Source organism: Dendrobates tinctorius, unplaced genomic scaffold (genome assembly GCF_039654945.1).
Source record: "Dendrobates tinctorius isolate UK_male_01 unplaced genomic scaffold, ASM3965494v1 ptg000202l, whole genome shotgun sequence".
Classification (NCBI taxonomy): Eukaryota; Metazoa; Chordata; class Amphibia; order Anura; family Dendrobatidae; genus Dendrobates; species Dendrobates tinctorius.
The window spans coordinates 8,200,545-8,272,471 of NW_027361869.1; the positions used below are offsets into that span (position 1 = coordinate 8,200,545).

The window sequence follows — 71,927 nt, forward strand, 5'->3', positions numbered from 1 at the left end:
GAACATACTAGTTTGCAGGGATGAGGTAGTGGCACTGATCATACAGCTCTGCAGGTATGAGGTGGTGTCACTGAAGATACAGCTGTGCAGGGATGAGGTGGTTGCACTGATCATGCAGCTCTGTGGGGAGGAGTTGGTGGCACTGATCATGCAACTCTGCAAGGACGAGGTGTTGGCACTGATCATACAGCTTTGCGGGGACAATGTGGTTGCACTGATTATACATCTCTTTAGGGACAAGTTGGAGGCACTGATCATGCAGTTCTGCAGGGATGAGGTTGTGGCACTGATCATACAGCTCTACAGGGATGAGATAGTGGCTCAGATCATACAGCTCTGCAGGGACGAGGAGGTGGCACTGATCATACACCTCTGCGGGGACAATGTGGTGACACTGATTATACACGTCTGTGGCGACAAGGTGCTGGCACTGATCATACAGCTCTGCAGGGAGGAGGTGGTGGCACTGATCATACAGCTCTGCAGGGAGGAGGTGGTGGCACTGATCATACAGCTCTGAAGGGAATAGGTGGTGGCACTGATCATAAAGTTCTGCAGTGACGAGGTAGTGGCACTAATCATACAGCTCAGCAGGGAGGAGGTGGTGGCACTGATCATACAGCTCAGCAGGGAGGAGGTGGTGACACTGATTATACAGCTCTGCAGGGATGAGGTAGTGGCACAGATCCTACAGACCTGCAGGGACAAGGTGGTGGCACTAATCATACAGCTTTGCGGGGACAATGTGGTTGCACTGATTATACATCTCTTTAGGTATAAGTTGGAGGCACTGATCATGCGGTTCTGAAGGGATGAGGTTGTGGCACTGATCATACAGCTCTGCAGGGATGAGGTAGTGGCACAGATCATACAGCTCTGCAGGGATGAGGTAGTGGCACAGATCATACAGCTCTGCAGAGAGGAGATGGTGACACTGATTATACAGCTTTGCAGTGAGGATATGGTGGCACTGATCATACAGCTCTGCGGGGACAATTTGATGGCACTGATCATACAGCTCTGCTCGGACAAAGTGTTGGCACTTATGATACAGCTTTGTGGGGACAAGGTGGTGGCACTGATCATACAGCTCTGCAGTGACGAGGTCGTGGCACTGATCATGCAGTTCTGCAGGGATGATTCAGTAGCACAGATCATACAGCCCTGCAGGGATGAAGTGGTGGCACTGATCATACAGCTCTGCAGGGAAAAGTTGGTGACACTGATCATACACCTCTGTGGCGACAAGGTGGTGGTACTGATCATACAGCTCTGCAAGGACCAGGTGGTGGCATTGATCATAAAGCTCTGCAGGGATGAGGTGGTGGCACTGATCATACAGCTCTGCAGAGAGGAGGTGGTGGCACTGATTATACAGCTTTAGAGGGAGGAGATGGTGGCACTGATCATACAGCTCTGTGGGGACAATTTGATGGCACTGATCATACAGCTCTGCTCGGACAAAGTAGTGGCACTTATGATACAGCTTTGCGGGGACAAGGTGGTGGCACTGAACATATAGCTCAGCGTGGACAAGGTGGTGGCTCTGATCTTAAAGCTCTATAAGGATTAGGTGGAGGTACTAATCATACAGCTCTGCAGGGAGGAGGTGGTGGCCCTGATCATACAGCTCTGCGGGGACAAGATGGTGGCACTAATCATAAAGCTCTGCAGGGATGAGGTGGTGGCACTGATCATACAGCTTTGCGTGGACAAGGTGGTGGCACTGATCATGTAGCCCTGAGCGGAGGACGTGGTGGCACTGATCATACAGCTCTGCAAGGAAAAAATAACTCAAAGATGGATGGGAATGAGAAATCCCACAGGATAAAAAAGATGCTACATGAATGATAAAAATAATAACAATGATAATAATAAATGGCACAATTTTTATTTTTTTAAATAAAGATGCCTTTATTAAAATATTGACACAACAATTAAGTGCATTAAAATATATATATATATATATATATATATATATATATATTAGAGTATACAATCACATTAGCCATGTGTTTATGGATAATGGAAAACCAATCCATATCAAAAATTCTTAATTAATGAACCAGGTACAAAAATGCATATATATAGTGACACAAGGATAATTACATAAAAAGAAAATAAATATATGTATAATGAATGTGCCCAAAGTGCAGAGGTGCAGCTGTGCAAAAAATTCAAATCGCACTAAGGCGTGTGCAACAAAACACAAGGTGTAAAATACCTGTAAGCCGATTGACGCTACGTGAGTTGTATAAGAACATGCCCCCACGGGCGTTTCAGAAATAAATCTCCTTCGTCAGGTGGATAGATACGCCTGCAAGGAGTAGGCGGTGGCACTGATCATACAGCTCTGCGGGGACTAGGTGGTGGTAATGATCATACAGCTCTGTGCTGACCAACTGGTGGCACTGATCATACAGCTTTGCGGTGACAATGTGGTGGCACTGATTATACAGTTCGGCGGCGACAGGGTGGTGACACTGATCATACAGCTCTGCATGGAAAGGTGGTGGCACTGAACAAACAGCTCTGCAGGGAAAAGGTGGTGGCACTGAACATACAGCTCAGCGCGGACAGGGTGGTGGCACTGATCAGACAGCTCTACAGGGAGGAGGTGGTGGCACTGAACATACTTGTTTGCCGGGATGAGGTAGTGGCACTGAACATACAGCTCAGCGAGGACAAGGAGGTGGTACTGATCAGACAGCTCTACAGGGAGGAGGTGGTGGCACTGAACATACTTGTTTACAGGGATGAGGTAGTAGCACTGAACATACAGCTCTGCAGGGATGAGGTGGTTGCACTGATCATACAGCTCTTTGGGAAGGAGGCGGTGGCACTGATCATAAGGCTCTGCAGGGACCAGGTTGTGTCACTGATCTTACAGCTCTGCATGGATGAGGTGGTGGCACTGATCATACAGTTCTGCAGGGAGGAGGTGGTGGCACTGATCATACAGCTTTGCGGGGACAATGTGGTGGCACTGATTATATATGTCTTTAGGGATAAGTTGGAGGCACTGATCATGCGGTTCTGCAGGGATGAGGTTGTGGCACTGATCATACTGCTCTGCGGGGACAAGGTGGTGACACTGATCATACACCTCTGCGGCGACAAGGTGGTGGTACTGATCATACAGCTCTGCAGGGAGGAGGTGGTGGCACTGATCACACAGCTCTGAAGGGAATAGGTGGTGGCACTGATCATACAGCTCTGCAGGGAATAGATGGTGGCACTGATCATAGAGTTCTGATGATATTGGAGACTGCGGACAGACTGTCACTGGCGTTCTGTATTACAGAGGGGTAAGGTCGGGGGAAGACGTATACAGTTGTGTGTCATCAGCATAAAGATGCTACCGAAAGCCAAATTTGCTGATGGTCTGTCCAATTGGGGCTGTATAGAGCAAGAAGAGATGGGGGCCAAGGACTGAGCCCTGAGGTACCCAGAAAGCAAGAGGAAGAGGAGATGAAGTGGAGCCAGCGAACAAAACACTGAAGAACTCTGCAGAGACGAGGTGGTGGCACCGATCATACAGGTCAGCAGGGACGAGGTGGTGGCACTCATTATAGAGCTCTGCAGGGATGAAGTGGTGGCACTGATCATACAGCTCTGCGGGGAGGAGGAGGTGGCACTGATCATACAGGCCAAAATTGGGGTACTGTGTATGGCATGCGGATGGAGAGCACATTGATGCTGGAAAGAGCATTTGTGTTGCAGTCAGGAGGGCAGGACAGATCTAAGCTCTCTCCCCACGGATCCGGCGGGCTAGCTGGATATATTTGGGCATGATGGTGACCCTCTTAGCGTGGATCGCGCACAGATTTGTGTCCTCAAACAGCCAAGATGGTGGCACTGATCATACAGCTCTGCATTGACGAGGTGGTGGAACTGTTCATGCAGTTCTGCAGGGATGAGGTTGTGGCACTGATCATACAGCTCTGCAGGGAGGAGAGGAGGTAGTGGCACAGATCATACAGCCCTGCAGTGACGAGGTGGTGGCACTGAACATACTTGTTTGCCGGGATGAGGTAGTGGCACTGATTATACAGCTCTGCAGGGATGAGGTGGCGGCACTGAAGATACAGGTCTGCAGGGATGAGTTGGTTGCACTGATCATAAGGATCTGCAGGGACAAGGTTGTGTCACTGATCTTAAAGCTCTGCAGGGATGAGGTGGTGGCACTGTTCATACAGTTCTGCAGGGAGGAGGTGGTGGCACTGATCATACAGCTCTGTGTGGATAAGATGGTGGCAATGATCATACAGCTCTACAGGGAGGAGGTGGTGGCACTGAACATACTTGTTTACAAGGATAAGGTAGTGGCACTGATCATACAGCTCTGCAGGGATGAGGTGGTGGCACTGACGATACAGCTCTGCAGGGATGAGGTGGTTGCACTGATCATACAGCTCTTTGGGGAGGAGGCGGTGGCACTGATCATAAGGCTCTGCAGGGACAAGGTTGTGTCACTGATCTTACAGCTCTGCATGGATGAAGTGGTGGCACTGATCATACAGTTCTGCAGGGAGGAGGTGGTGGCACTGATCATACAGCTCTTCAGGGAGGAGGTGGTGGCACTGATCACACAGCTCTGCAGGGAGTAGGTTGTGGCACTGATAATACAGCTCTGTGTGGCTAAGATGGTGGCACTGATCATACAGCTCTGCAGGGAGGAGTTGGTGGCACTGATCATACAGCTCTGCAGGGAAGAGGAGGTGACACTTATCATACAGATCTGCAAGGATGAGGTGTTGGCACTGATCATACAGCTTTGCGGGGACAATGTGGTTGCACTGATCATACACCTCTGCGGTGACAAGGTGGTGGTACTGATCATACAGCTCTGCATGGAGAAGGTGGTGGCACTGATCACACAGCTCTGAAGGGAATAGTTGGTGGCACTGATCATACAGTTCTGCAGTGACGATTTGGTGGCACTAATGGTACAGCTCTGCAGGGATGAGGTAGTGGCACAGATCATACAGCTCTGCGGGGACAATGTGGTGACACTGATCATAGAGCCCTGCAAGGGCCAGGTGGTGGCACTGATCATAAAGATCTGCAGGGAAGAGTTGGTGGCACTGATCATACAGCTCTGCGGGGACAATGTGGTGACACTGATCATAGAGCCCTGCAAGGGCCAGGTGGTGGCACTGATCATAAAGATCTGCAGGGAAGAGTTGGTGGCACTGATCATACAGCTCTGCAGGGACGAGGTGTTGGCACTTATCATACAGCCTTGCGCAGACAAGGTGGTGGCACTGATCATACATCTTTACGGGGACAATGTGGTTGTACTGATTATACATCTCTTTAGGGATAAGTTGGAGGCACTGATCATGTGGTTCTGCAAGGATGAGGTTGTGGCACTGATCATACAGCTCTGCAGAGAGGAGGTGGTGGCACTGATCATACAGCTCTGTGTGGACAATTTGATAGCACTGATCATACATCTCTGCTCGGACAAAGTGGTGGCACTTATGATACAGCTTTGCGGGGACAAGGTGGTGGCACTGAACATATAGCTCAGCATGGACAAGGTGGTGGCTCTGATCTTATAGCTTTGCAAGGATGAGGTGGAGGTACTAATCATACTGCTCTGCAGGGAAGAGGTGGTGGCACTGATTATACAGCTCAGCGCGGACAAGGTGGTGGCACTGATCAGACAGCTCTACAGGAAGGAGGTGGTGGCACTGAAAATACTTGTTTGCCGGGATGAGGTAGTGGCACTGAATATACAGCTCTGCAGGGGTGAGGTGGTGGCACTGAAGATACAGTTCTGCAAGGATGAGGTGGTTGCACAGATCATAAGTCTCTGCAGGGACAAGGTTGAGTCACTGATCTTAAAGCTCTGCAGGGATGAGGTGGTGGCACTGATCATACAGTTCTGCGGGGAGGAGGTGGTGGCATTGATCATACAGCTCTGCAGGGAGGAGGTGGTGGCACTGATCACACAGCTCTGCAGGGAGTAGGTGGTGGCACTGATCATACAGCTCTGTGTGGATAAGATGGTGGCAATGATCATGCAGCTCTGCAGGGAGGAGTTGGTGGCACTGATCATACAGCTCTGCAAGGATGAGGTGTTGGCACTGATCATACAGCTTTGCGGGGACAATGTGGTTGCACTGATTACATATCTCTTTAGGGATAAGTTGGAGGCACTGATCATGCGGTTCTGCAGGGATGAGGTTGTGGCACTGATCATACATCTCTGCGGGGACAAGGTGGTGGTACTGATCATACAGCTCTGTAGGGAGGAGGTGGTGGCGCTGAACATACAGCACTGCTGGGAAAGGTGGTGGCACTGAACATACAGCTCAGCGTGGACAAAGTGGTGGTACTGATCAGACAGCTCTACAGGGAGGAGTTGGTGGCACTGAACATACAGCACTGCAGGGAAAGGTGGTGGCACTGAACATACAGCTCAGCACGGACATAGTGGTGGTACTGATCAGACAGCTCTACAGGGATGAGGTGGTGGCACTGAAGATACAGCTCTGCAGGGATGAGGTGGTTGCACTGATCATACAGCACTGTGGTGAGGAGGCGGTGGCACTGACCATAAGGCTCTGCAGGGACAAGGTTGTGTCACAGATCTTACAGCTCTGCAGGGATGAGGTGGTGGCACTAATTATACAGTTCAGCAGGGAGGAGGTGGTGGCACTGATCATACAGCTCTTCAGGGAGGAGGTGGTGGCACTGAACACACAGCTCTGCAGGGAGAAGTTGGTGGCACTGATCATACAGCTCTGCAGGGAAGAGGTGGTGACACTGATCATACACCTCTGCGGCCACAAGGTGGTGGTACTGATCATACAGCTCTGCAGGGAGGAGGTGGTGGCACTGATCACACAGCTCTGAAAGGAATAGGTGGTGGCACTGATCATACAGTTCTGCAGTGACGAGGTGGTGGCACTAACCATACAGTTCTGAAGTGACTAGGTGGTGGCACTAATCATACAGCTTTGCAGGGATGAGGTAGTGGCACAGATCGTACAGCTCTGCAGGGAAGAGGTGGTGACACTGATCATACAGTTTTGCAAGGATGAGGTGTGGCACTGATCATACAGCTTTGCGGGGACAATGTGGTTGCACTGATTATATATATCTTTAGGGATAAGTTGGATGCACTGATCATGCGGTTCTGCAGGGATGAGGTTGTGGCACTGATCATACAGCTCTGCGGGGACAAGGTGGTGACACTGATCATACACCTCTGCGGCGACAAGGTGGTGGTACTGATCATACAGCTCAACAGGGAGGAGGTGGTGGCACTGATCATACAGCTCTGAAGGGAATAGGTGGTGGCACAGATCATACAGCTCTGCAGGGAATAGATGGTGGCACTGATCATACGGTTCTGATGATATTGGAGACTGCGGGCAGACAGTCACTGGCGTTCTGTATTACAGAGGGGTAAGGTCGGGGGAAGACGTATACAGTTGTGTGTCATCAGCATAAAGATGGTACCGAAAGCCAAATTTGCTGATGGTCTGTCCAATTGGGGCTGTATAGAGAGGGAAGAGATGGGGGCCAAGGACTGAGCCCTGAGGTACCCAGACAGCAAGAGGAAGAGGAGATGAAGTGGAGCCAGCGAACAAAACACTGAAGAACTCTGCAGGGACGAGGTGGTGGCACCGATCATACAGGTCAGCAGGGACGAGGTGGTGGCACTCATTATAGAGCTCTGACGGGATGAAGTGGTGGCACTGATCATACAGGCCAAAATTGGGGTACTGGGTATGGCATGCGGATGGAGAGCACATTGATGCTGGAAAGAGCATTTGTGTTGCAGTCAGGAGGGCAGGACAGATCTAAGATCTCTCCCCACGGATCCGGCGGGCTAGCTGGATATCTTTGGGCATGATGGTGACCCTCTTAGCGTGGATCGCGCACAGATTTGTGTCCTCAAACAGCCAAGATGGTGGCACTGATCATACAGCTCTGCATTGACGAGGTGGTGGAACTGTTCATGCAGTTCTGCAGGGATGAGGTTGTGGCACTGATCATACAGCTCTGCAGGGAGGAGAGGAGGTAGTGGCACAGATCATACAGCCCTGCAGTGACGAGGTGGTGGCACTGATCATACAGTTCTGCAGGGACAAGGTGGTGACACTGATCATACACCTCTGCAGCGACAAGGTGGTGGTACTTATCATACAGCTCTGCGAGGACCAGGTGGTGGCACTGATCATAAAGCTCTGCAGAGAGGAGGTGGTGGCACTGATTAGACAGCTTTGCAGGGAGGAGATGTTGGCTGTTGTGAGTTCATTTTCCCCTTCACTACTGAGGCCCGATGAACTCCCTCTTCTGGTAAAGAAAGGTAGTGAGCCTGATTATCAAACACCTGAGCCTAATGATGATGACTGGCTGAGTGGAGTTACTGACTGGATATAAGGCCGCCGACGCCCTTCTGCCCTGCGGGTGATTTCTCTGTGGGATCCTTGGAAACCAGTCTGAATTCCTGGTCTTCTAAAGCTAAGTTTTCTGCTCGGCTTTTTGCATTTGTGCTTTGACTTTGTTTTGCTTTGTTTTTCTGGATTTCTGCCATTCCCTGCTGGGGTGAGCTGAATTCCTTTAGCTCTGTCTTCTGAAAATACCTGAGTGCTGATTTAGTTTTTGAAGCCTAGCTGCTTCAGGGTCTTTTTCCATATCAGCTTGTTGGCTTATGTCTTTGATATGGTTTTGGCAGATTGCAGACAGCAACCTTCCTTTCCTGTTCTGTTTAGTTAGCTTGGGCCCCATCGTTTGCTCAGCCTATCTTTCTATCTGTGTGAGTGTTTTTTCATCTTGCTTCACCGTCATTATATGTTGGGGGCTGCCTTTTACTTTGGGGTCTGCTCTGGGGCAGTTTAGATTTCCTTTTCTGTCTTTAGGCTATTTAGCTCTCCGGCTGTGATCGAGGGGTCTAGGGCACCGTAGGAACCCCCCACGGCTGCTGCTAGTTTTGTTGATAGGTTCATGGGTCTGCAATCTGATAGTTGCCAACTTCTCTGGTTTTCTGGACGTAGCTTCTATTTTTGTGTCTGCCTCCTACGCTGACTCAATCATAACAGTTGGCACTGATCATACAGCTCTGCAGGGAGTAAGTGGTGGCACTGATCATACAGCTCTGCGGGGACAAAGTGGTGGCACTTATGTTACAGCTTTGCGGGGACAAGGTCGTGGCACTGATCATACAGCTCTGCAGGAAGGAGTTGGTGGCACTGAACATACAGCTCAGCGTGGACAAGGTGGTGGCACTGATCTTAAAGCTCTACAAGGATGAGGTGGTGGTACTAATCATACAGCTCTGCAGGGAGGAGGTGGTGGCATTGATCATACAGCTCTGCGGGGACAAGATGGTGGCACTGATGATAAAGCTCTGCAGGGATGATGTGGTGGCACTGATCGTACAGGTCTGCAGGGATGAGGTGGTAGCACTCATCATATAGCTCTGCAGGGACAAGGTGGTGGCACTGATCATACAGCTTTGCGCGGACAAGGTGGTGGCACTGATCATATAGCTCTGAGGGGATGACGTGGTGGCACTGATCAAATAGCTCTGCAGGGATTAGGTGGTGGCAATGATCATACAGCTCTGCAAGGAGTAGGCGGTGGCACTGATCATACAGCTCTGCGGGTACTAGGTGGTGGTACAGATCATACTGCTCTGTGCTGACCAACTGGTGGCACTGATCATACAACTTTGTGGTGACAAGGTGGTGGCACTGATTATACAATTCTGCGGCTACAAGGTGGTGGCACTGATCACACAGGTCTGCAGGGAAAAGGTGGTGGCACTGAACATACAGCTCAGCACGGACAAGGTGGTGGCAATGATCAGACAGCTCTACAGGGAGGAGGTTGTGGCACTGAACATACTAGTTTGCAGGGATGAGGTAGTGGCACTGATCATACAGCTCTGCAGGTATGAGTTGGTGTCACTGAAGATACAGCTGTGCAGGGATGAGGTGGTTGCACTGATCATGCAGCTCTGTGGGGAGGAGTTGGTGGCACTGATCATGCAGCTCTGCAAGGACGAGGTGTTGGCACTGATCATACAGCTCTACAGGGATGAGATAGTGGCTCAGATCATACAGCTCTCCAGGGACGAGGAGGTGGCACTGATCATACACCTCTGCGGGGACAATGTGGTGACACTGATTATACACGTCTGTGGCGACAAGGTGCTGGTACTGATCATACAGCTCTGCAGGGAGGAGGTGGTGGCACTGATCATACAGCTCTGAAGGGAATAGGTGGTGGCACTGATCATAAAGTTCTGCAGTGACGAGGTGGTGGCACTAATCATACAGCTCAGCAGGGAGGAGGTGGTGGCACTGATCATACAGCTCAGCAGGGAGGAGGTGGTGACACTGATTATACAGCTCTGCAGGGATGAGGTAGTGGCACAGATCCTACAGACCTGCAGGGACAAGGTGGTGGCACTGATCATACAGCTTTGCGGGGACAATGTGGTTGCACTGATTATACATCTCTTTAGGTATAAGTTGGAGGCACTGATCATGCGGTTCTGAAGGGATGAGGTTGTGGCACTGATCATACAGCTCTGCAGGGATGAGGTAGTGGCACAGATCATACAGCTCTGCAGGGATGAGGTAGTGGCACAGATCATACAGCTCTGCAGAGAGGAGATGGTGACTCTGATTATACAGCTTTGCAGTGAGGATATGGTGGCACTGATCATACAGCTCTGCGGGGACGATTTGATGGCACTGATCATACAGCTCTGCTCGGACAAAGTGTTGGCACTTATGATACAGCTTTGTGGGGACAAGGTGGTGGCACTGATCATACAGCTCTGCAGTGACGAGTTCGTGGCACTGATTATGCAGTTCTGCAGGGATGAGGTAGTGGCACCGATCATACAGCTCTGCAGGGATGATTCAGTAGCACAGATCATACAGCCCTGCAGGGATGAAGTGGTGGCACTGATCATACAGCTCTGCAGGGAAAAGTTGGTGACACTGATCATACACCTCTGTGGCGACAAGGTGGTGGTACTGATCATACAGCTCTGCAAGGACCAGGTGGTGGCATTGATCATAAAGCTCTGCAGGGATGAGGTGGTGGCACTGATCATACAGCTCTGCAGAGAGGAGGTGGTGGCACTGATTATACAGCTTTACAGGGAGGAGATGGTGGCACTGATCATACAGCTCTGTGGGGACAATTTGATGGCACTGATCATACAGCTCTGCTCGGACAAAGTAGTGGCACTTATGATACAGCTTTGCGGGGACAAGGTGGTGGCACTGAACATATAGCTCAGCGTGGACAAGGTGGTGGCTCTGATCTTAAAGCTCTATAAGGATTAGGTGGAGGTACTAATCATACAGCTCTGCAGGGAGGAGGTGGTGGCCCTGATCATACAGCTCTGCGGGGACAAGGTGGTGGCACTGATCATGTAGCCCTGAGCGGAGGACGTGGTGGCACTGATCATACAGCTCTGCAAGGAAAAAATAACTCGAAGATGGATGGGAATGAGAAATCCCACAGGATAAAAAAGATGCTACATGAATGATAAAAATAATAACAATGATAATAATAAATGGCACAATTTTTATTTTTTTAAATAAAGATGCCTTTATTAAAATATTGACACAACAATTAAGTGCATTAAAAAAAAAAATATATATATATATATATATATATATAGATATATATTAGAGTATACAATCACATTAGCCATGTGTTTATGGATAATGGAAAACCAATCCATATCAAAAATTCTTAATTAATGAACCAGGTACAAAAATGCATATATATAGTGACACAAGGATAATTACATAAAAAGAAAATAAATATATGTATAATGAATGTGCCCAAAGTGCAGAGGTGCAGCTGTGCAAAAAATTCAAATCGCACTAAGGCGTGTGCAACAAAACACAAAGTGTAAAATACCTGTAAGCCGATTGACGCTACGTGAGTTGTATAAGAACATGCCCCCACGGGCGTTTCGGAAATAAATCTCCTTCGTCAGGTGGATAGATACGCCTGCAAGGAGTAGGCGGTGGCACTGATCATACAGCTCTGCGGGGACTAGGTGGTGGTAATGATCATACAGCTCTGTGCTGACCAACTGGTGGCACTGATCATACAGCTTTGCGGTGACAATGTGGTGGCACTGATTATACAGTTCGGCGGCGACAGGGTGGTGACACTGATCATACAGCTCTGCATGGAAAGGTGGTGGCACTGAACAAACAGCTCTGCAGGGAAAAGGTGGTGGCACTGAACATACAGCTCAGCGCGGACAAGGTGGTGGCACTGATCAGACAGCTCTACAGGGAGGAGGTGGTGGCACTGAACATACTTGTTTGCCGGGATGAGTTAGTGGCACTGATTATACAGCTCTGCAGTGAGAGGTGGTGGCACTGAAGATACAGCTCTACAGGGATGAGGTGGTTGCACTGATCATAAGGATCTGCAGGGACAAGGTTGTGTCACTGATCTTAAAGCTCTGCAGGGATGAGGTGGTGGCACTGATCATACAGTTCTGCAGGGAGGAGGTGGTGGCACTGATCATACAGCTCTGTGTGGATAAGATGGTGGCAATGATCATACAGCTCTGCAGGGAGGAGTTGGTGGCACTGATCATACAGCTCTGCAAGGATGAGGTGTTGGCACTGATCATACAGCTTTGCGGGGACAATGTGGTTGCACTGATTATATATCTCTTTAGGGATAAGTTGGAGGCACTGATCATGCGGTTCTGCAGGGAAAAGGTGGTGGCACTGAACATACAGCTCAGCGAGGACAAGGAGGTGGTACTGATCAGACAGCTCTACAGGGAGGAGGTGGTGGCACTGAACATACTTGTTTACAGGGATGAGGTAGTAGCACTGATCATACAGCTCTGCAGGGATGAGGTGGTTGCACTGATCATACAGCTCTTTGGGAAGGAGGCGGTGGCACTGATCATAAGGCTCTACAGGGACCAGGTTGTGTCACTGATCTTACAGCTCTGCATGGATGAGGTGGTGGCACTGATCATACAGTTCTGCAGGGAGGAGGTGGTGGCACTGATCATACAGCTTTGCGGGGACAATGTGGTTGCACTGATTATATATGTCTTTAGGGATAAGTTGGAGGCACTGATCATGCGGTTCTGCAGGGATGAGGTTGTGGCACTGATCATACTGCTCTGCGGGGACAAGGTGGTGACACTGATCATACACCTCTGCGGCGACAAGGTGGTGGTACTGATCATACAGCTCTGCAGGGAGGAGGTGGTGGCACTGATCACACAGCTCTGAAGGGAATAGGTGGTGGCACTGATCATACAGCTCTGCAGGGAATAGATGGTGGCACTGATCATAGAGTTCTGATGATATTGGAGACTGCGGACAGACTGTCACTGGCGTTCTGTATTACAGAGGGGTAAGGTCGGGGGAAGACGTATACAGTTGTGTGTCATCAGCATAAAGATGGTACCGAAAGCCAAATTTGCTGATGGTCTGTCCAATTGGGGATGTATAGAGCAAGAAGAGATGGGGGCCAAGGACTGAGCCCTGAGGTACCCAGAAAGCAAGAGGAAGAGGAGATGAAGTGGAGCCAGCGAACAAAACACTGAAGAACTCTGCAGAGACGAGGTGGTGGCACCGATCATACAGGTCAGCAGGGACGAGGTGGTGGCACTCATTATAGAGCTCTGCAGGGATGAAGTGGTGGCACTGATCATACAGCTCTGCGGGGAGGAGGAGGTGGCACTGATCATACAGGCCAAAATTGGGGTACTGGGTATGGCATGCGGATGGAGAGCACATTGATGCTGGAAAGAGCATTTGTGTTGCAGTCAGGAGGGCAGGACAGATCTAAGATCTCTCCCCACGGATCCGGCGGGCTAGCTGGATATCTTTGGGCATGATGGTGACCCTCTTAGCGTGGATCGCGCACAGATTTGTGTCCTCAAACAGCCAAGATGGTGGCACTGATCATACAGCTCTGCATTGACGAGGTGGTGGAACTGTTCATGCAGTTCTGCAGGGATGAGGTTGTGGCACTGATCATACAGCTCTGCAGGGAGGAGAGGAGGTAGTGGCACAGATCATACAGCCCTGCAGTGACGAGGTGGTGGCACTGATCATACAGTTCTGCAGGGACAAGGTGGTGACACTGATCATACACCTCTGCAGCGACAAGGTGGTGGTACTTATCATACAGCTCTGCGAGGACCAGGTGGTGGCACTGATCATAAAGCTCTGCAGAGAGGAGGTGGTGGCACTGATTAGACAGCTTTGCAGGGAGGAGATGTTGGCTGTTGTGAGTTCATTTTCCCCTTCACTACTGAGGCCCGATGAACTCCCTCTTCTGGTAAAGAAAGGTAGTGAGCCTGATTATCAAACACCTGAGCCTAATGATGATGACTGGCTGAGTGGAGTTACTGACTGGATATAAGGCCGCCGACGCCCTTCTGCCCTGCGGGTGATTTCTCTGTGGGATCCTTGGAGACCAGTCTGAATTCCTGCTCTTCTAAAGCTAAGTTTTCTGCTCGGCTTTTTGCATTTGTGCTTTGACTTTGTTTTGCTTTGTTTTTCCGGATTTCTGCCATTCCCTGCTGGGGTGAGCTGAATTCCTTTAGCTCTGTCCTCTGAAAATACCTTAGTGCTGATTTAGTTTTTGAAGCCTAGCTGCTTCAGGGTCTTTTTCCATATCAGCTTGTTGGCTTATGTCTTTGATATGGTTTTGGCAGATTGCAGACAGCAACCTTTCTTTCCTGTTCTGTTTAGTTAGCTTGAGCCCCATTGTTTGCTCAGCCTATCTTTCTATCTGTGTGAGTGTTTTTTCATCTTGCGTCACCGTCATTATATGTTGGGGGCTGCCTTTTACTTTGGGGTCTGCTCTGGGGCAGTTTAGATTTCCTTTTCTGTCTTTAGGCTATTTAGCTCTCCGGCTGTGATTGAGGGGTCTAGGGCACCGTAGGAACCCCCCACGGCTACTGCTAGTTGTGTTGATAGGTTCAGGGGTCTGCAGTCTGATAGTTGCCAACTTCTCTGGTTTTCTGGACGTAGCTTCTATTTTTGTGTCTGCCTCCTACGGTGACTCAATCATAACAGAATCACCTGCCATACCGCAGATCCTAGGGTACTCAATAGCAGGAAAGAATTGTAAAAAAAAAAAAAAAAAAGTGTGTATATTTTTTCCTCTATATCTCTGAGGCCGTAGGGGGATTTTTTTTTTTTCTCTCAATGGAGATAAAGCAATTGTCTGATCGTGTGGAGCAGCTCGCTGCGGAAGTGCGTGGAATTTCCGCCTACCTTGCTCATTCACATGCTGCTGAACCAAAGATTCCTACACCTGATGTATTTTTTGGGGATCGGTCTAAATTTTTGAATTTCAAAAATAATTGTAAATTATTTTTTGCCTTGAAGCCTAACTCGTCAGGGAGCTCCGCGCAGCAGGTTAAAATTGTCATCTCTTTGCTGCGTGGCGATCCCCAGGATTGGGCGTTTTCTTTGAAACCAGATGATCCTTTTCTGACTAATGTGAACGCATTTTTTCAAGCCTTGGGGTTGTTGTATGACAAACCTAATGCCATTGATCAGGCTGAAAAGACCCTGCTGGCATTGAACCAGGATCGAGATTCTGCAGAATTGTACTGTCAAAAATTCCGAAAATGGGCAGTACTTACTACCTGGAATGATAATGTCTTGGCTGCTCTCTTTCGGAAGGGGTTTTCAGAAGCCGTAAAAGATACTATGGTGGGATTTCCTGTTCCCTCTGGTCTTGACGATTCTATGTCATTAGCTATTCAGGTTGATCGGCGTTTGCGCGAACGCAAAACTGCACGAGAGGTGTTGCCACCTGTTGAACAAATGTCTGAACCTATGCAATGTGATAGAGTTTTGTCCAGAGAGCAGCGTCAGGAGTTCAGAAGGCGTAATAAGTTGTGTTTTTTTTTCTGTGGAGATGCCTCGCATGTTATTTCTGTCTGCCCTAAACGAGAGAAACGCTTTGCACACACGTTTTCTGTTGGTAGTGTTCAACCTAAGTTTCTTCTGGCTATTACTCTGATCTGCTCCCTGTCCACATTTTCCGCCAAGGCTTTTGTGGATTCGGGAGCAGCCCTAAACCTAATGGACTTGGATTTTGCTAAACGTTGTGGATTTCCGATGACACCTCTGCAGACGCCTATCCCTTTGAGGGGGATTGATGCTACTCCTTTGGCTAAAAATAAACCTCAGTTTTGGACCCAGGTGGTAATGCGGGTCGCCCCAGACCATCAAGAAAATTGCAGATTTTTGGTGTTGCATAATCTGCATGATACTATTGTTCTGGGGTTTCCCTGGTTACAAATTCATAATCCAGTTTTGGATTGGAAATCTGTGTCTATGGTGAGTTGGGGTTGTCGGTGTGCCTTTAGTGAGGCTCCGGTGTTTTCCACCTCTCCTCAGTCGCATGATGTTCCTGATTATTTGGCGGACTTTTATGATGTATTTAGTGAGAATGAGTCTGCGTCTCTGCCTCCTCATAGGAGTTATGACTGTGCAATTGAACTGAGCCCGGGGTGTAAATTTCCCAAGGGTCGGCTCTTCAATTTATCTGTACCCGAGCATGAGGCTATGCGATCCTATATTAAGGAGGCGTTGGAGAAGGGTCATATTAGACCATCCTCGTCACCCTTAGGTGCCGGTTTTTTTTTTGTAGCCAAAAAGGATGGATCATTAAGACCTTGTATTGATTATCGTGCCCTCAACAAAATTACTGTTAAATATCAGTATCCGTTACCCCTGATTTCTGATATATTCTACAGAGTTAAAGGTGCTTGCTGGTTTACCAAGCTTGACCTCGGGGGGCGTATAATCTTATTCGCATTAAGCATGGGGATGAATGGAAGACGGCGTTTAATACTCCGGAGGGACATTTTGAGTACCTGGTGATGCCTTTTGGGCTCACTAATGCCCCTTCTGTCTTCCAGTGCTTCATGAACGATATTTTCCGAGATTTTGTCGATAAATTTTTGATTATCTATCTGGATGATATTTTGATCTTCTCCAAGGACTGGGATTCTCATGTGGAACATATTCGGACTGTGTTCCGTATCTTGAGGGAGAATTCCCTGTATGTCAAAGGATCTAAATGCCTTTTTGGAGTACAGAGGATTTCTTTTTTGGGATTTATTTTGTCCCCGTCAACTATTGAAATGGACCCGGCCAAGGTACAGGCCATTTACGATTGGGTTCAGCCCACTTCTTTGAAGGCCCTCCAGAAGTTTTTGGGTTTTGCTAATTTTTATCGGAAATTTATAGCAAAATTTTCTAGTATTGCCAAGCCATTGACTGATTTGACTAAGAAGGGTGCTGATGTGTTAAATTGGTCTCCGGAGGCTGTTTCTTCCTTTCAGGAGCTGAAGCGAAGATTCACCTCCGCCCCGGTTTTGCGGCAACCTGATGTCTCACTTCCGTTCCAGGTAGAGGTGGATGCTTCTGAGATTGGTGCAGGAGCTGTTTTGTCCCAAAAGGATCCTGTAACATCTAAAATTAATCCCTGTGCTTTCTTTTCCCGAAAGTTCTCTCCATCTGAACGTAACTATGATGTGGGGAATCGGGAACTGTTGGCCATGAAAGGGGCATTTGAGGAGTGGAGACATTGGTTGGAGGGAGCTAAGCATCAAGTCGTGGTCCTCACTGACCACAAGAATTTGATTTACCTAGAGTCGGCTAAGCGCTTGAGCCCTAGACAGGCTAGGTGGGCTTTGTTTTTTTACACGTTTTGATTTTGTGGTTTCTTTTCTTCCTGGAACTAAGAATGTCAAGGCAGACGCCCTCTCTAGGAGCTTCTTTGCTGATTCTCCTGTGGTGACCAAGCCTGCTACCATCTTAGGCGAAGGGGTAGTTCTTTCTGCCATCTTGCCCGATTTGAGACGTGCTCTGGAAGAGTTCCAGGAGGACAAACCTGAGCGTTGTCCCAGTGGAAAGTTGTATGTTCCTGATCAGTGGAAGAAGAGAGTGATGTCTGAAGTTCATTGCTGTGCTTTGGCTGGTCATCCAGGTATTTTTTTTACTAGACATCTGGTGAGTCGATCTTTTTGGTGGCCCTCCTTGTCTCGTGATGTCAGGAATTTTGTGCAGTCCTGTGGGACGTGCTCCCGGTCTAAATCGTGTTCTCGCTCTAGTGGGTTGTTGATGCCTTTGCCTGTCCCCAAGAGGCCATGGACCCATATTTCAATGGATTTCATCTCTCATATGCCTGTCTCTCAAAGGATGACTGTTATTTGGGTGATTTGTGATAGGTTCTCTAAGATGGTTCATCTTGTACCACTCCCTAAGTTGCCGTCTTCCTCTGAGTTGGTGCCCCTGTTTTTGCAACAGGTGGTTCGCTTGCAAGGGATTCCTGAGAACATTGTATCTGACAGAGGAGTTCAGTTTGTGTCTAGATTTTGGAGAACTTTCTGTTCCAAGCTGGGAATTCAGTTGTCCTTCTCCACTGCTTTTCACCATCAGACCAATGGGCAGACAGAGAGAACAAACCAGACCTTTGAGTCATATTTGAGATGTTTTATTTCTGCTGATCAGGATGATTGGGTTTCATTTTTGCCCTTGGCCAAATTTGCTTTAAATAATGGAGCTAGTTCTGCCACTTTGATGTCACCTTTTTTTGTAACTTTGGGTTTCATCCTCGATTTTCTTCAGGGCAGGTGGAGCCCTCTGCCTGCCCAGGTGTTGACACTGTGGTGGAGAGAATGCACCAGGTCTGGGACCAAGTGGTGGATAAGTTATCTCTCTCCCAGGAAAAGGCCCAGCGGTTTTCCAACCGACATAGGACCATTGGTCCCCAGTTTAAGGTTGGTGATATGGTGTGGTTATCATCAAAAAATATTGCTATGAAGGTGGCTCCTCCTAAGTTTAAGCCTAGATTTATTGGACCTTACAAGATTTTGGAGATTATTAATCCGTTCTCTTTTCGTTTGGCTCTTCCTGTCACATTTAAAATCCATAATGTGTTCCATAAATCTTTGTTGAAGAGGTTTGTTGAACCTGTTGTTCCGGGGGTGGCACCTCCAGACCCTGTATTGGTTGAAGGTAACATGGAATATGAGGTAGAGAAAGTACTGGATTCCCGTCTGGCTAGACGGAGACTCCAGTATTTGGTTAAGTGGAAGGGTTATGGTCAGGAGGATAATTCCTGGGTCTCTGCCTCTGATATTCATGCCAAAAGATTGGTGCGTGCCTTTCATCGGTCTCACCCGGATCGCCCTGGTGGCATGGATGAGGGTTCGGTGACCCCTCCTCAAGGGGGAGGTACTGTTGTGAGTTCATTTTCCCCTTCACTACTGAGGCCCGATGAACTCCCTCTTCTGGTAAAGAAAGGTAGTGAGCCTGATTATCAAGCACCTGAGCCTAATGATGATGACTGGCTGAGTGGAGTTACTGACTGGATATAAGGCCGCCGACGCCCTTCTGCCCTGCGGGTGAATTCTCTGTGGGATCCTTGGAGACCAGTCTGAATTCCTGCTCTTCTAAAGCTAAGTTTTCTGCTCGGCTTTTTGCATTTGTGCTTTAACTTTGTTTTGCTTTGTTTTTCTGGATTTCTGCCATTCCCTGCTGGGGTGAGCTGAATTCCTTTAGCTCTGTCTTCTGAAAATAACTGAGTGCTGATTTAGTTTTTGAAGCCTAGCTGCTTCAGGGTCTTTTTCCATATCAGCTTGTTGGCTTATGTCTTTGATAGGGTTTTGGCAGATTGCAGACAGCAACCTTTCTTTCCTGTTCTGTTTAGTTAGCTTGGGCCCCATCGTTTGCTCAGCCTATATTTCTATCTGTGTGAGTGTTTTTTCATCTTGCTTCAGCGTCATTATATGTTGGGGGCTGCCTTTTACTTTGGGGTCTGCTCTGGGGCAGTTTAGATTTCCTTTTCTGTCTTTAGCCTAATTAGCTCTCCGGCTGTGATCGAGGGGTCTAGGGCACCGTAGGAATCCCCCACGGCTACTGCTAGTTGTGTTGATAGGTTCAGGGGTATTCAATCTGATAGTTGCCAACTTCTCTTTTTTTCTGGACGTAGCTTCTATTTTTGTGTCTGCCTCCTACGGTGACTCAATCATACCAGTTGGCACTGATCATACAGCTCTGCAGGGAGTAGGTGGTGGCACTGATCATACAGCTCTGCGGGGACAAAGTGGTGGCACTTATGTTACAGCTTTGCGGGGACAAGGTGGTGGCACTGATCATACAGCTCTGCAGGGAGGAGTTGGTGGCACTGAACATACAGCTCAGCGTGGACAAAGTGGTGGCACTGATCTTAAAGCTCTACAAGGATGAGGTGGTGGTACTAATCATACAGCTCTGCAGGGAGGAGGTGGTGGCACTGATCATACAGCTCTGCGGGGACAAGATGGAGGCACTGATGATAAGGCTCTGCAGGGATGATGTGGTGGCACTGATCGTACAGGTCTGCAGGGATGAGGTGGTAGCACTCATCATACAGCTTTGCGTGGACAAGGTGGTGGCACTGATCATATAGCTCTGAGGGGATGACGTGGTGGCACTGATCAAATAGCTCTGCAGGGATTAGGTGGTGGCACTGATCATACAGCTCTGCAAGGAGTAGGCGGTGGCACTGATTCAACAGCTGTGCGAGGAGTAGGCAGTGGTACTGATCATACAGCTCTGTGCTGACCAACTGGTGGCACTGTTCATGCGGTGACAAGGTGGTAGCACTGATTATACAGTTCTGCGGCGACAAGGTGGGGGCACTGATCATACATGTCTGCAGGGAAAAGGTGGTGGCACTGAACATACAGATCAGCGCGGACAAGGTGGTGGCACTGATCAGACAGCTCTACAGGGAGGAGGTTGTGGCACTAAACTGGTTTGCAGGGATGAGGTAGTGGCACTGATTATACAGCTCTGCAGTGAGAGGTGGTGGCACTGAAGATACAGCTGTGCAGGGATGAGGTGGTTGCACTGATCATACAGCTCTGCAGGGAGTAGGCGGTGGCACTGATCATACAGCTCTGCGGGGACTTGGTGGTGGTACTGATCATACAGCTCTGTGCTGACCAACTGGTGGCACTGATCATACAACTTTGTGGTGACAAGGTGGTGGCACTGATTATACAGTTCTGCGTCTACAAGGTGGTGGCACTGATCATACAGGTCTGCAGGGATGAGTTGGTGGCACTGATCATGTAGCCCTGAGGGGATGACGTGGTGGCACTGATCAAATAGCTCTGCAGGGATTAGGTGGTGGCACTGATCTTACAGCTTTGCGGGGACAATGTGATGGCACTGATTATATATCTCTTTAGGGATAAGTTGGAGGCACTGATCATGCGGTTCTGCAGGGATGAGGTTGTGGCACTGATAATGATAATAATAATAATAATAATACAAAATTTTATTTTTATAGCGCCGACATATTCCGCAGCACTTTACATTTCAAAGGGGATTTGTACAGACAATAGACATTACAGCATAACAGTAATCACATACAGTAGATTATAACAAATACCAAGAGGAAAGAGGGCCCTGCTCGCAAGTTTACAGTCTATGAGGAAAGAGGTAGACACGAAAGGTGGGTGGTAACAGTTGCCCTGATTGTAGGAACCAGCCATACTGTTAGGTATGTGACAGTACGGACACAGAGGGCTAATGGATGCATAAAACATGTGAGAACATGATGCGGGAAAACTGCTTATGGTAAAACTTTTGGCTGTGCCACACGGGGATAGATTAGGTTAATGTGTTGAGGCGATAGACCAGTCTGAATAAATGCGTTTTCAGGGCACGCTTAAAATTGTGGGGATTGGGGACTAATCGTATTGACCTGGGAAGTGCATTCCAAAGAATTGGCGCTGCACGTGTAAAGTCATGGAGACGGGAGTGGGAGGTTCTGACTATTGAGGATGCTAACCTCAGGTCATCAGCAGAACGGAGGGCGCGGGTAGGGTGGTATACTGAAACAAGGGAGGAGATGTAGGGTGGTGCTGAGCCATGGAAGGCTTTGTGGGTGAGGGTAAAAGGTTTATACTGAATTCTGGAGTGGATGGGTAGCCAGTGTAATGACTGGCACAAGGTAGAGGCATCGGTGTAACGATTGGTGAGGAATATAATCCTGGCTGCAGCATTCAAGACAGATTGGAGGGGGGAGAGTTTGGTAAGAGGGAGACTGATTAGAAGAGAGTTACAATAGTCGAGAGGAGAATGAATAAGGGAAACAGTAAGAGCTTTTGCAGAGTCAAAAGTAAGAAAAGGTCGAATTCTAGAAATGTTTTTGAGGTGCAGATGACAAGAGCGAGCCAGTGATCGAATGTAGGGGGCAAAGGAAAGCTCGGAATCAAGTATGACCCCAAGACAGCGGGCCTTTTACTGGGGAGTAATAGTGGAACCACACACAGAAATAGCAATGTTGGGTATAGGTACATTAGTAGAGGGAGGAAACATCAGGAGTTCAGTCTTTGACAGGTTCAGTTTCAGATATAGTGAGGACATGATATTAGACACAGTGTTTAGACAATCGCCGGTGTTTTCTAGAAAGGCTGGCGTGATGTCAGGAGAAGAAGCGTATAATTGGGTGTCATCAGCATAGAGATGGTACTGGAAACCAAATCTACTGATTGTTTGACCAATAGGGGCAGTGTACAAGGAGAAGAGGAGAGGGCCTAGAACCGATCCTTGGGGGACCCCAACAGTAAGGGGAAGGTGAGAGGAGGAGGAACCGGCAAAAGATACAGTAAAGGAGCAGTCAGAGAGATAGGAGGAGAACCAGGAGAGAACGGTGTCCTTGAGGCCAATGGAACGGAGCATAGTGAGGAGGAGCTGATGATCCACAGTGTCGAATGCTGCAGAGAGATCCAAGAGAATTAGCATGGAGTAATGACCATTTGATTTAGCTGTTAGCAGATCATTATAGACTTTAGTGAGGGCAGTTTCAGTGGAGTGTACAGAACGGAAATCGGATTGGAGAGGGTCGAGAACAGAGTTTTCTGAGAGATAGCGGATAAGACGGGAGTGGATCAGGCGTTCCAGGAGTTTAGAGATGAAGGGAAGATTAGAGACAGGTCTATAGTTAGCGGCACAGTTTTGGTCGAGGGATGGTGTTTTAAGTAGTGGATGTTTGATGGCAAACTTAAATGTGGAGGGAAAAATACCTGAAGAGAGAGGTTAAATAGTTTAGTTAGGTGAGGGGTGACAGCAGGGGAAAGGGACTGGAGGAGATGTGACGGAAATGGGTCACTGGTGCAAGTAGTTGGGCGAGAAGATGCAAGGAGCCTGCTTACTTCTTCTTCTGTGACTGGTTCAAAATCAGAGAGTGAGCTAGATGCAGTGGGGGAGGGAGGACAGTGCATGGTATGAGGTGATTGGGAGATAATTTCCTGTCGGATCTGGTCAATTTTTTCTTTGAAGTAATTGGCCAGATCGTCAGCTCGGAGCTCCGAGGTTGGGGCCTGTACTCTTGGGTTGAGAAGAGAATGAAAAGTGTCAAAGAGACGTTTCGAGTTATTGGACAGTGAGGTGATGAGGGTGTTGAAATAGGTTTGTTTGGAGAGGTGAAGGGCAGTGTTGTATGTTCAAAGCATAAACTTATAATGGATGAAATCTTCGTGTAGATTGGATTTTCTCCACAGACGTTCGGCGCACCTGGAGCACCGCTGCAGGAAACGTGTTTGGGAAACGTGTTTGCACCGTGTGCCAGGGTTGTCGCCGTCTGTGTTGTGGTGTTCTAGTTATAAGGGGTGCAAATTCATCCAGGGCACTTTGAAGTGTTTCATTGTAATGCTTCAATGCAGAATCAGGGCATGAGAGGGAGGAGATAGGGGCCAATGAAGACTGCAAGTTCTTCGTAAGTTTCTGGGTGTTAATGGCCTGTATGTTTCTATAAGTCTGGACAGTGGGGGTGACCTGAGCAGCCTGGCAGTTCTTGATAGAGAATGAAAGAAGATTGTGGTCAGAGAGCGGGAGAGGGGAGTTTGCAAAATCATCCACTGCACAAAGCCGAGAGAAGACCAAGTCGAGGGAGTTTCCGACTTCATGCGTTGGAGAATTAGTAAGCTGCGAAAGGCCAAATGAGGAGGTTAGAGATAAAAGGTGAGCAGCAGATGGTGAGAGGGGAAGAGCAATGGGAATGTTGAAATCTCCCATGATGAGGGTAGGGATGTCACAGGAGAGAAAATGTGGAAGCCAAGTGGCAAAATGATCCAGGAACTGATGGGAGGGGCCGGGAGGACGATACACCACCGCCACTCGCATGGAGAAGGGGGTGTAGGGTCTGACGGCATGGACCTCAAAAGAAGGGAAGACAAGTGAGGGTACTTGAGGGATAACCTGAAAGGTACATTTTGGTGATAGGAGCAGACCAACGCCTCCACCTGCTCTACTGTCTGATCTTGGGGTATGAGAGAAGTGTAGCCCCCCGTATGAAAGAGCAGCAGCAGCGGTAGTGTCTGACTGCTGGATCCAGGTTTCAGTAAGAGCCAGAAGGTTAAGAGAATTAGAAAGGAAGAAGTCATGGATGAAGGAGAGTTTGTTACAAACTAAGCGAGAATTCCAAAGTGCACAATTAAGAGAGACAGATGGCATGCAGGGAATATTAATAAGATTAGAGGGGTTTCTAAGTGTAGCAGTTGGGGGGTTTGACTTTCTATAACATGGGGGACCAAGGTTGGGAGCAATGTCTCCTGCGACTAGGAGAAGGAGGATAGAAAGAGTGAGCAGATTGTTAAGTGATTTGTGAGAGCGTCTCTGATGTTGAATGGTGGGACTGACTGGATCTGTGCAATTTAACAATGTGAAAAGAGCGTGAGTGCTATACATAGGAGAGGAAAGGAGCGAGGGGCCGATATGGATGGAGTGTAGAGAGTTAATGCAAGGGCGGTGGATGTGTGTGAATGCAGCGGCCAGGATATAAATTATACAAATGCTTATGGTATATATTTGATGTGCTCCAAATGTACAGGGAGTAGATGTATATAAATGTCTTACCTGTCTCCTGCCCTGTCTAACTGCCATGCTATAACTGACAGTAGTACTTTGATTCATGTACTTCGATTACATGTGCATAAATGCCACCACTGATCATACAACTCTGCGGGGACAGGGTGGTGGTACTGATAATACAGCTCTGCAGGGAGGAGGTGGTGGTGCTGAACATACAGCTCTGCAGGGAAAAGGTGGTGGCACTGAACATACAGCTCAGCGTGGACAAGGTGGTGGTACTAATCAGACAGCTCTACAGGGAGGAGGTGGTGGCACTGAACATACTTGTTTGCAGTGATGAGGTAGTGGCACTGATCATACAGCTCTGCAGGGATGAGGTGGTGGCACTGAAGATACAGCTCTGCAGTGATGAGGTGGTTGCACTGATCATACAGCTCTGTGGGGAGGAGGCGGTGGCACTGATCATAAGGCTCTGCAGGGACAAGGTTGTGTCACTGATCTTACAGCTCTGTAGGGATGAGGTGGTGGCACTGATCATACAGTTCTGCGGGGAGGAAGTGGTGGCACTGATCATACAGCTCTTCAGGGAGGAGGTGGTGGCACTGATCATACAGCTCTTCAGGAATGAGGTAGTGGCACAGATCATACAGCTCTGCAGAGAGGAGGTGGTGGCACTGATTATACAGCTTTGCAGGGATGAGGTAGTGGCACAGATCCTACAGACCTGCAGGGACAAGGTGGTGGCACTGATCATACAGCTCTGCAGTGACAAGGTGGTGACACTGATCATACACCTCTGCGGCGATAAGGTGGTGGTACTGATCATACAGCTCTGCAAGGACCAGGTGGTGGCACTGATCATACAGCTTTGCGGGGACAATGTGTTTGCACTGATTATACATCTCTTAAGGTATAAGTTGGAGGCACTGATCATGCGGTTCTTCAGGGATGAGGTTGTGGCACTGATCATACAGCTCTGCAGGGATGAGGTAGTGGCACAGATCATACAGCTCTTCAGGAATGAGGTAGTGGCACAGATCATACAGCTCTGCAGAGAGGAGGTGGTGGCACTGATTAAACAGCTTTGCAGGGATGAGGTAGTGGCACAGATCCTACAGACCTGCAGGGACAAGGTGGTGGCACTGATCATACAGCTCTGCAGGGACAAGGTGGTGACACTGATCATACACCTCTGCGGCGATAAGGTGGTGGTACTGATCATACAGCTCTGCAAGGACCAGGTGGTGGCACTAATCAAACAGCTCTGCAGAGACGAGGTGGTGGCACTGATTATACAGCTCTGCAGGGAGGAGATGGTGGCACTGATCATACAGCTCTGCAGGAAGTAGGAGGTGGCACTGATTATACAGCTCTGTGTGGATAAGATGGTGGCACTGATCATACAGCTCTGCAGGGAGGAGTTGGTGGCACAGATCACACAGCTCTGCAGGGACGAGGAGGTGGCACTGATCATGCAGCTCTATAGGTAAGAGGTGATGTCACTGATCATACTGCTCTGCAGGGAAGAGGTGGTGACACTGATCAAACAGCTCTGCAAGGACGAGGTGTTGGCACTGATCATACAGCTTTTCGGGGACAAAGTGGTTGCACTGATTATACATCTCTTAAGGTATAAGTTGGAGGCACTGATCATGCGGTTCTTCAGGGATGAGGTTGTGGCACTGATCATACAGCTCTTTAGGGATGAGGTAGTGGCACAGATCATACAGCTCTGCAGAGAGGAGGTGGTGGCACTGATTATACAGCTTTGCAGGTAGGAGATGGTGGCACTGATCATAAAGCTCTGCAGGGAGTAGGTGGTGGCACTGATCATACAGCTCTGCGGGGAGAATTTGATTGCACTGATCATACAGCTCTGCGGGGAGAATTTGATTGCACTGATCGTACAGCTCTGCTCGGACAAAGTGGTGGCACTTATTATACAGCTTTGTGGGGACAAGGTGGTGGCACTGATCATACAGCTCTGCAGTGGCTAGGTTGTGGCACTGATCATGCAGTTCTGCAGGGATGAGGTAGTGGCACAGATCATATAGCTCTGTAGGGATGAGGTAGTGGCACAGATCATACAGCTTTGCAGGGAGGAGATCGTGGTACTGATCATAAAACTTTGCAGGGAGTAGGTGGTGGCACTGATCATACAGCTCTGCGGGGACAATTTGATGGCACTGATCATACAGCTCTGCTCGGACAAAGTGGTGGCACTTATGATACAGCTTTGTGGGGACAAGGTGGTGGCACTGATCATACAGCTCTGCAGTGACTAGGTTGTGGCACTGATCATGCAGTTCTGCAGGGATGAGGTGGTGGCACTGATCATACAGCTCTGCAGGGAAAATTTGGTGACACTGATCATACACCTCTGCGTCGACAAGGTGGTGGTACTGATCATACAGCTGTGCAAGGACCAGGTGGTGGCACTGATCATAAAGCTCTGCAGAGAGGAGGTGGTGGCACTGATTATACAGCTTTGCAGAGAGGAGATGGTGGCACTGATCTGTGGGGACAATTTGATGGCACTGATCAAACAGCTCTGCTCAGACAAAGTGGTGGCACTTATGATACAGCTTTGCGGGGACAAGGTGGTGGCACTGAACATATAGCTCAGCGTGGACAAGGTGGTGGCTCTGATCTTAAAGCTCCACAAGGATGAGGTGTAGGTACTAATCATACTGCTCTGCAGGGAGGAGGTGGTGGCACTGATCATACAGCTCTGCGGGGACAAGATGGTGGCACTGAACATGAAGATCTGCAGGGATGATGTGGTGGCACTGATGATACAGTTCTGCAGAGATGAGGTGGTAGCACTCCTCATACAGCTTTGCAGGGACGAGGTGGTGGCACTGATCATACAGCTTTTCATGGACAAGGTGGTGGCACTGATCAAACAGCTCTGCAAGGACGAGGTGTTGGCACTGATCATACAGCTTTGCGGGGACAATGTGGTTGCACTGTTTCTACATCTCTTTAGGTATAAGTTGGATGCACTGATCAGGGATGATGTTGTGGCACTTATCATACAGCTCTGCAGGGATGAGGTAGTGGCACAGATCATACAGCTCTGCAGAGAGGAGGTGGTGGCACTGATTACACAACTTTGCAGGGAGGAGATGGTGGCACTGATCATACAGCTCTGCTCGGACAAAGTGGTGGCACTTATGATACAGCTTTGTGGGGACAAGGTGGTGGCACTGATCATACAGCTCTGTAGTGACGAGGTTGTGGCACTGATCATGCAGTTCTGCAGGGATGAGGTAGTGGCAGCGATCATACAGCTCTGCAGGGATGATTCAGTAGCACAGATCATACAGCCCCGCAGGGATGAGGTGGTGGCACTGATCATACAGCTCTGCAGTGAAAAGTTGGTGACACTGATCATACACCTCTGCGGCGACAAGGTGTTGGTACTGATCATACAGCTCTGCAAGGACCAGGTGGTGGCACTGATCATAAAGCTCTGCAGAGAGGAGGTGGTGGCACTGATTATTCAGCTTTGCAGGGAGCAGATGGTGGCACTGATCATACAGCTCTGTGGGGACAATTTGATGGCACTGATCATACAGCTATGCTCGGACAAAGTGGTGGCACTTATGATACAGCTTTGCGGGGACAAGGTGGTGGCACTGAACATATAGCTCAGCGTGGACAAGGTGGTGGCTCTGATCTTAAAGCTCTACAAGGATGAGGTGGAGGTACTAATCGTACAGCTCTGCAGGGAGGAGGTTGTGGCACTGAGCAAACAGCTCTGCATGGAAAGGTGGTGGCACTGAACATACAGCTCAGCGTGTACAAGGTGGTGGCACTGATCAGACAGCTCTACAGGGAGGAGGTTGTGGCACTGAACATACTGGTTTGCAGGAATGAGGTAGTGGCACTGATCATACAGCTCTACAGGTATGAGGTGATGGCACTGAAGATACAGCTCTGCAGGGATGAGGTGGTTGAACTGATCTTGCAGCTCTGCAGGGAGTAGGTGGTGGCACTGATCATAAAGCTCTGCGGGGACAATTTTATGGCACTGATCATACAGCTCTGCTCGCACAAAGTGGTGGCACTTATCATACAGCTTTGTGGGGACAAGGTGGTGGCACTGATCATGCACTTCTGCAGGGATGAGGTAGCGGCACCGATCATACAGCTCTGCAGGGATGATTCAGTAGCACAGATCATACAGCCTGCAGGGATGAGGTGGTGGCGTGTCACTGATCATACAGCTCTGCAGGGAAAAGTTGGTGACACTGATCATACACCTCTGCGGCGACAAGGTGGTGGTACTGATCATACAGCTCTGAAGGGAATAGGTGGTGGCACAGATCCTACAGACCTGCAGGGACAAGGTGGTGACACTGATCATACGTCTCTGCGGCGACAAGGTGGTGGTAATGATCATACAGCTCTGCAAGGACCAGGTGGTGGCACTAATCATACAGCACTGCAGAGACGAGGTGGTGGCACTGATTATACAGCTCTGCAGGGATTAGATGGTGGCACTGATCATACAGCTCTGCAGGCAGTAGGAGGTGGCACTGATTATACAGCTCTGTGTGGATAAGGTGGTGGCACTGATCATACAGCTCTGCAGGGAGTAGTTGGTGGCACTGATCATGCAGCTCTGCAGGTAAGAGGTGGTGTCACTGATCATACAGCTCTGCAGGGACAATGTGGTTGCACTGATTATACATCTCTTTAGGTATAAGTTGGAGGCACTGATCATGTGGTTCTGCAGGGATGAGGTTGTGGCACTGATCATACAGCTCTGCTCGGACAAAGTGGTGGCACTGATCATACAACTTTGCGGTGACAAGGTGGTGGCACTGATTTACAGTTCTGTGGCGACACGGTGGTGGCACTGATCATACAGGTCTGCAGGGAGGAGGTTGTCGCACTGAACATACTGGTTTTCAGGGATGAGGTGGTGGCACAGATCATACAGCTCTGCAGAGAGGAGGTGGTGGCACTGATTATACAGCTTTGCAGGGAGGAGATGGTGGCACTGATCATACAGCTCTGCGGGGACAATTTGATGGCACTGATCATACAGCTCTGCTCGGACAAAGTGGTGGCACTTATGATACAGCTTTGTGGGGACAAGATGGTGGCACTGATCATACAGCTCTGCAGTGACGAGGTTGTGGCACTGATCATGCAGTTCTGCTGGGATGAGGTAGTGGCACAGATCATACAGCTCTGCAGGGATGTTTCAGTAGCACACATCATACAGCCCTGCAGGGATGAGGTGGTGGCACTGATCATACACCTCTGCGGCGACAAGGTGGTGGTACTGATCATACAGCTCTGCAAGGACCAGGTGGTGGCACTGATCTTAAAGCTCTGCAGGGATGAGGTGGTGGCACTGATCATACAGCTCTGCAGAGAGGAGGTGGTGGCACTGATTATACAGCTTTGCAGGGAGGATATGGTAACATTGATCATTCAGCTCTGTGTGGATAAGATGGTGGCACTGATCATACAGCTCTGCAAGGACGAGGTGTTGGCACTGATCATACAGCTTTGCGGGGACAATGTGGTTGCACTGATTATACATCTCTTTAGGGATAAGTTGGAGCCACTGATCATGCAGCTCTGCAGGGATGAGGTTGTGGCACTGATCATACAGCTCTGCAGGGATGAGTTAGTGGCTCAGATCATACAGCTCTGCAGGGATGAGGTAGTGGCACAGATCACACAGCTCTGCAGGGACGAGGAGGTGGCACTGATCATACAGCTCTGTGGTGAGGAGGCGGTGGCACTGATCATAAGGCTCTGCAGGGACAAGGTTGTGTCACTGATCTTACAACTCTGCAGGGAGTAGGTGGTGGCATTGATCATTCAGCTCTGTGTGGATAAGATGGTGGCACTAATCATGCAGCTCTGCAGGTATGAGGTGGTGTCACTGATTATACAGCTCTGCAGGGAAGAGGTGGTGACACTGATCATACAGCTCTGCAAAGACGAGGTGTTGGCACTGATCATACAGCTTTGTGGGGACAATGTAGTTGCACTGATTATACATCTCTTTAGGGATAAGTTGGAGCCACTGATCATACAGCTCTGCAGGGACGAGGAGGTGGCACTGATCATACAGCTCTGTGGAGACAAGGTGGTGGCACTGATAATACACCTCTGCGGCGACAACGTGGTGGTACTGATCATACAGCTCTGCAGAGAGGAGGTGGTGACACTGATCATACAGCTCTGAAGGGAATAGGTGGTGGCACTGATGATACAGCTCTGTAGGGATGAGGTGGTTGCACTGATCATACAGCTCTATGGGGAGGAGGCGGTGGCACTGATCATAAGGCTCTGTAGGGACAAGGTTGTGTCACTGATCTTACAGCTCTGCAGGGAGTAGGTGGTGGCATTGATCATTCAGCTCTGTAGGGAAGAGGTGGTGACACTGATCATAAAGCTCTGCAGGGATGAGGTAGTGGCACAGATCACACAGTGCTGCAAGGACCAGGTGGTGGCACTGATCATACAGCTATGCAGGGACGAGGAGGTGGCACTGATCATACAGCTCTGCGGGGACAAGGTGGTGACACTGATAATACACCTCTGAGGCGACAAGGCACTGATCATACAGCTCTGCAGGGACAAGGTGGTGGTACTGATCATACAGCTCTGCAGAGAGGAGGTGGTGGCACTGATCATACAGCTCTGAAGGGAATATGTGGTGGCACTGATCATAAAGTTCTGCAGTGACGAGGTGGTGGCACTAATCATACTGCTTTGCAGGGAGGAGGTGGTGGCACTGATCATACAGCTCAGCAGGGAGGACGTGGTGGCACTGATTATACAGCTCAGCAGGGACAAGGTGGTGGCACTGATCATACAGCTTTGCGGGGATAATGTGGTTGCACTGATTATACATCTCTTTAGGGATAAGTTGGAGGCACTGATCATGCAGTTCTGCAGGGATGAGATAGTGGCTCAGATCATACAGCTCTGCAGGGACGAGGAGGTGGCACTGATCATACACCTCTGCGGCCACAAGGTGGTGGTACTAATCATACAGCTCTGCAGTGACGAGGTCGTGGCACTGATTATGCAGTTCTGCAGGGATGATGTAGTGGCACCGATCATACAGCTCTGCAGGGATGATTCAGTAGAACAGATCATACAGCCCTGTAGGGATGAGGTGATGGCACTGATCATACAGCTCTGCAGGGAAAAGTTGGTGACACTGATCATACAGCTCTGCTCGCACAAAGTGGTGGCACTTATGATACAGCTTTGTGGGGACAAGGTGGTGGCACTGATCATGCAGTTCTGCAGGGATGAGGTAGTGACACCGATCATACAGCTCTGCAGGTATGATTCAGTAGCACAGATCATACAGCCTGCAGGGATGAGGTGGTGGCACTGATCATACACCTCTGCGGCGACAAGGTGGTGTTACTGATCATACAGCTCTGCAAGGACCAGGTGGTGGCACTAATCATACAGCTCTGCAGAGACAAGGTGGTGGCACTGATTATACAGCTCTGCAGGGAGGAGGTTGTCGCACTGAACATACTGGTTTGCAGGGATGTGGTGGTGGCACAGATCATACAGCTCTGCAGAGAGGAGGTGGTGGCACTGATTATACAGATTTGCAGGGAGGAGATGGTGGCACTGATCATACAGCTCTGCAGGGAGTAGGTGGTGGCACTGATAATAGAGCTCTCCCGGGATAATTTGATGGCACTGATCATACAGCTCTGCTCGGACAAAGTGGTGGCACTTATGATACAGCTTTGTGGGGACAAGATGTTGGCACTGATCATACAGCTCTGCAGTGATGAGGTTGTGGCACTGATCATGCAGTTCTGCAGGGATGAGGTAGTGGCACCGATCATACAGCTCTGCAGGGATGTTTCAGTAGCACAGATCATACAGCCCTGCAGGGATGAGGTGGTGGCACTGATCATACAGCTCTTCAGGGAAAAGTTGGTGACGCTGATCATACACCTCTGCGGCGACAAGGTGGTGGCACTGATTATACAGTTCTGCGGCGACAAGGTGGTGGCACTGATCACACAGGTCTGCAGGGAAAAGGTGGTGTTATTGAACATACAGCTCAGCGCGGACAAGGTGGTGGCACTGATCAGACAGCTCTACAGGGAGGAGGTTGTGGCACTAAACATACTGGTTTGCAGGGATGAGGTTGTGGCACTGATCATACAGCTCTGCAGGGAGGAGGTGGTGGCACTGATCATACAGCTCTGCAGGGAATAGGTGGTGGCACTGATCGTACAGCTCTGCTGGGACAAGATGGTGGTACTGATCATAAAGCTCTGCAGGGATGATGTAGTGGCACTGATCATACAGGTCTGCAGAGACGAGGTGGTGGCACTGATCATACAACTTTTCGTGGACAAGGTGGTGGCACTGATCAGACAGCTTTGCGTGTACAAGGTGGTGGCACTAATCAGGTAGCCCTGAGGGGATGACGTGGTGGCACTGATCAAAAAGCTCTGCAGGGATTAGGTGGTGGCACTGATCATACAGCTCTGCAAGGAGTAGGTGGTGGCACTGATCATACAGCTTGCGTTGACAATGTGGTGGCACTGATTATACAGTTCTGCGGCGAAAAGGTGGTGGCACTGATCATACAGCTCTGCATGTAAAGGTGGTGGCACTGAACATACAGCTCTGCAGGGAAAAGGTGGTGGCACTGAACATACAGGTCAGCAGGGACGAGGTGGTGGCACTCATTATAGAACTCTGCAGGGGTGAAGTGGTGGCACTGATCATACAGGCCAAAAATGGGGGACGGGGTATGGAGTATGGCATGCGGATGGAGAGCACATTGATGCTGGAACCAGCGCGTCGCCTATCACGCTCCCCCATCAGTACATAGGTTTTCATCTGTGCTTTTTTTTTTTTTTAGTAATTACAGAAAAGCAGGAGGATTTGTGGTTTATTGGCTTAATTAATTTTCTTCTGTTACATAATATTTGTTCAGTGAACCTGCGGATAATTACACTACACTAATGTGGGGTTAACCCTCTGTGTAGCTCTAGGACTTTTCACCAATGATGGCAATTAGCTCGATCTGCACGTGCCGCAATCTCCTCAGTCACTTACAGTATTATCGGGACTCCCAGCTGTTTCTGCACTGATTACAGGGGGCTATAAGCAGCAGATGTTCTCGAGGAGCCCGATGTGAGATGAAGGTGGCGCATCTATGAACACTGGTAAATAAGAGGGGATCAGCAGGAACAAGGCAAGTAAGAGGTTAAACAGAGGAGGAAAGGCGTCTATGTACATCGCTGAAGGCTGAGGGCGGCGCTTAACCGAGGATTCCCGCTCATTGTCTGATCGCAGGATCCGTTTGGGGATTTGAACTTCCCGCTCTTCTTCCGCCGAGGATTATTAGCGGACATCACAATCCGGTCACACAGAGAACCGCGCAGAGTCCGGCCCTCCAGAGCCGCCATCACGGGATCGCCCTCCGGGAGGAGCAGCAGTCACTGATGTGGACAATCACCGGCCGCCATCCCCCGATACTCCGGGACGTGATAACCGCATGTAATCTCCACAGCAGAGTCAGGGGCCCGAGTATCAAGACATTCACTAATGAGGGACATTTCCTGTGACTATTCGAGGACTCCTCTCCCCACACAGGTCTGAGGCTTCATGTGATAACCCAGACATGGGCATCCTCAGTGTTTTGTGTTGAACCCCGGAATCAAGTGTGTATGGGCACCAACCTACAAACTGGTGGCGGCAGCCCGTGGTGCCTAACGTCAGTCCCATGTGAGCACGCAGAGATCAGCGGCGTCAGCTCTTGTGGCGACGGTGTGGGTGGCTCTTAGAAGAGCCTTTGGTGTTGTGGACAGAGATCGGCGGCAGCGCTCACTTGCTCTTGCTCGCCTTGCTGCTCTCGGTCTTCTTGGGCAGCAGCACGGCCTGGATGTTGGGCAGGACGCCCCCCTGGGCAATGGTCACCCCACCCAGCAGCCTGTTGAGCTCCTCGTCATTGCGCACCGCCAGCTGCAGGTGACGGGGGATGATGCGGGTCTTCTTGTTGTCCCGGGCAGCATTGCCGGCCAATTCCAGGATCTCAGCAGTCAGATACTCCAGCACAGCGGCCAGATACACCGGAGCGCCGGCGCCGACTCTCTCGGCATAATTGCCCTTGCGGAGAAGCCTGTGCACACGGCCGACTGGGAACTGGAGTCCTGCCCGGGATGAGCGGGTCTTGGCCTTGGCTCGGACCTTCCCTCCTTGTTTGCCGCGTCCAGACATGGTTGATAACAAACAATAAAGAATCTGGGCGAAATGAAGAACTAGCTGCGGCTGCTGTCGCTTTCATAATCGTCTGCCCCGCCCTCCTCTCCTGTCATTGGATGGATCTCAAGTTACCAATGGAAAACAGACTTGTGTAGCTACCAATCAGCTGCAGTGGGCGGAGCGATTGACGGTTCTGTTGGTCACATGACTTTGTCACCCAATAGCACGGCGATCTGACAACAGTGTCATTTGCATGGCGGGCCTATAAATATCGCCGCTCTGGGAGGCTTGGGATCATTATTCTTCTCTCTTTTGAGAAATTTGCTTTCGTTATGGCTGATCCCAAATCTGCGCCAGCGCCCAAGAAGGGCTCCAAGAAAGCCGTCACTAAGACTCAGAAGAAGGACGGCAAGAAACGTAGGAAGAGCAGAAAGGAGAGCTATGCTATCTACGTGTACAAGGTGCTGAAGCAGGTCCACCCCGACACCGGCATCTCCTCCAAGGCCATGGGCATCATGAACTCCTTCGTCAACGACATCTTCGAGCGCATCGCAGGGGAAGCCTCCCGCCTGGCTCACTACAACAAGCGCTCCACCATCACCTCCCGGGAGATTCAGACCGCCGTGCGCCTGCTGTTGCCTGGAGAGTTGGCCAAGCACGCCGTGTCCGAGGGCACCAAGGCCGTCACCAAGTACACCAGCGCCAAGTGATCTGCTCAGTCTGCTGCTCCGCCATCACCCCAAAGGCTCTTCTAAGAGCCACCACCCCATCTCCATCAGAGCTGTGGCTGCTCCTGTGTCCTTTCCCGTCTCCCCGAGTTGTCTGCTCCACCGCCTGGGTCTCTGCGTCTAGTGACGGGAAGTGACAGGTGAAGGAAGTAGGGATGATGAATGCTACCAAGGAGATTGTGAGAACCGAGGACCTTCTAAATAATAACCTGGTCACTTCTCCATAAGTTGCTCTGTGTTCAGGGACTACTCTTTAACCCCTTGCTCCACAGATCTTGATATTCTGGGGTCTCATTCATTTGGTATAACATGATTCGGTTTAGTTCATGATACACCATGATGACTAATAACACTTTCTAAGCCGGGATGCTTTGAGACTGAATTTTCTCCCCCATGCAGCACCAGACAGTGAGCTGACGATTTTCCTCTCTGCACTTAGTTCATGATTCTCGTGTTTTTCCTCAAATAACAGGAGACATTTGTAGTCGGTGCAGTTTTATCTAGAGATTATGCTGGAGTCTTCACTGTAAAGGGAAGCGGTGACGACATTTTAGAAGCAGCGGGAAATTCAAACCCCCTAACCGTCCTGTGTTCAGCCAATCCGCAGAGGGAGGGGAGGAGCTAATGTTCCCAATGGTTGACACGTTTGCAGTTCCCGCTTTTTCTGTTCTTTGTCTCCATATAACGCGCGGTCCCAGGACGGAGCGATGTCGGGGAATCTGCAGGTGTTGAGAGGTCGCTGGTCGCTTACATCCCATACAGGAGTCTGCAGCTGTTCCTGGTTAGAGAATGAATCCGCGTTAGGCAGATGCTGTGATGCCCCGTGTGTCTGACCTGCAGGCGATCACATCTCCCTTTCTCGTCATAATCAGTATTGTGGAGACAATATATTGGCTAGAGATGTATCCTACAAGAGACATTTCAGGGGAGACCAATTCTGCTCTTCCAAGCAGATCCCACCTGCAGCTCCAGGCAGGAGGTCTGTGATGGGAAATGTGCGATCATGTAGAGAAGATTGCCGAGAGCTCAGTGCACAATACATTACACTGTGATGTGAGGATCCTCTAGGTCAGACATGTCATGACATCATCTCCCATCACATCCTCCTCACAGATGTTTTTTAAATAATTACTGCAGGATATGGGGCGATATTGGCGGCTGGGATCAGTCAGGATCACTGCTGAGCTCTGATTTTCAGCCTTTTCTGTCATTATGTTAATAATTGTTTTTCCTAATTAATTGTAGCTGACAGCAGGTCCCTACTCTGCAGCAATGTGAGCTATGATGTGGTGGAAAAAAGAATCATTGCCAGGGGAAGAAGAAAACACAAATATAAGGACAATAGTGTCATAATTGCCCGAAGTAATGATGACTCCTATCATAGCACAAATGTCCCTAATGCGGGAATATAAGACCTGAATAAAGGCAGAGAGGGCTTAGCCCTGGGGTTAATATAAATGTAATATTCTCTATGAAAACCGGAGATCCTGTGATTACTGAGGACTGAGCCTTATATCAGGCAGTGTATCTACCGGTGTGAGATCCCCTGGGCGGCTGCCTGTAATATCTGTGGTTACAGTCTGTTCTGTCCTCCTGACATATACTGGGGCCGTGTCTGCTCCCCTCTATTTGTGCTGCCCATTTATCTATAGGCTGAATCTGGAATAATTCTCATCACAGGGGAAGAAGTGACATTATATTACAAGCTGGAAAGAAAAGGGAAACTGAACAATGAGCGGGAAATTCAAACTCTCCAACAGTTCTGTGCTCAGCCAAACAGCAGAGGAAGGGAGGAGCTCATGTGGATTCTGTAAGCCCCGCCCTGGGGCGCGTCATCTCTGCAGTTCTCTCTCTGGTCCGTCTCTCCTGTATATAAAGGAGGGGTCGTTCGGTTTTAGCATCAGTTACAGCTGACTACTTGGAAGATGTCTGGTCGCGGCAAAGGAGGAAAAGGTCTTGGGAAGGGCGGCGCTAAGCGGCACAGGAAGGTGCTCCGTGATAACATCCAGGGCATCACCAAGCCTGCCATCCGCCGTCTCGCTCGCAGAGGAGGCGTCAAGCGCATCTCCGGCCTCATCTATGAAGAGACTCGCGGGGTCCTGAAAGTCTTCCTGGAGAACGTGATCCGTGACGCCGTCACCTACACCGAGCACGCCAAGAGGAAGACCGTCACCGCTATGGACGTGGTGTACGCGCTCAAGCGCCAGGGCCGCACTCTCTACGGCTTCGGAGGTTAATTGTATTCTTTTCTGTGCTGATAACCCAAAGGCTCTTTTCAGAGCCACCCACATCTTCTACCTGAGAGGCTACGATTTCCTATTCCTGCAATCTGGTGCCTGTAAGTATACTAGTTGTCACAGCCTGGCATGTGTCTTGCACTTTCCTCCTTCCATACTGGAGCTGGCACCGCGGACTTGGGGTGATGTGGTTTATTCTCCTTGATCTATAATATACAGCTGCCAGGTTCTGGGGGCATACAGTATATCCGCACTGTGCAGCACAGACATCTCTGCACCACAGTACATACCTCGCTGTGATGTGGTCACTACAGAGCAGAAATCCAAGTTCTGCCGTGAGATGAACGTGATTCTGCTACAGGTCTTCCTGATCAGATCAGTGTGTGTGTCAGGAGGCAGCGAATACTCCCGGGGATTGTCGCTGGATAGATGCGCCTCCCCCAAAGGCTCCTATCAGAGCCGCACACATGTGTTCTACAATTCCTGATATTTGATGACTGCGGTGATGGAGTCTGGTCAGATCCTATTTCTCAGGATTGGTGTAAATCCAGTGAGGAGCGGTCACATCCTGTACCGGTAACTGCTCCCCCTTGTTAGTGGCGGCTCCCCGGTATGTCCAGCGCCTGCATCTCATCACTACCACCCTCCTCATTTACCATCTACATGTGGCCACTGATTGTGACCTCCTGACTGCTCCTAATAACATGGACTGGAGCTACAGCCGGCAGCGGTCTCCTGTGCTCGGGCTGATGGATGAAGCCGCTCCCTCCCCGCAGCCGGACATTAGCGGCTCGTTCCCCTCATGACGGGGAGGTTTCTGGTGTCTTATCCTATTTATCAGTAGTCGGAGCCAGAAGAGAGAACAGAGTCCGCACCCCGAATGTACAGCGCCGTCATCCGAGCCTGGCGGACCATAGCGAGGACTGGAGATGAGGCGGCTCCGGAGCCTGTGTATTTCTGAGTGCGGAGAGCGCCATCCCTCCAGAGGAGAAAAAGTCTCGCATACAAGATAACTGCATAAATGTGGTTGGTGAGATAATGAGCAGCGGCCACCGTTCTGGGGATTGAGGGGTTAATACAATCTCACTTTACCACATGATCTGCAGGTATAATGGCCGCTTACTCCTGACAGTGATTGGGAAATGATGTCTCTTCCACAAGCAGAGAACAGTCACTGAAGGGTTAATGATCGAGGGCCGAGAGCACGACTGAGCGGGAGATTCAAACCATCAAACGGTTATAAAGCTCCGCCCACAGGAACCGACCAATCGATAGACGTGCTTCCTCCTCCGTTTAACTCCTTATTGCCCTTCTACCTGCTGCTCCTCATGTACACGTGTTCTCCCGGCAGCGCTCAGCACATCGGGCTCCTCCTGGTAGAACATGTGCGGATTGTATCATCCGATCTGTGCTAGATGCGGCCTCCTGTGATCAGTGCGGACCCCACACGGAGACGCCCAGATATAACGTTACCGGGTCTCCGTGTGGGGTCCGCTCCGATCACTGCTGGAAGTGGAGTTGAGACTGATCAGCCCTGGAGCTGCAGGCAATGTATACACACCCCGTACGGTGCTGCACATCCTCCATACCACCTACTGGGTGGTATACAGCACTACAAAGCCTACGTGTGCTGTATACTCCCCATCTAGTGCTGCAGACACAAATCCGAGAGCATCTGTTCTATATAAGCCTGAATCATGGAATGTTCCAGCTCAGTGCAAGATTCATTAAATCCTCCCAGACGGATGTCTGTCCAGCCTCTGTTTGAAGACTTCCATTGAAGGAGAACTCAACACCTCCAGTGGCAGCCTGTTCCACTTATTGATCATCCTCACTGTCAAAAAGTTCTCTTTAATATCTAATCCGTGTCTCCTCCCATTCAGAATCATCTACAGAATACCCCCATATAGTGCTGTAAACCCCAAATAGCTATTGTATGTATAGGCTCACATAGTGCTGGATACCCTCCATATAGTGACATGAGCATAAGGTAGTGCTGATACCTACATATTGCTGAATACTCTGCACAAAGTGCTGTGGGCCCTCCATATTGTTCTATATAACATCATATGTGGCTGTATACCCCCATATAGTGCTGTAAGCTGCCAAATACTGTTGTATACGGACACATTGTGCAGTATACCCTTCAAGTAGTATTATATATCTCCATATAGTGCTGATAATCCAACATATAGTATTTTATAGTTGAATATCCTGTATCCATACAGTGCTGTATACTCCCCATATATTCGTGCACACCCTCATGTATTATGGATTCACGGCAAGGCCTGCCCTGCTACCAAGTCATATGCACCCCAATAACTCCAATCCCCCCTTGGAATAAAATATAGAGGGCCTTTTAAAAAATGTCTCATTAAAAAAAGAACCAGATCTCCTAGACTTGTAATGCCCATACACTAAGTGTGTTGGCTGGCAAACATGTTGCCCTGTGGGTTACACCTCAACCTTTTCCATAACCAGTATTTTACGCCCAGCAAAACCACCCACCCTTGTTCGTGTGAGGACTCCTGGAGTGGACCCTCTGGGCCATGATTCCAACCCACCCTGGGCGAGCTGACCTGGTAAGGACCACCCAGGGATACAGGAAGCATCAGAACGCCCTGGGAAATAAAGTACCATGACTGCTGGAACCAGGTGGCAGGCTCGAAGGAGGCACAAGAGACAGTGTTTAGCAGGATGAAGTGGTGGATGATATAGTAACTGACCCAAGCTAGCAGGAGGACATGCAAAGTGAGGACAGCAGCATAGGGGGAGGGAGGCATAGCGCCCCAACAGCCAGGAAGAAGCAGTGTGGTTGCCGCAGACAGAAGGCCGGCGACTATTAACAGTAACACCAACATGATGGAAGTTGCCTGTCCATCTGTTAGGCCTTCTCAAGTCTAGTTGTTTTTTAATACTCTGCCCATAACCCCAAAAAAGGTCATTTGCACCACCTGCCATGCCAGCATCAGCAGGGGTAGCAAAACTACCAGCCTCACCACCACGAGCATGATCAGGACCATGGTTGGTAGCAAAGCCGGCAGTATTAAAGGTCAGGAATTCGCTCTTCTTGAGGGAGGATTGGGTGGCTCTGAAAAGAGCCTTTGTGTTGCAGTCAGGTGGGCAGGACAGATCTAAGCTCTCTCCCCACGGATCCGGCGGGCCAGCTGGATATCTTTGGGCATGATGGTGACCCTCTTAGCGTGGATCGCGCACAAATTTGTGTCCTCAAACAGCCCCACCAGATAAGCCTCGCTGGCCTCCTGCAGGGCCATGACAGCGGAGCTCTGGAAGCGGAGATCAGTCTTGAAGTCCTGGGCGATTTCTCTCACCAGGCGCTGGAAGGGAAGCTTACGGATCAGCAGCTCGGTGGACTTCTGGTAGCGGCGGATCTCACGGAGAGCAACTGTCCCTGGCCGGTATCTGTGCGGCTTCTTCACTCCGCCAGTGGCGGGAGCGCTTTTCCTGGCGGCTTTAGTGGCCAGCTGCTTGCGGGGCGCTTTCCCTCCGGTGGATTTCCGAGCGGTCTGCTTAGTTCTGGCCATAGCTCTGTATAGAAGAGAACAGAAGTGATGAGAGGAGCAGAGTGAGCGGCTATTTATACTCCTCTGCCCCTATTCACGCTTCATGAGGACACGTCCCCTGCATTCCATTGGTTATTTTGTAGAATGTGAGCAGCGAATAGCGTTTGATGTCCGCGACCAATCACTGTACAGAGAAGGCTCAACCTGACTCACAGTTCAGCTATCACCCACTGCTCTGATACACAGGGTCACATCCAATCTCCAGGCGGCTTCTACAGCGGAAGCTCCGATTCTATATTCCCAGTACCCAGAGCGGTACAGCAGCTCCTCTATAATCAGTCACTGACGCTCCAACTCTCACATCGGAGTTATAACCTCACACCACTCTTACTAAGATGTGGGTTACAGGTGGTGATAATTAGGATGATGGAAGTAACGTGATTTCTGCTGCACATCGGCCCCTTCCCTCCATTACACAGAACTGTCACCTGAAGGCACCGATCATACAGCTCTGCGGGGAGGAGGTGGAGGCACTGATCATACAGCTCTGCGGGGACAGGGTGGTGGCACTGATCATACAGCTCTGCGGGGAGGAGGTGGAGGCACTGATCATACAGCTCTGCGGGGAGGAGGTGGAGGCACTGATCATACAGCTCTGTGGGGACAGGGTGGTGGCACTGATCATACAGCTCTACGAGGACAGGGTGGTGGCACTGATCATACAGCTCTGCGGGGAGGAGGTGGAGGCACTGATCATACAGCTCTGCGGGGAGGAGGTGGAGGCACTGATCATACAGCTCTGCGGGGACAGGGTGGTGGCACTGATCATACAGCTCTACGAGGACAGGGTGGTGGCACCGATCATACAGCTCTGCGGGGACAGGGTGGTGGCTCTGAAAAGAGCCTTTGTGTAAAATAACTGGGTCCGCAACTTATTTCTTGGCCGCGGGCTTCTTGGCTTTCTTAGCCGGACTCTTGGCAGCTTTAGGTTTGGCCGCCTTTTTAGCCGGACTCTTCGTCGCCTTTAGGCTTGGGAGCGGCTTTCGACTTCTTGGGGCTCTTGGCCGCTTTCTTGGCAGCTGCGGGCTTCTTGGCCTTTTTCGGGCTCTTCTTGGCCGTGGTCAGAGCCTTCTTGGGCTTCTTCGGAGATTTGGCGGCTTTCTTAGCAGCAACGGGTTTCTTGGGCTTGGCTGCTGACTTCTTGGCCACTTTAGTCTCCTGCTTCTTGTTGAGTTTGAAGGACCCGGAGGCGCCGCTGCCCTTCACCTGGAGGAGGGTGCCCTTGGTGACCAGAGACCTGACGGCCAGCTTCAGGCGGCTGTTGTTCTTCTCTACATCGTACCCTCCGGCAGACAGCGCCTTCTTCAGGGCGGCCAGAGACACCCCACTGCGCTCCTTAGAGGCTGACACGGCTTTCACGATCAGCTCGGCGACGCCAGGACCGGAGGATTTCTTGCTGCTCTTGGCGGCGGATTTCTTTGGCTGCTTCTTGGACTTGGCAGCCGGTTCTGCGGGAGGGGGAGCGGCGGCTGGCGCGGTCTCTGCCATCCTATGCTACGGAGCCAAAACACAAAAATCTCCCGATAGGAAAACACTAAGGCCGGAGCTGGAGGAGTCTGTTATATGTACAGGCTTACTGTGCACTGATTGGCTGCTGAGCTACACCGTCCTGAGCATCTATTGGCTGACACTGCATACATGCCCCGCCTCTTCCCAGCTGAGAACGAGTGAAGCTCCGCTCTCCCCTTGTGCTTCCTTGCCCGGAATAAAAGCCCTTTACCGGCTGACACCGGACAGCAGAGCGCGCTTCCTCCGCCGCTTCTTCTTCGCCATCTTCTCCACCGACCGTCTGTAGCTGTCACTAGCAGAGACGCCGGGGAAGAGCGGAGAGGAGGTCCCGGGATCATCGCCGTCGTCCTCCAGATCTGCACATCGCTGTGTATCCGGGAAGATACATCTGCTGGGGGAACTCGTTCCTCCTGTTCCCGGCTCCTGTCACCATCACAGGGATCTTTACTACAATGTCTATCGTACAGGACGCTGATTGTACGATGTGGGGACGACCTGGAGCTGCTGAGAGCCCAGAAGGGTAACACAGGCGATGGCTCCGCTGACTGCCGCCTCCCTGACCTGTGACCTCCCTGTACCCCGTATGTGCGGAGTATTGGGGGTGACAGATGCTCCACATCAGGAGATGATCCACATCGGCGGCTGATTGCAATGACCTGCTAAAATCTGGTCTCACCCATTGTGGAGCTGTGACCGCTGAGGCCTGTAATGGTGGAAGAGAACTGATAAGGGGCAGCTTCATAATGCGACTCACTCCCCAACCAGACGCATCTCCGGGGAGAAAACTGTGAGATATTCCTGGATTTATGTGACCCAACTATTGTGCAAAAGGGGAATATTGGGAGAAAAGAGGAGACACAAAATGCAATTTCTACACACAGAGCACAGCTGTATAGGGATGAGGTGGTGGCACTGATCATAAAGCTCTGCAGGGATGATGTGGTGGCACTGATGATACAGGTGTGCAGGGACGAGGTGGTGGCACTGATCATACAGCTCTGCAGGGAGTAGGTGGTGGCATTGATCATACAGCTCTGTGTGGATAAGATGGTGGCACTGATCATGCAGCTCTGCAGGGATGAGGTTGTGGCACTGATCATACAGCTCTGCAAGGACCAGGTGGTGGCACTGATCATACAGCTCTGCGGCGACAAGTTGGTGGTACTGATCATACAGCTCTGCAGAGAGGAGGTGGTGGCACTGATCATACAGCTCTGAAGGGAATGTGTGGTGGCACTGATCATAAAGTTCTGCAGTGACGAGTTGGTAGCACTAATCATACTGCTTTTCAGGGAGGAGGTGGTGGCACTGATCATACAGCTCTGCAGGAATGAGGAGGTGGCACTGATCATACAGCTCTGCGGGGACAAGGTGGTGACACTGATAATACACCTCTGCGGCGACAAGGTGGTGGCACTGATCATACAGCTCTGCAAGGACCAGGTGGTGGCACTTATCATACAGCTCTGCAGAGAGGAGGTGGTGGCACTGATCATGCAGCTCTGCTCGGACAATGTGGTGGCACTTATGTTACAGCTTTGCGGGGACAAGGTGGTGGCAGTGATAATACAGCTCTACAAGGATGAGGTGGTGGTACTAATCATACAGCTCTGCAGGGAGGAGGTGGTGGCACTGATCATACAGCTCTGCGGGGACGAGATGGTGGCACTGATCATAAAGCTCTGAGGGGATGACGTGGTGGCACTGATCAAATAGCTCTGCAGGGATTAGGTGGTGGCACTGATCGTACAGCTCTGCAAGGAGTAGGCGGTGGCACTGATCATACAACTTTGCGGCGACAAGGTGGTGGCACTGATCATACAGGTCTGCAGGTAAAAGGTGGTGGCACTGAACATACAGCTCAGCGCGGACAAGATGGTAGCACTGATCAGACAGCTCTACATGGAGGAGGTTGTGGCACTGAACATACTGGTTTGCAGGGATGAGGTAGTGGCACTGATCATACAGCTCTGCAGGTATGAGGAGGTGACACTGAAGATACAGCTGTGCCTGGATGAGGTGGTTGCACTGATCATACAGCTCTGCAGGGAAAAGTTGGTGACACTGATCATACACCTCTGCAGCAACAAGGTGGTGGTACTGATCATACAGCTCTGCGGGGACAAGATGGTGGCACTGATCATAAAGCTCTGCAGGGATGATGTGGTGGCACTGATCATACAGGTCTGCAGGGATGAGGTGGTAGCACTCATCATACATCTCTGCAGGGACGAGGTGGTGGCACTGGTCAAATAGCTCTGCAGGGATTAGGTGGTGGCACTGATCTTACAGCTCTGCAAGGAGTAGGCGGTGGCACTGATCATAAAGCTCTGCGGGGACTAGGTGGTGGTACTGATCATACAGCTCTGTGCTGACCAACTGATGGCACTGATCATACAGCTTTGCGGTGACAATGTGGTGGCACTGATTATACAGTTCTGCGGCGACAACGTGGTAGTACTGATCATACAGCTCTGCATGGAAAGGTGGTGGCACTGCACAAGCAGCTCTGCAGGGAAACGGTGGTGGCACTGAACATACAGCTCAGCGCGGACAAGGTGGTGGCACTGATCAGACAGCTCTACAGGGAGGAGGTGTTGGCACTGTACATACTTGCTTGCAGGGATGAGGTAGTGGCACTGATCATACACCTCTGCAGGGATGAGGTGATGGCACTGAAGATACAGCTCTGCAGGGATGAGGTGGTTGCACTGATCATAAGGCTCTGCAGGTACAAGGTTGTGTCACTGATCTTAAAGCTCTGCAGGGATGAGGTGGTGGCACTGATCATACATAGAATCATAGAATCGTAGAGTTGGAAGGGACCTCCTGGGCCATCTGGTCCAACCCCCTGCTCAAAGCAGGATTCGCTAAATCATCCCAGTCAGATGTCTGTCCAGCCTCTGTTTGAAGACTTCCATTGAAGGAGAACTCACCACTTCTCGTGGCAGCCTGTTCCACTCATTGATCACTCTAACTGTCAAAAAGTTTTTTCTAATATCTAATCTGTGTCTCCTCCCATTCAGTTTCATCCCATTGCTTCTAGTCTTTCCTTGTGCAAATGAGAATAAAGTTGATCCTTCTACAATGTGACAGCCCTTTAGATATTTGTAGACAGCTATTAAGTCTCCTCTCAGTCTTCTCTTTTGCAAACTAAACATTCCCAAATCCTGCAACCTTTCCTCATAAGACAGGGTTTGCAGACCGGTCACCATTCTGGTCGCTCTTTTCTGAACTTGCTCCAGTTTGTTGATGTCTTTTTTAAAATGTGGTGCCCAAAACTGGACACAATATTCCAGATGAGGTCTGACCAAAGAGGAGTAGAGGGAAATAATGACTTCACGTGATCTAGACTGTATGCTTCTGTTAATACAGCCTAGAATTGCATTTGCCTTTTTTGCTGCTGCATCACACTGTTGACTCATATTCAGTCTGTGATCTATTAGTATACCCAAGTCTTTTTCACATGTGCTGTCACTTAGCCCTATTCCTCCCATTCTATATATGCTTTTTCCATTTTTATTGCCCAGATGTAGTACTTTGCATTTCTCCCTGTTAAAAACCATTCTGTTAGTTGCTGCCCACTTCTCCAGTTTATTTAAATCTTTTTGAATCCTCTCTCTCTCTTCTCTAGTATTAGCTATCCCTCCTAGCTTTGTGTCATCAGCAAATTTAATCAGTTTACCCTCAATTCCTTCATCTAAATCGTTGATAAAGATGTTGAACAATACAGGGCCCAGGACAGAGCCCTGTGGTACCCCACTTGAGACATTCTTCCAACTGGATGTGCAGCCATTTACGACCACTCTTTGGGTCCGATCACTAAGCCAGTTATGAATCCACCTAACAGTTGCCTTGTCCATTCCATACTTAATCATTTTTTCAATAAGGATTGTATGAGAGACTTTGTCAAATGCTTTGCTGAAGTCAAGATATACTATATCTACAGCATTTCCTTGATCCACCCAATCAGTGATACCGTCATAGAAGGAAATTAGAAGGAAATTAAGTTCTGCGGGGATCAGGTGGTGGCACTGATCATACAGCTCTGTGTGGATAAGATGGTGGCAATGATAATACAGCTCTGCAGGGAGGAGTTGGTGGCACTGATCATACAGCTCTGCAAGGATGAGGTGTTGGAACTGATCATACAGCTTTGCGGGGACAATGTGGTTGCACTGATTATAAATCTCTTTAGCGATAAGTTGGAGGCACTGATCATGCGGTTCTGCAAGGATGAGGTTGTGGCACTGATCATACAGCTGTGCGGGGACAAGGTGGTGGTACTGATCATACAGCTCTGCAGGGAGGAGGTGGTGGCGCTGAACATACAGCTCTGCAGGGAAAAGGTGGTGGCACTGAACATACAGCTCAGCTTGGACAAGGTGGTGGTACTGATCAGACAGCTCTACAGGGAGGAGGTGGTTGCACTGATCATACACCTCTGTGGGGAGGAGGCGGTGGCACTGATCATAAGGCTCTGTAGGGACAAGGTTGTGTCACTGATCTTACAGCTCTGCAGGGATGAGGTGGTGCACTGATCATACAGTTCTGCGGGGAGGAGGTAGTGGCACTGATCACACAGATCTGCAGGGAGTAGGTGGTGGCACTGATCATACAGCTCTGTGTGGATAAGATGGTGGCACTGATCATACAGCTCTGCAGGGAGGAGTTGGTGGCACTGATCATACAGCTCTGCAGGGAAGAGGTGGTGACACTGATCATAAAGCTCTGCAAGGATGATGTGTTGGCACTGATCATACAGTTTTGCGGGGACAATGTGGTTGCATTGATTATATATCTCTTTAGGGATAAGTTGGAGGCACTGATCATGCGGTTCTGCAGAGATGAGGTTGTGGCACTGATCATACAGCTCTGCAGGGATGAGGTGGTGGCACTGATCATACAGCTCTGCAGGGAGGAGGTGGTGGCACTGATCATACAGCTCAGCAGGGAGGAGTTGGTGGCACTGATCATACAGCTCTGCAGGGAAGAGGTGGTGACACTGATCATACAATTCTGCAAGGATGAGGTGTTGGCACTGATCATACAGCTTTGCGGGGACAATGTGGTTGCACTGATTATATATCTATTTAGGGATAAGTTGGAGGCACTGATCATGCGGTTCTGCAGGCATGAGGTTGTGGCACTGATCATACAGCTCTGCGGGGATAAGGTGGTGACACTGATCATACACCTCTGCGGCGACAAGGTGGTGGTACTGATCATACAGCTCTGCAGGGAGGAGGTGGTGGCACTGATCACACAGCTCTGAAGGGAATAGGTGGTGGCACTGATCATACAGTTCTGCAGTGACGAGGTGGTGGCACTAATCATACAGTTCTGCAGTGACGAGGTGGTGGCACTAATCATACAGCTTTGCAGGGATGAGGTAGTGGCACAGATCATACAGCCCTGCAGGGACGAAGTAGTGGCACTGATCTTACAGCTCTGCTGGGACAAGGTGGTGACACTGATCATACACCTCTGCGGCGACAAGTTGGTGGTACTGATCATAGAGCTCTGCAGGGAAAAGTTGGTGGCACTAATCATACAGCTCTGTAGGGACGAGGTGTTGGCACTTATCATACAGCCGTGCACAGACAAGGTGGTTGCACTGATCATTAGTGTTGAGCATTCCGATACCGCAAGTATCGGGTATCGGCCGATATTAGCGGTATCGGAATTCCGATACTTAATTCCGATACTTTTGTCATATCGGATTCCGGAATCGGAATCGGAATAGGAAGTTCCCATCATGCTATGAGCCTGCTTGCTTTGATTAAGCCAATGGGAATCCTCCGAAGTGTGGGCACATCCTGTTAGGCATGTTAACTATTGGCATGGCTGTGATTGGCTGCCGAAATGATGTCATGATGCACTATAAAAGCCACCGCAGCCGCCATTTCTGGTCACTCTGCTGTGAATTCAGTTAGGGACAGGCTGCTGTAGAAGACTGTGAGGGACAGTTAGAAATAGCGATTCCACCAAACATCTAGTGCTTTACCCAGGCTACATAAACCACCACTGTAGCCTTCTTTGCCCTAGCAGCAGTGTTCACAGCTGTCTGCAAGGGCTGTGTGAGTGCAGCTCACGCTGTGGAGTGGGTCCTGCAGCCACGTCAGGCTGTAGGCCACCCAGTGTGATCACTGCTGCCTCATACATCTTTTATTTTTTGAGCTGCATTTTTTACATAATTTCAATCTAGTGTGCTTCCATCCGTATCCATATACGTTGGTTGCAAACACTAGTAGTAGACAGCGGAGCCTTTCTGCAGCCTTTCAGTGCTAGTGTCCACTTAGCTGCACTGTTCACGGCTGTCTGAGAGGTCTCTGACTGTGTGTGAGTGCAGCTCACGCTGAGTAGTGTGTCCTGCAGCTACGTCTGGCTGTAGGACGCTCAGCGTGCGTCAGTGCCTCACACATATTTTTATTTGAGTGCAGCTCATTTTTTCTTCTATTAGTGTGCATCCATCCGTCTCCATCTACGGTGGTTGCAAACACTATAAAGGAGTACACAGCGGAGCCTTTCTGCAGCCTGTCAGTGCCAGTGCCCACTTAGCTGCACTGTTGACGGCTGTCTGAGAGGCCTCTGACTGTGTGTGAGTGCAGCTCACGCTGAGTAGAGTGTCCTGCAGCTATGTCTGGTTGTAGGACGCTCAACGTGCGTCACTGCCTCACACATATTTGTCTTTGAGTGCAGCTCATTTTTTCTTCTCCTATTAGTGTGCATCCATCCGTATCCATCAACATTGGTTGGTTGCAAACACTATATAGGAGTAGATAGAGGAGCCTTTTTTTCTGGCTTGTGCCCTGCCGGCGCAGCCAGATTAGTATTACCCAATTTTTTTGGAGCCTCATCTTTTGCATTGTAGGTTACCTGCCTGCATTGTAATAGCTCCAAAAAGTTGGTGATACTATCAGTTTCAATTCTTTGTTCACATACTTTGAGTTTGTTTCCAACAAAGAAACCACAAAAAAAGTTCACCAAACACTACATTTTGAACTTGTGTAGGCCACATCAGCTCCTATTAAAGTCTAGTCCACACACACACACACTTCATAAAATTAGTGTTTCTTGTACCTGTAACCAGCTGTTCAGGAATAAGCACACTAAGGCCCCCCTTTGTACTTTTTTGCCTATCTTAAGCAGTCTTGCAAGATGAAGAAGGCAGGGTGTAAGGCGCGTGGGCGTGGAGTTTCAGCAGGGAGAGGACGTGGGGATTCTGCAGGGAGAGGACGTGGGGATTCTACAGGTAGAGGACGTGGGGATTCTGGGCCTGCTGCGGGCACCAGTGGATCAGCATCCCCCAGTTTTAGCAGGCAACAGTCCTTTATGCGCAGCTTTGTAGGACCTCAACGTACCCCACTGCTGCGGGAGGAACAAATTGAAGCCGTTGTCGGATGGATGGCAGCTAACGCATCGACTTCAATTAATTCCGCATCCTCTCAGGGTCAGAGCACCGAAGAGCAACCATCTGTCTCTTCACCACCTGCCAAAGTGCCCAGGCAGTCAGAGAGACATGGACAGGAGCCATCACAGTCTCTACTTCTGTTCTCGGAATCTGTTGGCTTGGAAAGAGGGGGCCAGCCAAGCAGCATTCCTGAATGTGAAGAAGAGGGAGTATGCAGTGATGCGCAACTTCTTTGTCCCTCTGAATCTGAAGAGGCGAGTGGGCCAGTGCCTATGGTCAGCACACCTCAGTACGCATCAGATGATGACGAGACTCAGTTGCCACTTTCTGGTGCGTACGGTGCTGGCGAGACAACCCCGGAGAAGCAGCTGTTTGAAGAGGGGAGGGAAGATGATGAGGTCCTTGACCCATCATGGCGTGAGCAACAGGAAGGTGGTGGGAGCAGCTCGGAGGAAGAGATTCCCCTACCGGCCAAAACAGGAGGCAGAGGGAGGGGGAAGACTTGGTTGCCTGTACCCTCCACTTCGGCACCCGTTAGGAGCATTCCTCCTTCCAAAGGCAAACCGGGCGCTCACAAGAGTTGCAGTGCGTGGTCCTTTTTTGACACAGTTGCAGATGACATTTGCTTTGTCAAATGCAAGCTGTGTCATCAGAGAGTCAAAAGAGGGAGAAATGTCAGCAACCTCAATACCACAAATATGTGGAAACATGTGCGCACCAAGCACGAGTTGGAGTTGCAGAGACACCCTGAAGACGTAGGCCAACGTACAGCACCACCTACCACCTCTTCAGTTCGTGTTGGGCCCTCTTCCTCCAGCTCACACACTGCTGGTTCGGCTTCCTCACAGGATCGCCAAGGAAGAACCTCTGCCACTGTTGTCCGGAGACCCTGTCAGATTACACCCATAGCAGCACGTTCCCATCAATCACAGCCATCGGTAGCACAGGCATGGGATAAAAGGCGCCCTTACTCGGCAAACCATCCCCGAGCACAGTCTCTGAATGCTGGCATTGCCAAACTTCTGGCAGTTGAAATGCTGTCATTCAGGCTGGTGGACACTGACACCTTCCGGGACTTAATGGCATTGGCAGTCCCCCAATACAACGTGCCCAGCCGCTTTTATTTCAGCAGGCGAGCCGTCCCTGCCCTGCAGAAACATGTTGAGGGCAAAATAAAACATGCGCTACTAAACGCCGTTAGTAGCAAGGTCCACCTGACCACCGATGCGTGGACCAGTAACCATGGACAGGGACGATACCTTTCCCTCACTGCCCACTGGGTCAATGTTGTGGAGCCGGGTACAGATCTGGAGAGTGGAGCTGTACGTGTTCTTCCAACGCCACGGATTGCAGGACTCCAGTCTGTACACATAGACTCCTCCTCCTACTCAAGTTCCTCAGAAACAGCAGAGCAGGAGCCTGTTACGACCGATATGAGCACAGCCGTGGCCAAACGTCAACAGGCTGTACTCAAATTAATTTCTTTGGGGAATCGAAGCCACACAGCGCAGGAGCTCTGGAATGCTATCAAGCTGGAGAGCGATGTGTGGTTTGGGCCAGCGAATTTCCAGCCGGGCTTGGTAGTGTGTGACAATGGCCGAAATCTGGTGGCAGCTCTTGGCCTAGGCAACCTCACACACATCCCATGTCTGGCACATGTTCTTAACTTGGTCGTGCAGAGCTTTCTGAGGGACTATCCGGATCTTGCTGCACTGTTGCACAAGGTCCGCATAGAGTGCGCTCACTTGCGACGTTCCAGCACGGCAAGATCGCGCCTCGCTGCTCTGCAGCGACGATTTGGCCTTCCGGAACATCGCATCATATGTGACCTACCCACCCGGTGGAATTCAACGTTACATATGTTGGAGCGGTTGTGTGAGCAGCAGGCAGCAGTCATGGAGTACCAGCTGCATCAGGCGCAAACAAGTCGCACTGTGCGCCGTTCACACTTCAGCACCATTGAGTGGGCCTCTATGAAGGACATCTGCCTCGTTTTGCGTGCCTTCGATGAATCCACGCGGATGGCGAGTGCAGATGATGCACTAGTCAGCATGACTGTCCCCCTTATCTGCCTGCTTCAACAAACACTGCAAGCACTAAGGGATGAGGTTTCAGAAGAGGTGGAGGATGAGGAGTCCCAAATGCCATCTGCTTCTGGACAGTCTGCGCTACGTGTTTCCTCACAAAGGCCTAGGCAGGGGACACTTTGTGAGGAGGATGAGGAGGAGTCGATGGAGGAGGAAGACATCTCTCCAGAGGAGGGAGGTACACAAACCTCTACTCAGTATGTACAGCGAGGGTGGGGTGATGCAGAGCAGGCCGAGGTCACGCCTCAAACAGGGGACAGCGGTTCTTTGGCAGTTGGGAGTCTGCAGCACATGGTTGATTTCATGCTGCAGTGCCTGAGAAACGACCGCCGCATCGCCCACATTCTCGTCTCGGCTGATTATTGGGTGTACACCCTCCTAGATCCTCGCTACCGGGACAGCGTACAAAGGCTCATACCAACGTTGAACCGGGAGCGTAAAATGCGGGAGTACGAAGAGTCACTGGTGCAGTCCATAATGTTTTCCATTCCACCCGACAGCATTGTTGCTAGTGCTTTACAAAGCAGCTCTGTGCGTCGAGGCAGTGGAGGAAACTCTGCACAAAGAGGGAGCAGAGGCAGCGCCGCAGCACAAGGCAAGACCACTATGGCCCAAATGTGGCAAAGTTTTGTGTGTCCACCACAATTGTCTACACCATCAGCGACGCCTCGAGTCAGCAGGAGGCAACGCTTCCGTCAGATGGTGTCAGACTACATGTCTTGCCCTGTCGCTGTACTCCCAGATGGCTCTTCCCCCTTCAAGTTTTGGGTCTCTAAGCTGGATACATGGCCAGAGCTTAGCCAGTATGCATTGGAGGTGCTGGCTTGCCCTGCTGCCAGTGTATTATCGGAACGTGTCTTTAGTGCCGCAGGTGGTGTACTAACAGACCGTCGCACGCGACTATCTTCCGATAATGTTGACCGGCTGACTTTTCTGAAAATGAACAAGGCCTGGATCTCCAAAGACTTTGCCATTCCTCTTACAGACTAAATTAGTGGTTGGCAACTGTATCCAGGTCTGCTGGTGTGTTCATTTTTCTACCACCTGAACTATAATCCCTTTGCTTCAACACAGCCAGTTGTCGCTCAGATGTGTCGTCTGCACAGAGAAACACACTAGCTCCTGTGTTAGTGGGGTTCAGTAATGCCAGCTGATCCCCTGCTGTGTGGACAGCAAAGTCACCAGCTCCATCAACATTCAAACCACTACTGATTTTTAACCGTGCCCAACTTAGGTCTCTGGCTCCACTGTCTCTACTATTTCCCCTGACCTCCAACCCCGCCATCTACATCTCTGAAGTGGCGTCAGCACAATCTACACTTGTTCCTGTGTTCCTGTGGCTCAGTCCCATCAGTTTATCCCCTGATGTGTGTCCAGCAAGGTCTCCTGCTCTGTCCACATTCCCATAACCAGTAGTGGGAATGAGGACAGAGCTGGCGAACTTGCCGGACAAACATCAGGGGATCAACTGACGGGACTGAGCACCAGTAACACAGGAACAAGTGTAGATTGTGCTGACGCCACTTCAGAGATGTAGCTGGCGGGGTTGGAGGCCAGGGTAAATAGTAGAGACAGTGGAGCCAGAGGCCTAAGTGGAGCATGGTTAGAATCAGTAGTAGTCCACAACCTCCATAAAAACCGCTGCCCATTGGCCTCTGCATGCGGCATGCGTAATCCTGGGCTCCAACAGCGTCAGTTGGTGTTCAGAAGTGTCGTCTCCACAGAGCCAAACACATTCGTTAGAGTGTTAGTGGGGTTCAGCACTGCCAGCTGTTCCCCTGCTGTGGAGATGGCAAGTCTCCTGCTGCCTTCACCTGCCAAAATCCAGTAGGCCCCAGCCTGCTCCTCGCCTAATCCTGGGCTTCAACAGCGTCAGTTGGTGTTCAGAAGTGTCGTCTCCACAGAGCCAAACACCTTCGTTAGAGTGTTAGTGGGGTTCAGCACTGCCAGCTGTTCCCCTGCTGTGGAGATGGCAAGTCTCCTGCTGCCTTCACCTGCCAAAATCCAGTAGGCCCCAGCCTGCTCCTCGCCTAATCCTGGGCTCCAACAGCGTCAGTTGGTGTTCAGAAGTGTCGTCTCCACAGAGCCAAACACCTTCGTTAGAGTGTTAGTGGGGTTCAGCACTGCCAGCTGTTCCCCTGCTGTGGAGATGGCAAGTCTCCTGCTGCCTTCACCTGCCAAAATCCAGTAGGCCCCAGCCTGCTCCTCGCCTAATCCTGGGCTCCAACAGCGTCAGTTGGTGTTCAGAAGTGTCGTCTCCACAGAGCCAAACACCTTCGTTAGAGTGTTAGTGGGGTTCAGCACTGCCAGCTGTTCCCCTGCTGTGGAGATGGCAAGTCTCCTGCTGCCTTCACCTGCCAAAATCCAGTAGGCCCCAGCCTGCTCCTCGCCTAATCCTGGGCTCCAACAGCGTCAGTTGGTGTTCAGAAGTGTCGTCTCCACAGAGCCAAACACCTTCGTTAGAGTGTTAGTGGGGTTCAGCACTGCCAGCTGTTCCCCTGCTGTGGAGATGGCAAGTCTCCTGCTGCCTTCACCTGCCAAAATCCAGTAGGCCCCAGCCTGCTTCTCGCCTAATCCTGGGCTCCAACAGCGTCAGTTGGTGTTCAGAAGTGTCGTCTCCACAGAGCCAAACACCTTCGTTAGAGTGTTAGTGGGGTTCAGCACTGCCAGCTGTTCCCCTGCTGTGGAGATGGCAAGTCTCCTGCTGCCTTCACGTGCCAAAATCCAGTAGGCCACAGCCTGCTCCTCGCCTAATCCTGGGCTCCAACAGCGTCAGTTGGTGTTCAGAAGTGTCGTCTCCACAGAGCCAAACACATTCGTTCAAGTGTTAGTGGGGTTCATCATTGCCAGCTGATCCCCTGCTGTGGAGATGGCAGTCTCTCCTGCTGTCTCCGCATTACAAAGACAGTAGGCCTCTGCCTACACCCTCCTATTTCCTGGGCTTCAACACAGCCAGTTGTAGTTCGGAAGTGCCGTCCACACGGAAAGAGATACTTGCTCCCGTGTCTCAGTGGGGTTCAGTAACGTCAGCTGATCCCCTGCTGTGTGGATGGCAGTCTCTCCTGCTGTCACCTCATTCAAAATACAGTAGGCCTCTGCCTACACCCTCCTATTTCCTGGGCTTCAACACAGCCAGTTGTAGTTCGGAAGTGCCGTCCACACGGAAAGAGATACTTGCTCCCGTGTCTCAGTGGGGTTCAGTAACGTCAGCTGATCCCCTGCTGTGTGGATGGCAGTCTCTCCTGCTGTCACCTCATTCAAAATACAGTAGGCCTCTGCCTACACCCTCCTATTTCCTGGGCTTCAACACAGCCAGTTGTAGTTCGGAAGTGCCGTCCACACGGAAAGAGATACTTGCTCCCGTGTCTCAGTGGGGTTCAGTAACGTCAGCTGATCCCCTGCTGTGTGGATGGCAGTCTCTCCTGCTGTCACCTCATTTAAAATAAAGTAGGCCTCTGCCTACACCCTCCTATTTCCTGGGCTTCAACACAGCCAGTTGTAGTTCGGAAGTGCCGTCCACACGGAAAGAGATACTTGCTCCCGTGTCTCAGTGGGGTTCAGTAATGTCAGCTGATCCCCTGCTGTGTGGATGGCAGTCTCTCCTGCTGTCACCTCATTCAAAATACAGTAGGCCTCTGCCTACACCCTCCTATTTCCTGGGCTTCAACACAGCCAGTTGTAGTTCGGAAGTGCCGTCCACACGGAAAGAGATACTTGCTCCCGTGTCTCAGTGGGGTTCAGTAACGTCAGCTGATCCCCTGCTGTGTGGATGGCAGTCTCTCCTGCTGTCACCTCATTCAAAATACAGTAGGCCTCTGCCTACACCCTCCTATTTCCTGGGCTTCAACACAGCCAGTTGTAGTTCGGAAGTGCCGTCCACACGGAAAGAGATACTTGCTCCCGTGTCTCAGTGGGGTTCAGTAATGTCAGCTGATCCCCTGCTGTGTGGATGGCAAAGTCTCCTGCTGCCTACACAGTCGTACCACTACTGATTTTTAACCGTGCTCCAATTAGGCCTGTGGCTCCACTGTCTCTCGTATTTCCCCTGTCCTCCAACCCTGCCAGTTACAGCTCCGAAGTGGCGTCTGCACAATCCACACTTGTTCCTGTGTTACAGGTGTTCAGTCCGGTCAGTTAATCCCCTGATGTGTGTCCGGCAATGTCGCCTGCTCTGTCCACATTCCCATTATGGGAATGTGGACAGAGCAGGCGACATTGCCGGACACACATCAGGGGATTAACTGACCGGACTGAACACCTGTAACACAGGAACAAGTGTGGATTGTGCAGACGCCACTTCGGAGCTGTAACTGGCGGGGTTGGAGGACAGGGGAAATACGAAAATCAGTGAAGCCACAGGCCTAAGTGGAGCTTGGTTCAAATTAGTAGTCTACAACCGATCTTAAAATTTCTTCAATGCAGCCTAAGCCTGCTCCGTGCTTGTCCCTGGGCTTTAACACAGCCAGTTGTTGCTCGGAAGTGCCGTCTTCACAGAGTAAAACACTAGCTCCTGTGTTTGTGGGGTTCAGTAACGTCAGCTGTTCCCCTGCTGTTTTGATGGCAATCTGTCCTGCTGCCTCCCAATTGACAGCACATCAGGCCTCAGCCTGCTAAGTGCTTGTCCTGGGCTCCAACATCGCCAGTTGCTGCTCATAACTGACTTTGGCACGGGTACTCCCTCCTGCCCAGCTTGGTTCCAGCCCTGCCTGCTGTTTCCGGGAAGTGTCAATGTCAGTTTGCCACCCCAAGTTGCCATGTCGTGTTGCGGTTGGGTTAGCCGAGGCTAGGGTGCCAGCAGTTTAGGTGCTTCCTATGTGGACTGCGGGTTCTGGTAAGAAAGGTTTGTTCCATAGTGCCAGTAGGACAAGCACCCCCTGTAGGACTGTGTGATTCGGTAACTGCGGCCAGCTTGCGGCATGCCAACTTTGCTTTTCAGGGGTAACTTCTGATACCCCTCCGGGTTCCAGCACCGTCAGCTGGTTCTCATCAGAGCCTTTGGCCTAGGTGCCTCCATCTCGGTATCCGAGTTCCGGCAACGTCTGCTGGTCCTTGGTAGTGCTTTGTAGCACAGGTACCTCCTGCTTAGTAACCGGGTTCCAGCACCGTCAGCTGGTCCTCGGTTGTGCCATTGGCTCTTATTCCTTCTGCTGCCCCTCCGGGTGCCAGCACTGTCAGCTGGTCCTCGCTATTTCCATTTGCTCTTGCAGCTTATGCTACCCCTCCGGGTTCCAGCACCGTCAGCTGGTTCTCGTCAGAGCCTTTGGCCTAGGTGCCTCCATCTCGGTATCCGAGTTCCGGCAACGTCTGCTGGTCCTTGGTAGTGCTTTGTAGCACAGGTACCTCCTGCTTAGTAACCGGGTTCCAGCACCGTCAGCTGGTCCTCGGTTGTGCCATTGGCTCTTATTCCTTCTGCTGCCCCTCCAGGTGCCAGCACTGTCAGCTGGTCCTCGCTATTTCCATTTGCTCTTGCAGCTTATGCTACCCCTCCGGGTTCCAGCACCGTCAGCTGGTTCTCGTCAGAGCCTTTGGCCTAGGTGCCTCCATCTCGGTATCCGAGTTCCGGCAACGTCTGCTGGTCCTTGGTAGTGCTTTGTAGCACAGGTACCTCCTGCTTAGTAACCGGGTTCCAGCACCGTCAGCTGGTCCTCGGTTGTGCCATTGGCTCTTATTCCTTCTGCTGCCCCTCCGGGTGCCAGCACTGTCAGCTGGTCCTCGCTATTTCCATTTGCTCTTGCAGCTTATGCTACCCCTCCGGGTTCCAGCACCGTCAGCTGGTTCTCGTCAGAGCCTTTGGCCTAGGTGCCCCCATCTCGGTATCCGAGTTCCGGCAACGTCTGCTGGTCCTTGGTAGTGCTTTGTAGCACAGGTACCTCCTGCTTAGTAATCGGGTTCCAGCACCTTCAGCTGGTCCTCGGTTGTGCCATTGGCTCTTATTCCTTCTGCTGCCCCTCCGGGTGCCAGCACTGTCAGCTGGTCCTCGCTATTTCCATTTGCTCTTGCAGCTTCTGCCAACCCTCCGGGTTCCAGCACCGTCAGCTGGTTCTCGTCAGAGCCTTTGGCCTAGGTGCCTCCATCTCGGTATCCGAGTTCCGGCAACGTCTGCTGGTCCTTGGTAGTGCTTTGTAGCACAGGTACCTCCTGCTTAGTAATCGGGTTCCAGCACCGTCAGCTGGTCCTCGGTAGTGCCATTGGCTCTTGTTCCTTCTGCTGCGCCTCCGGGTGCCAGTACCGTCAGCTGGTTCAAGAGGACAAAGAACAGGAAGACAACCACCAAGATGCAGAACAACAAGAGAGAGAAGACAAAGAAGCATAAAAAAAACAAAGCAGAAGAACATTAAGCATAAGACTAATACTCTGAGCAAATGATATTATCTTATTTATAAGCAGAAGAAGACTAAGCAGTGTATGGGGGTGAGTCCGTTCCTCCTCGTGGTGCCCCTGGAAAAGGCCTGCTGCTGCAGGCCAAACTGAACGCGGACAAATCCTGTTGTAAATCTTTTGTGACAGGCACAACGGAAGGTGTAAACTTCTAACTTTTCTAGATAACAACTACAGGAATGCCTGACACAAACAAGAATATGATGAAGAAGAATAGGAAGAAGATGAAGAAGCTGAATATGTAGAATAATAATTGTTGAATAAGAAGAATATGAAGAATGTAAGAAAAGGAAGAAGAAGAAGAAGAAGAAGAAGAAGAAGAAGAAGAAGAAGAAGAAGAAGAAGAAGAAGAAGAAGAAGAAGAAGAAGAATGTAAAAAAAGGAAGTAGAAGAAGAAGAATGTAAAAAAAGGAATAAGAAGAAGAATGTAAAAAAAGGAAGTAGAAGAAGAAGAAGAAGAATGTAAAAAAAGGAAGTAGAAGAAGAAGAAGAAGAATGTAAAAAAAGGAAGTAGAAGAAGAAGACATACATGTCTGGCAAAATATAAATGAGGCTAACATAGTCAATATCTTTGTAACTCCTAACATCTTTAAAAAAAAAGTTTAATTCCTGCTATTCCATTTGATTGGGCTAAACCTCTATGGCTTTAATGTCTCCTCCACCTCCCACAATACATTCTACATTATTCTTAGTTGTTTTTCTTCATGTAGAATTAACCTACAAGGAAAGAAAGGGTTTTTTTTAATTCCGATATTTTGGCCCCATTGACTTGCATTGGTTCCCGGTATCGGAATCGGCGATACCGATACTTTTTTTAAAGATCGGCCGATCCATTCCGATCCGATATTTTCAAGTATCGGCTGGTATCGCTCAACTCTACTGATCATACATCGTTACGGGGACAATGTGGTTGCACTGATTATACATCTCTTTAGGGATAAGTTGGAGGCACTGATCATCCATTTCTGCAGGGATGAGGTTGTGGCACTGATCATACAGCTCTGCAGGGATGAGGCAGTGGCAGTAATCATACAGCTCTGCAGGGGCGAGGTGGTGGCACTGATCATACTTCTTTGTGGCGACTAGGTGGTGGTACAGATCATACAGCTTTGCAGGGATGTGTTGGCAGTACTGGTCATACTGCTCTGCAGGGAATAGATGGTGGCACTGATCATACGGTTCTGATGATATTGGAGACTGCGGACAGACAGTCACTGGCGTTCTGTATTACAGAGGGGTAAGGTCGGGGGAAGACGTATACAGTTGTGTGTCATCAGCATAAAGATGGTACCGAAAGCCAAATTTGCTGATGGTCTGTCCAATTGGGGCTGTATAGAGAGAGAAGAGATGGGGGCCAAGGACTGAGCCCTGAGGTACCCAGACAGCAAGAGGAAGAGGAGATGAAGTGGAGCCAGAGAACAAAACACTGAAGAACTCTGCAGGGACGAGGTGGTGGCACCGATCATACAGGTCAGCAGGGACGAGGTGGTGGCACTCATTATAGAACTCTGCAGGGATGAAGTGGTGGCACTGATCATACAGCTCTGCGGGGGAGGAGGAGGTGGCACTGATCATACAGGAAAAAAATGGGGGACGGGGTATAACATGCAGATGGAGAGCACATTGATGCTGGAAAGAGCCTTTGTGTTGCAGTCAGGTGAGCAGGACAGATCTAAGCTCTCTCCCCACGGATCCAGCGGGCTAGCTGGATATCTTTGGGCATGATGGTGACCCTCTTAGCGTGGATCGCGCACAGATTTGTGTCCTCAAACAGCCAAGATGGTGGACTGATCATACAGCTCTGTAGTGACGAGGTGGTGGCACTGATCATGCAGTTCAGCAGGGAGGAGTTGGTGGCACTGATCATACAGCTCTGCAGGGAGGAGTTGGTGGCACTGATCATACAGCTCTGTGCTGACCAACTGGTGGCACTGATCATGCAACTTTGCGGTGACAAGGTGATGGCACTGATTATACAGTTCTGCGGTGACAAGGTGCTGGCACTGATCATACAGGTCTGAAGGGAAAAGGAGGTGACACTGAACATACAGCTCAGCGCGGACAAGGTGGTGGCACTGATCAGACAGCTCTACAGGGAGGAGGTGGTGGCACTGATCATACAGCTCTGTGCTGACCAACTGGTGGCACTGATCATGCAACTTTGCGGTGACAAGGTGATGGCACTGATTATACAGTTCTGCGGTGACAAGGTGGTGGCACTGATCATACAGGTCTGAAGGGAAAAGGAGGTGACACTGAACATACAGCTCAGCACGGACAAGGTGGTGGCACTGATCAGACAGCTCTACAGGGAGGAGGTTTTGGCACTGAACATCCTGGTTTGCAGGGATAAGGTAGTGGCTCTGATCATACAGCTCTGCAGGTATGAGGTGGTGGCACTGAAGATTCAGCTCTGCAGGGATGAGGTGGTTGCAATGATCATACAGCTCTGTGGGGACAAGGTTGTGTCACTGATCTTACAGCTCGGCAGGGAGTATGTGGTGGCATTGATCATTCAGCTCTGTGTGGATAAGATGGTGGCACTGATAATGCAGCTCTGCAGGGAAGAGGTGGTGACACTGATCATACAGCTCTGCAAGGACGAGGTGTTGGCACTGATCATACAGCTTTGCGGGGACAATGTGGTTGCACTCATTATACATCTCTTTAGGGATAAGTTGGAGGCACTGATCATGCAGTTATGCAGGGATGAGGTTGTGGCACTGATCATACAGCTCTGCAGGTATGAGTTAGTGGCACTGATCATACAGCTCTGAAGGGATGAGGTAGTGGCACAGATCACACAGCTCTGCAGGGATGAGGATGTGGCACTGATCATACAGCTCTGCGGGGACAAGGTGGTGACACTGATAATATACCTCTGCGGCGACAAGGTGGTGGTACTGATCATACAGCTCTGCAGAGAGGAGGTGGTGGCACTGATCATACAGCTCTGAAGGGAATAGGTGGTGGCACTGATCATAAAGTTCTGCAGTGACGAGTTGGTGGCACTAATCATACTGCTTTGCAGGGAGGAGGTGGTGGCACTGATCATACAGCTTTGCGTGGACAAGGTGGTGGCACTGATCATATAGCTCTGAGGGGATGACGTGGTGGACTGATCAAATAGCTCTGCAGGGATTAGGTGGTGGCAATGATCATACAGCTCTGCAAGGAGTAGGCGGTGGCACTGATCTTACAGCTCTGTGCTGACCAACTGGTGGCACTGATCATACAACTTTGTGGTGACAAGGTGGTGGCACTGATTATACAGTTCTGCGGCTACAAGGTGGTGGCACTGATCATACAGCTCTGCAGTGACGAGGTTGTGGCAATGATCATGCAGTTCTGCAGGGATGATTCAGTAGCACAGATCATACAGCCCTGCAGGGATGAAAGGGTGGCACTGATCATACAGCTCTGCAGGGAAAAGTTGGTGACACTGATCATACACCTTTGTGGCGACAAGGTGATGGTACTGATCATACAGCTCTGCAAGGACCAGGTGGTGGCACTGATCATAAAGCTCTGCAGGGATGAGGTGGTGGCACTGATCATACAGCTCTGCAGAGAGGAGGTGGTGGCACTGATCATACACCTCTGCGGGGACAAGGTGGTGACACTGATTATACACGTCTGTGGCGACAAGGTGCTGGTACTGATCATACAGCTCTGCAGGGAGGAGGTGGTGGCACTGATCATACACCTCTGCAGCAACAAGGTGGTGGTACTGATCATACAGCTCTGCGGGGACAAGATGGTGGCACTGATCATAAAGCTCTGCAGGGATGATGTGGTGGCACTGATCATACAGGTCTGCAGGGATGAGATAGTGGCTCAGATCATACAGCTCTACAGGGACGAGGAGGTGGCACTGATCATACACCTCTGCGGGGACAAGGTGGTGACACTGATTATACACGTCTGTGGCGACAAGGTGCTGGTACTGATCATACAGCTCTGCAGGGAGGAGGTGGTGGCACTGATCATACAGCTCTGAAGGGAATAGGCGGTGGCACTGATCATAAAGTTCAGCAGTGACGAGGTGGTGGCACTAATCATACTGCTTTGCAGGGAGGAGGTGGTGGCACTGATTATACAGCTTTGCAGGGAGGAGATGGTGGCACTGATCATACAGCTCTGCAGGGAGTAGGTGGTGGCACTGATCATACAGCTCTCCCGGGACAATTTGATGGCACTGATCATACAGCTCTGCTCGGACAAAGTGTTGGCACTTATGATACAGCTTTGTTGGGACAAGGTGGTGGCACTGATCATACAGCTCTGCAGTGACGAGGTCGTGGCACTGATCATGCAGTTCTGCAGGGATGATTCAGTAGCACAGATCATACAGCCCTGCAGGGATGAAGTGGTGGCACTGATCATACAGCTCTGCAGGGAAAAGTTGGTGACACTGATCATACACCTCTGTGGCGACAAGGTGGTGGTACTGATCATACAGCTCTGCAAGGACCAGGTGGTGGCACTGATCATAAAGCTCTGCAGGGGTGAGGTGGTGGCACTGATCATACAGCTCTGCAGAGAGGAGGTGGTGGCACTGATTATACAGCTTTACAGGGAGGAGATGGTGGCACTGATCATACAGCTCTGTGTGGACAATTTGATGGCACTGATCATACAGCTCTGCTCGGACAAAGTAGTGGCACTTATGATACAGCTTTGCGGGGACAAGGTGGTGGCACTGAACATATAGCTCAGCGTGGACAAGGTGGTGGCTCTGATCTTAAAGCTCTACAAGGATTAGGTGGAGGTACTAATCATACAGCTCTGCAGGGAGGAGGTGGTGGCACTGATCATACAGCTCTGCGGGGACAAGATGGTGGCACTAATCATAAAGCTCTGCAGGGATGAGGTGGTGGCACTGATCATACAGCTTTGCGTGGACAAGGTGGTGGCACTGATCATGTAGCCCTGAGCGGAGGACGTGGTGGCACTGATCATACAGCTCTGCAAGGAAAAAATAACTCAAAGATGGATGGGAATGAGAAATCCCACAGGATAAAAAAGATGCTACATGAATGATAAAAATAATAACAATGATAATAATAAATGGCACAATTTTTATTTTTTTAAATAAAGATGCCTTTATTAAAATATTGACACAACAATTAAGTGCATAAAAAAAAAAAAAAAAAAAATTATATATATATATATATATATATATATATATATATATATATATTAGAGTATCCAATCACATTAGCCATGTGTTTATGGATAATGGAAAAACCAATCCATATCAAAAAGGCTTAATTAATGAACCAGGTACAAAAATGCATATATATAGTGACACAAGGATAATTACATAAAAAGAAAATAAATATATGTATAATGAATGTGCCCAAAGTGCAGAGGTGCAGCTGTGCAAAAAATTCAAATCGCACTAAGGCGTGTGCAACAAAACACAAAGTGTAAAATACCTGTAAGCCGATTGACGCTATGTGAGTTGTATAAGAACATGCCCCGACGGGCGTTTCGGAAATAAATCTCCTTCGTCAGGTGGATAGATACGCCTGCAAGGAGTAGGCGGTGGCACTGATCATACAGCTCTGCGGGGACTAGGTGGTGGCACTGATCATACAGCTTTGCGGTGGCAATGTGGTGGCACTGATTATACAGTTCTGAGGCGACAAGGTGGTGACACTGATCATACAGCTCTGCATGGAAAGGTGGTGGCACTGAACAAACAGCTCTGCAGGGAAAAGGTGGTGGCACTGAACATACAGCTCAGCGGGGACTAGGTGGTGGCACTGATCATACAGCTTTGCGGTGGCAATATGGTGGCACTGATTATACAGTTCTGCGGCGACAAGGTGGTGACACTGATCATACAGCTCTGCATGGAAAGGTGGTGGCACTGAACATACAGCTCAGCGCGGACAAGGTGGTGGCACTGATGAGACAGCTCTACAGGGAGGAGGTGGTGGCACTGAACATACTTGTTTGCCGGGATGAGGTAGTGGCACTGATTATACAGCTCTGCAGGGATGAGGTGGCGGCACTGAAGATACAGGTCTGCAGGGATGAGTTGGTTGCACTGATCATAAGGATCTGCAGAGACAAGGTTGTGTCACTGATCTTAAAGCTCTGCAGGGATGAGGTGGTGGCACTGTTCATACAGTTCTGCAGGGAGGAGGTGGTGGCACTGATCATACAGCTCTGTGTGGATAAGATGGTGGCAATGATCATACAGCTCTGCAGGGAGGAGGTGGTGGCACTGATCATACAGCTCTGTGTGGATAAGATGGTGGCAATGATCATACAGCTCTACAGGGAGGAGGTGGTGGCACTGAACATACTTGTTTACAGGGATGAGGTAGTGGCACTGATCATACAGCTCTGCAGGGATGAGGTGGTGGCACTGACGATACAGCTCTGCAGGGATGAGGTGGTTGCACTGATCATACAGCTCTTTGGGGAGGAGGCGGTGGCACTGATCATAAGGCTCTGCAGGGACAAGGTTGTGTCACTGATCTTACAGCTCTGCATGGATGAAGTGGTGGCACTGATCATACAGTTCTGCAGGGAGGAGGTGGTGGCACTGATCACACAGCTCTGCAGGGAGTAGGTTGTGGCACTGATAATACAGCTCTGTGTGGCTAAGATGGTGGCACTGATCATACAGCTCTGCAGGGAGGAGTTGGTGGCACTGATCATACAGCTCTGCAGGGAAGAGGAGGTGACACTTATCATACAGATCTGCAAGGATGAGGTGTTGGCACTGATCATACAGCTTTGCGGGGACAATGTGGCTGCACTGATCATACACCTCTGCGGTGACAAGGTGGTGGTACTGATCATACAGCTCTGCATGGAGAAGGTGGTGGCACTGATCACACAGCTCTGAAGGGAATAGTTGGTGGCACTGATCATACAGTTCTGCAGTGACGATTTGGTGGCACTAATGGTACAGCTCTGCAGGGATGAGGTAGTGGCACAGATCATACAGCTCTGCGGGGACAATGTGGTGACACTGATCATAGAGCCCTGCAAGGGCCAGGTGGTGGCACTGATCATAAAGATCTGCAGGGAAGAGTTGGTGGCACTGATCATACAGCTCTGCAGGGACGAGGTGTTGGCACTTATCATACAGCCTTGCGCAGACAAGGTGGTGGCACTGATCATACATCTTTACGGGGACAATGTGGTTGTACTGATTATACATCTCTTTAGGGATAAGTTGGAGGCACTGATCATGTGGTTCTGCAAGGATGAGGTTGTGGCACTGATCATACAGCTCTGCAGAGAGGAGGTGGTGGCACTGATCATACAGCTCTGTGTGGACAATTTGATAGCACTGATCATACATCTCTGCTCGGACAAAGTGGTGGCACTTATGATACAGCTTTGCGGGGACAAGGTGGTGGCACTGAACATATAGCTCAGCATGGACAAGGTGGTGGCTCTGATCTTATAGCTTTGCAAGGATGAGGTGGAGGTACTAATCATACTGCTCTGCAGGGAAGAGGTGGTGGCACTGATTATACAGCTCAGCGCAGACAAGGTGGTGGCACTGATCAGACAGCTCTACAGGAAGGAGGTGGTGGCACTGAAAATACTTGTTTGCCGGGATGAGGTAGTGGCACTGATTATACAGCTCTGCAGGGGTGAGGTGGTGGCACTGAAGATACAGTTCTGCAAGGATGAGGTGGTTGCACTGATCATAAGTCTCTGCAGGGACAAGGTTGAGTCACTGATCTTAAAGCTCTGCAGGGATGAGGTGGTGGCACTGATCATACAGTTCTGCGGGGAGGAGGTGGTGGCATTGATCATACAGCTCTGCAGGGAGGAGGTGGTGGCACTGATCATACAGCTCTGTGTGGATAAGATGGTGGCAATGATCTTGCAGCTCTGCAGGGAGGAGTTGGTGGCACTGATCATACAGCTCTGCAAGGATGAGGTGTTGGCACTGATCATACAGCTTTGCGGGGACAATGTGGTTGCACTGATTATATATCTCTTTCGGGATAAGTTGGAGGCACTGATCATGCGGTTCTGCAGGGATGAGGTTGTGGCACTGATCATACAGCTCTGCGGGGACAAGGTGGTGGTACTGATCATACAGCTCTGCAGGGAGGAGGTGGTGGCGCTGAACATACAGCACTGCAGGGAAAGGTGGTGGCACTGAACATACAGCTCAGCGTGGACAAAGTGGTGGTACTGATCAGACAGCTCTACAGGGAGGAGTTGGTGGCACTGAACATACAGCACTGCAGGGAAAGGTGGTGGCACTGAACATACAGCTCAGCACGGACATAGTGGTGGTACTGATCAGACAGCTCTACAGGGAGGAGGTGGTGGCACTGAACATACTTGTTTGCAGGGATGAGGTAGTGTCACTGATCTTACAGCTCTGCAGGGATGAGGTGGTGGCACTGAAGATACAGCTCTGCAGGGATGAGGTGGTTGCACTGATCATACAGCACTGTGGTGAGGAGGCGGTGGCACTGACCATAAGGCTCTGCAGGGACAAGGTTGTGTCACAGATCTTACAGCTCTGCAGGGATGAGGTGGTGGCACTAATTATACAGTTCAGCAGGGAGGAGGTGGTGGCACTGATCATACAGCTCTTCAGGGAGGAGGTGGTGGCACTGAACACACAGCTCTGCAGGGAGAAGTTGGTGGCACTGATCATACAGCTCTGCAGGGAAGAGGTGGTGACACTGATCATACACCTCTGCGGCCACAAGGTGGTGGTACTGATCATACAGCTCTGCAGGGAGGAGGTGGTGGCACTGATCACACTGCTCTGAAGGGAATAGGTGGTGGCACTGATCATACAGTTCTGCAGTGACGAGGTGGTGGCACTAACCATACAGTTCTGAAGTGACGAGGTGGTGGCACTAATCATACAGCTTTGCAGGAATGAGGTAGTGGCACAGATCGTACAGCTCTGCAGGGAAGAGGTGGTGACACTGATCATACAGTTTTGCAAGGATGAGGTGTGGCACTGATCATACAGCTTTGCGGGGACAATGTGGTTGCACTGATTATATATATCTTTAGGGATAAGTTGGAGGCACTGATCATGCGGTTCTGCAGGGATGAGGTTGTGGCACTGATCATACAGCTCTGCGGGGACAAGGTGGTGACACTGATCATACACCTCTGCGGCGACAAGGTGGTGGTACTGATCATACAGCTCAACAGGGAGGAGGTGGTGGCACTGATCTTACAGCTCAACAGGGAGGAGGTGGTGGCACTAACCATACAGTTCTGAAGTGACGAGGTGGTGGCACTAATCATACAGCTTTGCAGGAATGAGGTAGTGGCACAGATCGTACAGCTCTGCAGGGAAGAGGTGGTGACACTGATCATACAGTTTTGCAAGGATGAGGTGTGGCACTGATCATACAGCTTTGCGGGGACAATGTGGTTGCATTGATTATATATATCTTTAGGGATAAGTTGGAGGCACTGATCATGCGGTTCTGCAGGGATGAGGTTGTGGCACTGATCATACAGCTCTGCGGGGACAAGGTGGTGACACTGATCATACACCTCTGCGGCGACAAGGTGGTGGTACTGATCATACAGCTCAACAGGGAGGAGGTGGTGGTACTGATCATACAGCTCAACAGGGAGGAGGTGGTGGCACTGATCATACAGCTCTGAAGGGAATAGGTGGTGGCACTGATCATACAGCTCTGCAGGGAATAGATGGTGGCACTGATCATACGGTTCTGATGATATTGGAGACTGCGGGCAGACAGTCACTGGCGTTCTGTATTACAGAAGGGTAAGGTCGGGGGAAGACGTATACAGTTGTGTGTCATCAGCATAAAGATGGTACCGAAAGCCAAATTTGCTGATGGTCTGTCCAATTGGGGCTGTATAGAGAGGGAAGAGATGGGGGCCAAGGACTGAGCCCTGAGGTACCCAGACAGCAAGAGGAAGAGGAGATGAAGTGGAGCCAGCGAACAAAACACTGAAGAACTCTGCAGGGACGAGGTGGTGGCACCGATCATACAGGTCAGCAGGGACGAGGTGGTGGCACTCATTATAGAGCTCTGCCGGGATGAAGTGGTGGCACTGATCATACACCTCTGCAGCGACAAGGTGGTGGTACGGATCATACAGCTCTGCGAGGACCAGGTGGTGGCACTGATCATAAAGCTCTGCAGAGAGGAGGTGGTGGCACTGATTAGACAGCTTTGCAGGGAGGAGATGTTGGCTGTTGTGAGTTCATTTTCCCCTTCACTACTGAGGCCCAATGAACTCCCTCTTCTGGTAAAGAAAGGTAGTGAGCCTGATTATCAAACACCTGAGCCTAATGATGATGACTGGCTGGTGGAGTTACTGACTGGATATAAGGCCGCCGACGCCCTTCTGCCCTGCGGGTGATTTCTCTGTGGGATCCTTGGAAACCAGTCTGAATTCCTGGTCTTCTAAAGCTAAGTTTTCTGCTCGGCTTTTTGCATTTGTGCTTTGACTTTGTTTTGCTTTGTTTTTCTGGATTTCTGCCATTCCCTGCTGGGGTGAGCTGAATTCCTTTAGCTCTGTCTTCTGAAAATACCTGAGTGCTGATTTAGTTTTTGAAGCCTAGCTGCTTCAGGGTCTTTTTCCAAATCAGCTTGTTGGCTTATGTCTTTGATATGGTTTTGGCAGATTGCAGACAGCAACCTTCCTTTCCTGTTCTGTTTAGTTAGCTTGGGCCCCATCGTTTGCTCAGCCTATCTTTCTATCTGTGTGAGTGTTTTTTCATCTTGCTTCACCGTCATTATATGTTGGGGGCTGCCTTTTACTTTGGGGTCTGCTCTGGGGCAGTTTAGATTTCCTTTTCTGTCTTTAGGCTATTTAGCTCTCCGGCTGTGATCGAGGGGTCTAGGGCACCGTAGGAACCCCCCACGGCTGCTGCTAGTTTTGTTGATAGGTTCATGGGTCTGCAATCTGATAGTTGCCAACTTCTCTGGTTTTCTGGACGTAGCTTCTATTTTTGTGTCTGCCTCCTACGGTGACTCAATCATAACAGTTGGCACTGATCATACAGCTCTGCAGGGAGTAAGTGGTGGCACAGATCATACAGCTCTGCGGGGACAAAGTGGTGGCACTTATGTTACAGCTTTGCGGGGACAAGGTCGTGGCACTGATCATACAGCTCTGCAGGAAGGAGTTGGTGGCACTGAACATACAGCTCAGCGTGGACAAGGTGGTGGCACTGATCTTAAAGCTCTACAAGGATGAGGTGGTGGTACTAATCATACAGCTCTGCAGGGAGGAGGTGGTGGCACTGATCATACAGCTCTGCGGGGACAAGATGGTGGCACTGATGATAAAGCTCTGCAGGGATGATGTGGTGGCACTGATCGTACAGGTCTGCAGGGATGAGGTGGTAGCACTCATCATATAGCTCTGCAGGGACAAGGTGGTGGCACTGATCATACAGCTTTGCGCGGACAAGATGGTGGCACTGATCATATAGCTCTGAGCGGATGACGTGGTGGCACTGATCAAATAGCTCTGCAGGGATTAGGTGGTGGCACTGATCATACAGCTCTGCAAGGAGTAGGCGGTGGCACTGATTCAACAGCTGTGAGAGGACTAGGTAGTGGTACTGATCATACAACTCTGTGCAGACCAACTGGTGGCACTGTTGAAGCGGTGACAAGGTGGTGGCACTGATTATACAGTTCTGCGGCGACAAGGTGGTGGCACTGATCATACATGTCTGCAGGGAAAAGGTGGTGGCACTGAACATACAGATCAGCGCGGACAAGGTGGTGGCACTGATCAGACAGCTCTACAGGGAGGAGGTTGTGGCACTAAACATACTGGTTTGCAGGGATGAGGTAGTGGCACTGATCATACAGCTCTGCAGGTATGAGGTGGTGGCACTGAAGATACAGCTCTGCAGGGATGAGGTGGTTGCACTGATCATACAGCTCTGTGGGGAGGAGGCGGTGGCACTGATCATAAGGCTCTGCAGGGACAAGGTTGTGTCACTGATCTTATAGCTCTGCAGGGAGTAGGTGGTGGTATTGATCAAACAGCTCTGTGTGGATAAGATGGTGGCACTGATCATGCAGCTCTGCAGGTATGAGGTGGTGTCACTGATCATACAGCTCTGCAGGGAAGAGGTGGTGACACTGATCATACAGCTCTGCAAGGACGAGGTGTTGACACTGATCATACAGCTTTGCGGGGACAATGTGGTTGCACTGATTATACCTCTCTTTAGGGATAAGTTGGAGCCACTGATCATGCAGTTCTGCAGGGATGAGGTTGTGGCACTGATCTTACAGCTCTGCAGGGATGAGTTAGTTGCACAGATCACACAGCTCTGCAGGGACGAGGAGGTGGCACTGATCATACAGCTCTGTGGGGACAAGGTGGTGGCACTGATAATACACCTCTGCGGCGACAAGGTGGTGGTACTGATCATACAGCTCTGCAGAGAGGAGGTGGTGACACTGATCATACAGCTCTGAAGAGAATAGGTGGTGGCATTGATCATAAAGTTCCGCAGTGACGACGTGGTGGCACTAATCATACTGCTTTGCAGGGAGGAGGTGGTGGAACTGACCATACAGCTCAGCAGGGAAAAGGTGGTGACACTGATCATAAAGCTCTGCAAGGATGAGGTGTTGGCACTGATCATACAGTTTTGCGGGGACAATGTGGTTGCACTGATCATACACCTCTGCGGCGACAAGGTGGTGGTACTGATCATACAGTTCTGCAGGGAGGAGTTGGTGGCACTGATCATACACCTCTGAAGGGAATAGGTGGTGGCACTGATCATACAGTTCTGCAGTGATGAGGTGGTGGCACTAATCATACAGCCCTGCAGGGACGAGGTGGTGGCACTGATCTTATAGCTCTGCGGGGACAAGGTGGTGACACTGATCA

The 71,927-nt window shown here is 50.2% G+C and overlaps 4 protein-coding genes and 1 pseudogene across 4 annotated transcripts; 2 read left to right on the forward strand and 3 right to left on the reverse strand.

Annotated features, from left to right (window-relative positions):
* Positions 1-34,690: 34,690 nt before the first annotated feature.
* Positions 34,691-35,175, reverse strand: LOC141057174 (histone H2A type 1-like). The gene has a single exon (XM_073553713.1). It carries the CDS (start codon positions 35,133-35,135, stop codon positions 34,743-34,745), a length of 393 nt encoding a protein of 130 aa, XP_073409814.1. The 5' UTR covers positions 35,136-35,175; the 3' UTR covers positions 34,691-34,742.
* A 235-nt stretch (positions 35,176-35,410) lies between these two features.
* LOC141057175 (histone H2B 1.1-like) lies at positions 35,411-38,134 on the forward strand. The gene has a single exon (XM_073553714.1). It carries the CDS (start codon positions 35,453-35,455, stop codon positions 35,828-35,830), a length of 378 nt encoding a protein of 125 aa, XP_073409815.1. The 5' UTR covers positions 35,411-35,452; the 3' UTR covers positions 35,831-38,134.
* On the forward strand, positions 37,774-38,085 carry LOC141057015 (histone H4). The gene has a single exon (XM_073553487.1). The coding sequence runs from the start codon at positions 37,774-37,776 to the stop codon at positions 38,083-38,085; it is 312 nt and encodes a 103-aa protein (XP_073409588.1).
* A 3,032-nt stretch (positions 38,135-41,166) lies between the features above and the next one.
* LOC141057173 (histone H1.5-like) lies at positions 41,167-43,218 on the reverse strand (annotated as a pseudogene).
* LOC141057016 (histone H3) lies at positions 41,220-41,630 on the reverse strand. Its single transcript, XM_073553488.1, has one exon. The coding sequence runs from the start codon at positions 41,628-41,630 to the stop codon at positions 41,220-41,222; it is 411 nt and encodes a 136-aa protein (XP_073409589.1).
* Positions 43,219-71,927: the final 28,709 nt, after the last annotated feature.

Excerpts from the sequence above, each read along its gene's own strand:
- LOC141057174 (XM_073553713.1), bottom strand. The coding sequence starts at position 35,135 with ATGTCTGGACGCGGCAAACAAGGAGGGAAGGTCCGAGCCAAGGCCAAG.
- LOC141057175 (XM_073553714.1), top strand. The coding sequence starts at position 35,453 with ATGGCTGATCCCAAATCTGCGCCAGCGCCCAAGAAGGGCTCCAAGAAA.
- LOC141057015 (XM_073553487.1), top strand. The coding sequence starts at position 37,774 with ATGTCTGGTCGCGGCAAAGGAGGAAAAGGTCTTGGGAAGGGCGGCGCT.
- LOC141057016 (XM_073553488.1), bottom strand. The coding sequence starts at position 41,630 with ATGGCCAGAACTAAGCAGACCGCTCGGAAATCCACCGGAGGGAAAGCG.